The sequence below is a fragment of the Gracilinanus agilis genome, chromosome 3, assembly GCF_016433145.1.
Source record: "Gracilinanus agilis isolate LMUSP501 chromosome 3, AgileGrace, whole genome shotgun sequence".
NCBI lineage: Eukaryota > Metazoa > Chordata > Mammalia > Didelphimorphia > Didelphidae > Gracilinanus > Gracilinanus agilis.
Genome location: NC_058132.1, coordinates 602159066 through 602231154, shown reverse-complemented (window position 1 = coordinate 602231154; position 72089 = coordinate 602159066).

Genomic DNA, 72089 nt, shown 5'->3' with positions numbered 1-72089 from the left:
CTTGATGCCAGGTCCAGCACACTGTCCACTCACTGTACCACCTATGTGCCCCAACAAGAATTGATTAAGTGCTTATTTCTGCCTAGGCACTGGGTTTGGTGCTTGGGATATGCATTGAGGTTAACACTGTGTAGTACAGAGAGATGGCTCTGGAGTCAGATAGACCTGAGTTCTAGTTGTGACTATGTGACCCTTGGGAACTAGAATAAGGGAGTCAATAATCATTTATTAAGTAGCTAAGAGATATTGGGCACTTAGTTGGGGTTATAAAGAAAAGCAAAAGTCATCCCAATTCTTTAGGAGTTCATAGCAAAAACCATGGTGTAGTGCCTTGTTGGTGAACCAATGGCACTCATGCTGGCACATGCTAGAATAGGTTTCTCCCTTTCCCCTCTCCATGCACAGTTGAGGACATTTTTTACAACACCTACCCCTCTGCCAAGCAGCCCAATGGGAGTACTTTCTCACTTCTCTGTCTGGGGTAAGGCAGAGGACTCACATGTGGCTAAGGGTTGCAGTTTGGGCACTCAGTCTCTAAAAGGTTCTCCATCACTGGTGTAGTGGATAGAGACCTGGTCTCATCATCAGGGAGATCTAGGTCCAAGTTCTTCCTACCTTTGGAAAATATTGGCAATGTGACCTTCTGCCTTAGTTTCTTCATCTGTAAAATGAGAAGATTGAATCTGATGGCTTCAGAGATCCCTTCAAAGTTCTATATAATTCTATGAGACTGTGATAAATCACTTAAGTTCCTAGGGAATCCCAGGAAACTCTATAAAAGGAAAAGTTACAGTGTAAACTCATTCTTGAATTGATAGGTAGAACTTCCATTGCAAAAAAGAAAAAAAAGTTTTAGCAAATCAAAAACCAACCCCACATATTCTATTATAGAAAATAAAAGTATTTTTCTCAAAAAAAAGAGGTTCCAAGATTAATGAAATCACAGAAATGGTTCTCTCTTTAATATCTCATCCACCTGCAAAAACAAACAAAAACCCCCAAGGTCATAGGTTTAGAGCAGAAAACAGACCCCTCAAGATGAAATATGCAAGTTTACAAAGGTAGTAAGAGGCAAAGTTAAAATTCAAACCCAAACCCTTTAACAACTCCCCTCCCTAATAATCTTTCCTAATTGCCAAACTGTTTTGAATATGGGCTTCAAAACTGTGTAGCTGTCATCTGAGGACCAGTCTAGGCAAATTCAGAAAGTCTCATCACCAAGTTGGCTTCCACAACCAACAGAGAACCAGCCCCACAGCCAGGGAACTGTGGACTGTGTTGCTAGAGAATAGAATCACGGTGACAAAATCCTGGATCCTTGACCTATGGAAGCCCAAGAGATTTTCCCACTTTCCCCCTCAGGCCGGTTGTCTAAATATGTTTCCCATAGTGTTCCAGTTGGGTAGGGTACTCCTCTTCCCAGGCCATTGCATTCGGGGGCACCTGCATATCTGGCTTTGCAAATTCCTCAAGGATTCCTTGCCCAGAGCATTGTTTTTGCTTATTAGGTCAACATCATCTCTTCCCATAGGAACAAGAGAGGCATTGCAAGAAAATGATTTCAAACTCACTTGTCCAAACTCTTGGCATTAGCAAGTGAAACTTCATTAGGAAGCAACTTTATTCCCTCAACAAATAGCTTTCCAACTTATGCTTGTCATCCAAAAAGAAAGCTTTGGCCCAAAGCCTGTAAACCTCGGCAGCTTACCTCAGATATTTAGGCTTTTCTTTTTCTCTGACTTGTTTCTCTTCTCTGGAAAATGGGGATGAGATCACTTGGCAGGGACTGTGAGGTTGTTGGGTTTGGGTTGGTATTTTTTCCCCTTTCTTTGTGTTTTAGCACTTAGTATGGTGCTGGGAACATACTAGGTGTTTAATAAATGTTTGTCAACTTGACATTGCTTACTATAGTGCCTGGAACATAAGAAATGTTTTTAAACAAAATTTTAGTGGAATTTTTTCAGATATTCATGTTAATTAATTAATTTTTTAGAGTAACTTTCCAAGGCTACATGATTCACGTTCTCTCCCTCCCCTCTTTCCTTCCTCCTCCTGGAACTGACAAGCAATTTAGTGGAATTCGTTTATTAAAAAGCAGAAACATTTTAGTGTCAGTCAGTTAATGCTATTGGAATATCATTGCTAATAAAAGAAATATAAGCGAGGTTGACTATACTCTTGCATTTTTTCAATGATCAAGCATTTAACAAATACATGTCAAATGACACTGACCACTCACTTCCAGGATAGGATGGGAGGGAGAATGAAGGAGAGTCTCTGAGAGGGCAGAGATTCAAAGCTTAGAGAAAAGGTTAGTTTGTTTTTTTAACCCATATCTTCCATCTTAGAATGAACACTGTGTATTGGTTCCAAGGCAAAAGAGTGGTAAAGGTTTAAGCCATGGGCGTTAAGGGACTCGCCCAGGGTCCCACAGCCAGAAAGTGTCTGAGACCACATTTGAACTCAGGACCTCCCATCTCTAAGCCTGGCTCTCAAGTCACTGAGCCACCTAGCTGCCACAGTTAGTTGTTTGTTTGTTTGTTTTAAACCCTTAGCTTCCATCTTGAAATCAATACTGTGTATAGTTCCAAGGCAGAAGAGTGTGAAGGGCTAGGTAATGGGGGTTAAGTGACTTGTCTAGAGTCACACAGCCAGGAAGTGTCTGAGACTACATTTGAACCCAGGACCTCCCATCTCTAAGCTTGGTTCTTCATTCACTGAGCCACCTAACTGCCTCAGTTAGGTAGTTTTAAGAGAAGCTGTTCTTACCAGAATTACAAAACTCTATTTCTTCTGGTAAAAAACCATTTTATTCTAGGGCACATGTATCATCTCTTCTCCAAAACCTCACTTTTAACTTATACATTTTTTCCTTGTTGAACTCATGCGATATTTATTTCTTGCCAGAACTAAGGACATTGAACTCTTATTTACATAGGATGAATTGTTCACATCCTTCCCTCTGGTTTATATTACGCACACATCCTTGTGCCATTTGACCGGCCTCCACCCTCTCTGCCAAGTGAATCACAGAAGGAGGTAGAGTGTGAGAATAACTTGTATGGAAATTGAGCTTTGCTTGATCCATGGTCCTGTGTCTGTGATCCAAATGGGGAGAGTGTCATATTAGGAGAGGCCACATACAAACAGATAGTTGAGCATCCACTTCTCGTCTGATCTCCATTTCATCCCCTTGGAAAGAAAACTCTCAGAAGACATACCAAAGAGTAAGGAGTGAAATGGAAGCAGAGGGATTGATATCACCCAAATCCCAATTCCAATTAGCCCTAGATTAGGGGGGTGGCTTTAGAAGGAAGGCTATTTGGTGGCCATTTCACACCAGTTCTTATAGCCACAGTAGACGCTGTCCCCTCAGATTTATCTAAAGAAGGGGCTGGAGGTCTCCTCAATGAAAGGAACTGAACATATGATTATACTGGTTGTTCCCAGTCCCACAATCCAAATAGAGCAGAAGAAGTTTCCTGGAGGGATTAAAATGCACACCTGGATGCACTCAGCCAATTCTGAGCTGGGGAAAAGCAAAGGAAGGAAAGAAAGAAATCCTTAAGTCAAGGTTAATTCAAACTTGCCTTAGTTGCTGAATTATTCACTTCCTTCTTTTGTCCCTGGCATTAATAGCTGACATTTATATAGCCCTTCAACGTTTGCAAAGCGCTTTACATAATTTTCTCATATGAGCCTCACCACAACTCTGCAAAGTAGACACTCTTAAGTATTACTAGCTCCATTACTAGCTTTTACAGAAGCAGAAATGGAGACTTAGGTTAAATAACTCATTCGTGGCCATACGGCTATTAAGTGTAACCCAGGGCTTAGACCTGACATTTACATGACTTTCCGCCATGGTGGAGAGAGCTATTACTGTCTCCATGTATTAGAGCCAGAGTTGTCGAGAGCTTGGAGGAGAGATATGGTTGATTTTTCTGGATTCCAGCTTCAGGAGATGACACACTTGGTTCTAGGCTTGAGCCCTTGGTTACCCAAGTATCCAAGGCAGGATCTGAACCTAGGTCTTCCTGACTCCAGACACAAAACTCTGTCCACTATGACAATTCAATCAATGAATGTACTGCTACGTACCAGACACAGTATGTTAAAGACAAGGATTAAATATTAGGATTTCATACGTATTGGGGAATGTTTCTGTTTCTTATTGAAATTTCATTGGCAAAGAGTATCAGAACATGAAAAATCTATAGAAAATGCTGTTAATCCAAATTTCAAGCTGTGACAACACAGGAAATAAAAACAGATCAAGCCAGAACCTATTTTTAAGTTTCTGGCTTTATGGTTCCTGAATGTTTGGAAGATTCTTTATAGAACTACAGAATTCCAAAGCTGTAAGGGCCTGAGACATTATCTCTTTTTACCTTCCAGGTTCAGGTATGGGAAAACAGTCCCAGAGAGGCTAAATTAATTTCCTAAATAAGGTCACATGGGTAAGTTATCAGCAGAGATTGAATTAGAATCCAGATGGACACCTTCCTTCTCATTCTAGGACTCCTTTCTAACATATCATTTTACTTGAGTGTCATGGCACTCTGAGCTTACTTGTAGCTTTAGCTTTAACTTTATTTTGCTGTTGTTATTCAGGGATCCTCTTTTCCAAATGAGGCAGCTGGGTAACAGACTAGATAAAGCACTGGGAAAGGAGTCAGGGATTGCCATATTAAAATCTAGCCTCAGATATTACTAGCTATGTGACTCTGGGCAAGTCACTTAATCACTTTCTGCCTCAGTTTCCTATCCTGTAAAATGGGAATCATAATAACACTTACCTTACAAGATTGTTGCAGGAATCAAATTAGATGATATTTGAAAAATATTTATCACAGGTACTTAATAAATATTTATTCTTCCTTCTTTCCTTGTCCAGGGTTTGGAATATCACAAAGACAGTCGTTTAGTCAAATATATATATATATGTATGTATATATATATGTATGTACATATATATATATGTTTGTCTGCCTTTGAACATCACAAATTATATATATACATACACATACATATATAATTAGATGGCCAGCTGTTCTTGCCTAAATCGAGGATATAAGTATAATTAGAATAAAGCCAGAAATGTACCTGCTTTGATACTAATAAAAAATAACTTACATTTTGGTAACAAGTTAAGATTTACAGGGTACCTTCAGTCAGCTACTCTGCAAGGACAATATGAATGAATAGATACATGAAAAATCATTTATTAAACACTCTATACCAGCACTGCCACAATCTTTACCCTTGAGGAGTTTACATTCTAGTACAGGAAGAAGAAGAATACACATATATAAATGTATGTATGTATAGGAGTGCAGTGGTGGCCAGCAAAGAGTTTTGACCTAGGAAATCACAGGATAGTGAGTAGATCCATAGAGCAGGTGATTATCACACCTTTTCCAGAAGGATGGACTCTATGAATTTGTTTATTATTCCCAGAGAGAGAAGATTGAAAATTGAAAGGGGATTGAGGGTTCCCAGTGAGGTGGCAGGCAGATGACAAGACACATGGATGGTGGGATGGGATGGGAAGCAGGATGTCTGAGGTTGGTAAGATACAGAGGTTTAGATGCATTTATACTACTGGATTCAGCAGTCAGGACAGCTTGGCCCCCAGTCCTGTGTTCCAAAGCTGAGGGCACTCCTTTCTCCTTCTCCTCTAGGAAAGAGGAAACACAGGCTCTGAAGTTCAGAAGAAAGCTCTTGTTGGTGAAACAGCAGGAGAACAGATGGCCAGATGACCAGAGTGGATGACTGGATGGTAGAGTAAGTATTGTTAGCCTCGATCTGCAAATTGAGGAAACTGAGGCTTAGAGAATTTGAGAGATGTTCCTATGGTGATCTAGTTCATGGGTATAAGAAAGGAAATTCAAACTCCAGCTTATTGCTGCCCTTCCCACTACACCATTTAGCTAGTTGTCTGCCTTCAGTTTGACAGTCCTGTCTTAATCTGCATGGTGAGCACCTCTCATGACCCACTATATCCAGCTGACTCCAGAGAAGCTTCACTTTATTCCCCAGCCATCTTCCCAGGAGGCTTGCTGTTAGGGACCATAAACCATGCCCTGAAGTCATATATTATAAGCTAAAAAAACCACAGGCCCTTACCCCTACCATTTTTTGCTGGTATGATTAGTAAATGCCTCAAGGAACTTTCTAAATTGACCAGCCCTAGACATATTTCATTTTTCTTTCCAGCCACCTTATCTCCACTGAAATAATAGTAAATGTAATTCTCTGCTGCCATTCCCCACACCAACCTCTTGTCCAGTTCTAGAACATAATCAAGTCCCTTTGCCATTAAAAAAGATACGCCAGTCTGTTTTTCCTATGGCTCTACTCACCACCCCTGTAACTTTCCAAACCCAAATACTCCTCCTTGGCCACTGCTCTCCTACTGGTATTGTTTTCTGTTAGAATGTAGTCTTCTTGAGGGCAAGGACTATTTTCACTTTTATATTTGTATCACCAGCTTGGCACAAGAGTAAACAATACACACTAATTCATAAAGAGATTTCAGATGCCAAATTTCATTGTCCTACAAGAGTGAGAGATCTTTTCACACTGTAGCTCATTGATCCTGATCTGGGTAATATTCTTATATTAGTTGTGGGTCCAGGGCTTGAATTAAGGGAAATTAAACAGGGGAGATGGAGAGGAAAGAGTGTGGTGTATGGTATATCTCATGGTGAAGGTGTATCTCGGGGAAGCAATAGTTTGAAGGGGAGGAGGATCTTTTTTTCAAAGTTTTCCTGAGAGGTCTAGATTGGAAACTGATGATCTGGGTCAAACTCGGGTTTGGAGGTCATTTAGAAACCTTTGTGACATGACTGTTTCTAGGGTGTTGATGTGCAAAAAGAATCACCTCAAGGAGACAGACCACACAGTTTTACAAATATGGCATGAGTTAACAATGGTCCATCTCCATGATCATTTTAAATGTACCTCTTTCTTCTAAAGGGTGGTTGTTGGCCATTCTAGAAAGGCTATAGAGTTCCCGGTCCTGCTCCAGGCATAGCATGATCTTTCTTTGGGACTCATAACTGTGCTCTCTCTCTCTCTCTCTCTCTCTCTCTCTCTCTCTTGCTTCTAGCTAATTGCTTTAATGCATCCTGAATGTATCTAGGCTGCCTCCCTCTAACCAGTAGGTCATCATTTATTCACAGGCCCAAAGTCCCTTAAGCAGCCTCCTGCTGGCCATCACACTGCAGGGGATTAATGCAGCCCGGCTAGCTAGTCAACAAGAAAGATGACATCATTTTCATGTCAGGAATGAGGACCTGTGTTTGTGTATGAAGGGGTAAAGGAGTAGTTGGAGGGAAAAATCAAGTCAACTACTCTTTGGAGATGCAGTTCTGCTATATTTTTTTCTTCCACTTTTAATCCAATCTGGCTACTCCCACATGAGTTATTAATATAGGACACGTTCAGGGCTTCTTCCTTTCTGTCTCCTCCTATATAACCAGCTAATTAATTTATTTTAACAAGGGGAACTGCTCTTTCCTCTCCATCTCCCCTGTTTAATTTCCCTTAATTCAAGCCCTGGACCCACAACTAATATAAGAATATTACCCAGATCAGGATCAATGAGCTACAGTGTGAAAAGATCTCTCACTCTTGTAGGACAATGAAATCCAATCATAATAAGAAAAGAAGGATACCTGTATATTGGGGATAGTTGGAGGAGAGGTGGGAAGAACGAGTGACCAACACGTCTTTCTCTTTTGTGAAGGAATCTGAAATGTTCTAAACACTTGACAATGAAAGTAGATAGCTCGTATCTTTGTAGGGTCCACTAACATTGGGATTAACCATTAAAATGGAGTCAGGACCAAAGGCCCGATCATTTGGCAAGAATGGCTAAGTTCAATATGTCTTCTATCCTCTGACTTCTATCAATCTTTCAGGGAAAAATAGGGGAAATACCCATAGTGACTGTGGGGCTAATCCTTTGTCTCAACATTTGCCAACATGAAGGAAATCTGAAAAGGAAAACAAAATAAAATCAAGCTGATTTATGGTGATCTCTAATGCTTTGTTATTATTATGTATAATCCAGATGCAGTTTAACAGACTTTTAAAAAAGACTGTTTTCATCAGGGAAATTTATCTGAAAAGTGGGATAAGGATGCAGCAACAATAAATTGGTGAGTGGACCTCCTTTTCTTACCAGATATAGTAAATAACTCTTCGGAACTGATGTGCCCATGAAAGGTGGAGGATGAGGGGGAGTGGAGAGGGAGCCTGAGAGATTCTATCTCCCTTCAAGATAATTCATACAAGCTAACCTTCTTTAATTCTCTCTCCTATACCGTAAGGAATTTTCTTTCTTTGGGAAATGTCAACGCTTGTCTTTCAAAAAATAGAAAAGGGGTGGGGGGATTGTGAAAAAAAAGCACTGTGCAGCCCACTTTCACACTCTGGTAGCCGACAAGGAGGTATCGGAGAGGAGTCAGGAGCTGTTAATGAATGTACCAGCTGTGTATGGAAAAGCAGCCAAGCTCAGCCTCTGGGCTTTCATTTTCCTGCTTGGATCCTTATCCTAGACTGCCAACAAGAAACGCACAATATTACCTCAGAAATGACTCCAAGCAGTGGCAAGATTCATAAAGCAGAGATTACACGGGGATATTGACTGAGCCCTGATCCAGGCCTGGGGTAGAGCAGAAGCACTCCATCATTACTTTGTGATCAAGCTCTGATGATATATTGAATCTCAGATAGAATCTTCACCCTCCTTCCTCACTAATCTCCTTCTCCTCTCCAATCTAACACAATTAAAAATCCTGCCGTGGAAATCCTTGGAACCGAGAGGCTTAGTTCTTTCTTGACCCAAGTGAAAATGTGATATAAAGTTTTAATTCAATAAGTCAAGGATTTGTGATTTTACTGGTACAGGCTCTCTTTCTCTTTTCTCTCTGGCTCTGCCTTTCTCTCTGTGTGTCTCTCTGTCTCTTGCTTCTCTTTCTGCTCTCTTTGTCTCTTTATCTCTCTTCTTTCTCCTCTCTCTGTCTCTGTCTCTTTCTCTCTCTCTCTTCTATTGTTGATCTCAGCATATGGTCTTGATGCCTCAGAGAAGACAAAGGCATTCACTGTCTGGTGGCCAAGAACCCAGTGAAGAACTTGTCCACTAGCTTAGGTACCATCTCAATGATCTGGCTGTCTTGTGATCTGTTGGCTGGTGTCTAGGGCAACTTCCACAGCATAATGAAGCGTCAGATAGAACTTTGATATTATTGTTACAGAATAATAATAGTAATTTAGAATGTTAATTAGAAATCCTCTAGTCTGACTTCCTGAAAAGGAAAACTGAAAAAAAGACTCAGAAATGAATGATATTTCCAAGGTCACTTTTGAATCGATGGCAGAGTTGGCACTACTCATTTGGTTGCTTACCCACATCTCAACTCCAAGTTCAACATTCTGTCCTCTAATCAGGTTGTAAAGAAACATTTATTAGGGGCAGCAGTTAGGTGACTCAGTGGACTGAGAGCCAGGTCTAGAGACAGGAAGCCTTGGGTTCAAATTGGGCCTGAAACACTTCCTAGCTATTTGACCCTGAACAAGTCATTTAACCCTCATTGTCTTGCCCTTACTTCTCTTTCAACTTAGAACCAATATACAGTATTGATTCTAAGATAGAAGGTGAGATTTTTGTTGTTGTTTTTTAAAGAAGCACTTATTAAGGGGCAACTAGGTAGCACAAAGGATAGACTATTGGGCCTGGAATCAGGAGGACCTGGGTTCAAATTTTACTTTAGCTATTCCCTAACTATGTGATGCTGGGCATTGATTCTTTATTTTTTAAAAACCCTTACCTTCTGAATTAGAATTAATACTAAGCATTAGTTCCAAGACAGAAAAGCAGTAAGGGGTAGGCAGTTGGGGTTAAGTGACTTGCCTAGGGTCACACAGTTGGAAATATATGAGATCAAATTTGAACCCAGGTCCTCCTGACTCTAGACCTGGTGCTCTAACAACTGGACCACCTAGTTGCCCCAGTTAAAAAAAAAAATCTTTTTAATGTATACTTTCTATGCCTAGGACAGTGACTGCATACACTAGGTACTTGTGATTTGAATTGCATTGCATCAAATTAAATTCAGACCAAATAAACAACATACCTGACTGTATGGAAGATAATATTATGGTCCTAATACTTTTAGTGAAGATTTCACAATAAATTTCTGCAGCATAATTTCCTGCTCCTTTATAGACTCTTCGTATCTCTCTGCCTCCATCTATTTGTCTCTATCTCTGTTTCTCTGTCCTTCTGTCTCTCTCCCCAATCTGTAGGTCCTCATCATAAGAGTAACAGTAGGAACTGGGTAGCAGAAAGAACAATCAGTACATTGGAAGTCACTCATTGTGTGATTGTTGGCCAAATCATTTCCTCCATCTGAACCTCAGTTTCCTCACCTGTAAAATAAGTGAGTTGAACTGGATAATCTCTGAACAGCCTTTCTAGCTCTAATTCCCATGATTCTAGGTCCCAAAGTATTCAGGACAGTGGCTAAGATTTCCTTAAAATAGAGGAGAGAAGAAGGATCAAGAACACATTTGGCATATCAGCACGGGTCTGTACAGGTCACTCCCCAGTCTCAAGAAGTTCCACTGACTCCCTGTGGTCTCTGTGATCTGTGATATACTCTTCTGTCTGACATTTAAACCCCTTTACAATTTGGCTTTAACCTATGTTTCCAGGCTGATTATTTCCCCTCATGATCTCTATAATCTAACAGAGTTGGCCTCCCATCTGCTCCTCCTTGCTTGATGTTCCATCCTCCTTCTCTGTTCCATTGCCCAGGGTGGTCGTCACGCCTGGAATTCTCTCTCTCCTGACTCTGATTCTTAGACAGTGCTGCCTCTTTCAAGAGGTTATCATTGAGGTCCTTAGTTCTCAGTTTCCTCACCACCCATGCCCCTTTCTCCCTCTAATTCATTGTTGTTTATTAATTTCAGGTGTGTCTGACTTCATGCCCCCCTCATTTGGGTTTTCTTGACAAAGATACTGGAGTGGTTTGCCATATCCTTCTTCAGCTCATTTTACAGATGAGGAAACAGAGGCAAACAGGATTAAGTAACTAGCTCAAAGTCACACAGATACTAAAATGTCTGAGACCAGATTTGAACTTAAGACTGACTTCAGGGCCCACTCTGTCCTCTGTGCCACATAGTTTCCCACAATGCCTTTATTTTGGGTATATCTTGTTTTTACATATCTGTGAATATACTATATATCCATCATAGGATATAAACTAATTGGGGACAGGGAGTATTCCATTTTTATCTTTGTAGTCTTAGTGTCTGGCACACAGAAGACAAGTAATAAAATTTTGTTGATTGATCCTTTGCTTCAGTCAGAAAGACCAAATAGAAAGTCAAACTCATGGGAAATGAGATATCCCCATAAGGCCTGAGAGGGTCATGGAAAAGCAAATCTCTCTTGTTCCATCCATTGGGTTGTTTCTGGAATGGGAAGTACTCCAAATTTCATATTTGGACTAGGCAACCTAGACCCTGGGGGAGAGCGGGGGAGGGAAGGGAGTCCTAGGTTTGAACAAAATTTGAATTTGAACAAAACTGTGAATTTTCCTGAAATATAGACCTTTCCCTATTACTGTTCCCTAACTCATTGTTCATTATTTCTGTTCTTTGAAAACAATTCAAAATTGTTGTGGTATAGATTATTTGCTCTTTAAGATTTCTATATTTAATATGCTCTCGAAGATCCTTTGCTTCTTTGTCCTGGAGAATATATAAATCAAGAGTATTCACTCCTCTTAGTAGAGAATAAGGAGGCCACAGAAGAAAAATGTTACATATATTATTAGAGAAGGTCATCATATCAGGGTTGTTGTTTTTTTTAATAAAACTCTTACCTTCTGATTTAGAATTGATTCTAAGTATTTTGGTTCCAAGGCATAAGAGCAGTCAGAGCTGGGCAATGGGGGTTAAGTGACTTGCCCAAGGTCACACAACTAGGAAGTGTCTTGAAGCCAGATTTGTACCCAGGACCTCCTATGTCCAGGTGATGCTTTCTATCCACTGTCCCTATATCAATTATTTTAACTGAATTGTTTTCCTTTGTTTTAAGGGTGGATTTGATAAAGGGAAGAAGATTATATGAGATTATCTCCTGAAATATCATGTAAAAACAGAGACCATAAATACAACTTTTTTATTTCAAAACTCTCTTGACTGAACAAGATAATGATAGGAAAAGGCATATTTTAAGAGATCATAGCTAAAAAGCAGAAAGTAGTCATTAGGCACATAGATATCATTTCTTGAAGATGTCAGCCATTGATCAAAGGACACCAAAACATTTTAACAAATGCAAAAAGATGCTCAGCTCTGAAAAAAAAAGCCAGTAGACACACAAAACAGGTTTCATTATTTATTTCATTAACTCCATGACAGCAATCTCTTCTGACAAGATTTGCAGATCTAATAATTTATTAATGTACCTTGCCTTAACAATCTTGAGAGGTACCCAGGATCTTCCTCAAGCAAGTCATCTGTTTGACCAGAGCCCTTCCCTGAGAGTAGAATGGCTCTGTGGCTCCAGGATGTCATTAGGGTCTCCAAAGCCACGTGGGATGATCAGCTCTCCAGCCTTGCTACGGTATTCAAAAATGGCCGTCAAGTCCAACTCTGCAATGCCTGCTCAGCTAGCTGTTTTTCAAGGTGACTCCACAAAGTCCTGTTTCTTCTCTGAGAACAGAATCCTGCAGTAGTTTTTCAGGCTCAGTGCAGATAGGAACAAATCACATTAAAACGTGTGTTCATCCCCGTAATTCACCCCGATGCAGATGCTGCCCCACCTGACTCTTGAATAAGAAATTGATTTTTCCTAGAAATTTCACTGTTGTTGCGGGAATTTCCAAAATCTTCGGCTGTTTCCTTGGTGACCACCTAGACTCTATTCTCTGTGAACCAGTGTAACATGATTCATCAGGAAACAGCTAGGCAACAGCTACCCAACTGGAGGGCTTACTAAAGATTTCCTGGAAAGAGTTTCCTGCCCTGAGCAATTACCCGAGCCCTTCTGTCAATATTTCACAGAGCACTGCTAAAATAATCATAATAGTAATAATAAATGATAATAATAGTAGTAGTATAACAGTGTGTATGGGGAACAACAGTGCTTATGAAGATAATGAAATGCAGAAATGAAAAACCCTCAGCGAAGTCTCTTTGGATGAGCCTGAGCTCTGTTCATTAATCTGTGATAATTAGACTTATTTGTAGAGGTTAACAGCAGTGGCACATGGTAATTAACCACTCATTCTCTACCAGAGGAATCAAAAATGCTTCTCGTGTGACAGGTGTCCAGCTGCAGATTTTCTTCGTGCCGTTGTCTTTTCCATCCTACATACAGTTGCTTGAAAGGGCAACAGGAATTCGTCTTCTAGAGAGCTGTTATTAGAGTTAACTAGCATAAGATCATAGATTTAGAACTTGAGGGGAACTCAAAGCCCTTATGTGACTCCTCTGAAGTTCAGAGAAATTAAATAGCTTCTATATGGTAATTTGTTGTTCTTATAAGTTGACTTGTGCCTGACTCTCCAGGGTTTTCTTGGCAAAGACAGTGGACTGGTTTGCCATCTTCATTCATTTCCTTGCTCCCTTTTACAGATGAGGAGACTGAGGCAAGCTAACTCAGGGTCTTTCTAGATCTTAGGCATCACTTTATCCACTACGCCATATGATTTCTTCTTAAATGTGAATGGGGAGGGGGATAGAGGCAGCTGGGTAGCTCAGTGGATTTAGCCAAGAGACCCTAAATTCCAATCTGACCTCAGATACTTCCTAGCTGTATGACCCTGGGCAAGACACTTAGCTCCCATTGCCTATCCCTTGCCACTCTCCTGCCTTAGAAGCAACACACACGGTATTGGTTCTAATATGGAAGGGAAGGGTTTTAAAAAAAAATGCGACTGGGGGAAGAGCTAGGAACTGACTAACAGTTGTATTTTCTTACAGGAATGCAACTATTGGTACCTCAATGGGTTTATTAGCTATCTTTGCATTCCTAATCAAAAGAGGTGACAGGACAAGTCATTTACTCTCTGGCCCTTAGTTCCCTTCCCTGTAAAATTAAAGAGTTGAGCTCCAAGACCTTTTCCTATTCTAAAGGTCTATCATTTTGTGTAAGGCTAACAAAAGGCTATTTAATTTTTCTGGGTGACATATTTCCTTGAACAGAGGCTGGGAATGTATCGTTTTTTATTTCAATCTCTTAATATTATTATTGTCCATCATAGTTTAGTTTCTATGCCTCCCCATTGAAATGATACTAGGTTTATCTTGTATATATTGTCTATACTTATATCCACCCTGGTTATCCCCCTCGAATTAATTTAGGTCCTTTGATGGTGATTATTTTACTTCTGTCTTTTCCATGCCACTCCCTGGCTCAAAACCTAGGACTGTACCTCATACATAGTGAGTATTTAATCCATTTTATTGGTTGGCTGATAGAATAAAACAGGCTTGACATTTTTTTAAAAAGGGCTTTGTTTTAAACATTCAGTGTTCCACGTCTCCCAAGTAAAACCTTATCTGGGATTTTTCTAGAATTGGCCATTTGTTAATAAAGGTTAAACGTACAGTTGGTTCTGCTCCTAGCAGTATGGACAAGGGGTTTTTAGGTCAAAAGCGAGGCTTAGGAGTTGGTCAGGATGGGAGAAGACATAGAGCTGCCTCTGTTCTATAAATGTAGTGAAGAGAAACATTGGTTATTGCTAGAGATCCTGGGAGTTAACTTCGCACAGAGTATGTATCTGTTCATTGGAGGGGGATTTAGTCTTTAAAGGAAAACATATTTAGCCCGATTTGAAACTTTGTTTTTGGCCCACGAGTAATTACGACTTGTAACAGAAATGGTTTTCCTGTTGAAAAAGAAACATTCTGGCCTGATATTGGAACTATCTCTAGTACTTTTCTTTCTTTAAGCTTCCATGTAGTGTTCCAAATTGCTACTTCCCTCTAATGGAGCCACAAGACAGAAGTATATTGTCTGTAATTTGCAAACTCATCTCTTCCCTAAGTGTTTAGAGTGAAATATCTGAATGCATGTAGTATATGTGTGTGTGTGTGTGTGTGTGTGTGTGTGTTTATGAATGTGTGTGTTCTAAGTCTAGTACTTAGAAAAGCCATTTAATCATTGCCTGACAGATACTCTGGGGAGGACTGTTGCTATGGGTTACTACAGGACACATGGCAACGATGGTCTTCTACGTCACATCCTCTACTGAGCTGCTGTCTCTCTAGAGAGATGACCTTTCCTTTCTTTTTCCCCTTTCGAAGCAGACGCTAAAGTATTTTTTTTTCCCCTTCGAGAGAGTCAAGAAATGGTAATGCACCAAACACTCTAGACGGGAGCTTTCATGTTGATAAGCTCTCCTGTTGATAACTTGAGTTGCTTTTGATTTCATCTTGTAGATCCTACCATCAGCATCTCTCGCTCTGCCTCTGTCATTTTATGTTTCTCTGTGTCTGTGTCTCTTTATCTGTCTGTCTTTCTCCTTTCTGTCTCTCTCTGCTCCTGTCTCTGTCTCTTTCTCTCATCTCTCCCTGCCTATCCATCTCTCTGTGAGTCTCTGTCTTTCTTTATATGTCTCTCTTTCTCTAGCTTCTCTTTCTTTAAGCTTCAGAGTGGGGCTCCAAGTTGCTGCTTTCCTCGAATGGAACCATAAGATAGGAATATATTGTCTATAATGAGTCTGGGAAGAGAGACTTAAGTCAAATCACTTCTCCTTTCTTACTTAGGTGCTTCAAAAAGTAAAACACAAAACTCTATTTTGTGATCTTTATTTTCCTTTCCTTTTCCATCCCTCTGTTAGCCTGTCATTACTTTTAGAGTTTCTTTTTGGTCAAGGGCTCCTAGATTTTCCTTCTACTAGCAGGCCCCTTCTCTTCACTCAGAACATCCGGAAATTCATTAAAATCTCACTTTTTACCCCTGTCTTAACTTTCTTGTTAAAAAAAAAAACGTTAAAAGAAAGTTGCTCGAGGTACAATACCTCGCTTCGGTGTATGCAGGTTCTATTCTAAACATAAATGTAAAACTATAAACATTATGCCTAACCTGCTACAGCTTTTAGACTTAATGGGTCTCCCTCCTTTAAGCTTTCAAAAGCATGAAAAGTTATCTGTCACCTATTCAATAAAAAAAAGATAATTTATGGAAAGCACTTTGAGCTTCCTAAAAGAATTTAACATTTTATAATGTTGTGTTTTTTTTCCAGGCATGGATGGTGTGTAAGTACTTTTGCCTTGGTTAATGTCACATGGCAGAATTTTCCTTTTCAAATATCCTATGGCTTTTTTTCTAGATGCATCTTAAAAAAGAAAACAAATAAACCCAAAGACAATCTGCAAGTCAATACTCTCCTTTCTCCTTTGCAGTTCTCTTTCTGACCCATCCATTTCTTTCTAGCTATCACCTGCCACACTTCTGTTTAGGGTTTGCTTATAGATTACTGGGAAAGAAATGTAAACTTACAGAGAGGATTAAGATAGACACAGCTGGTGTCAACAGGAACAGGGAAAGATGAAAGACTATTGAGCAGGGCATGAGAGGCTAGCCTGTGGGGCTTCATCATGACTCATCCTTCACCTTTGACCTCTCAAATTATGCCAAAGGCAAGTAAACAGGGTCTCAGAGCCTCAGCTAGCTGCCCTCTGGGACTCTCATTTGTTCTCATTTTCATCTTCTTGCAAATCAGTAAAACAAGTGAATGGTGCTTCTCCATAGGGAAGCTACCTAGGAAAGTCCAATTTGAAAAGATGAGATATCCCTTTGTATATATAACCTCTCCAGGGCTAGAGCTTTCCTAAATATTCCTTTATCTTAATTCCTAAGAAAAGGAAGATAGATGGATGTAATGAACCATCCAAACATCTTTCCATAGCATTCAAGATAGCTATAGAGTTTTGAAATACAACCCAGTGAATTAGAGAAATAATACGATGACAAAGAAAGAAGCTTCTTAAAATACATATTGGAAACATTTATATTTGGAGTCAGCATGGAATTATAAGCTTTAGATATATATTCTGATGTATAAATCTCAGGTTTAGATGAGGGACTCTACATGGCAAGGCTTGTTGCCCAAGAGAAAATGACTTGAGTCCAAGGATGTAGGTTCAAATCCTGTCTCTAACATTTACTACCTTTGTGATTCTGGGGAAATCAGTTCATTTTTTTAGCTCTCCATTTCCTCATTTGTAAGATGAGGCACTTGGGCTTAATGATCTCTGTGGGCTCTTTCGGTTCTAAACTTATGCTTCCATACCTCTAATAGACAGGCCCAAGTCAAGGCAAATTTTCTCAGCCCAGAGCTGTGGTTTGCACAAGTCTTATGTGATTCCTCTAATTAGCCTCAGCACTTGTCATTCCATCCAGTCATCTTTGGAAGGGAAATGTGTGATATCCAAATCACTCACTCCACAAGTCCCAGGCTCCACATGACAGTTGACAGGGTTTCTGGAACTCCACATAACAGAAATGACATATGTGTGCAGGGACATACCATCACCCCTCCTGCTCATTCTCACTCCCTTTTCTATGTTTAACATCAGCACTTGAGTCTTAATCAGGGCCTCCGTATGTAAAATGTTCAAAGCCTTGTCTAATAACATTCAGTCTGAGAACCAAGAAAAACTGGATCACTAGTGCTCCTTCTTGTCATGTTTCTAGAAAGGAACACCAAAGAAAATGTGTGTAAAGCACCCAGCAAACCATTAAAGTACTATAAAATGCCAACAATTATGATGATGATAAAGCTGTAACTTTGAAAACATTCCATTGGATTTAAGTTGTTTGCTATGCATAGTGGGTTGTTAAAAGTATCATTTTTGGAGTGGAATTTCCTGGAGTGACCGATTTTTACATGTTCACGGACCCTTCCTTGATTAGATTTTCTTTTGCATTCCTCTCTATTTTTCAAATGTAGCTTTCCTCAACCAGTCCTTTTAGCTCCTTGAAAATGGGAACAGGGAAGAGGAAAGACAGAGGAAAATAAAAAACCTGGCCAAAGAAATGTCACCATTTGATTTAAAGAATAAGAACACTCCCACCCTCAAGCAGCAGCCCAAATTCAAGAGCTTCAAAACAAACTATTGAAACCCTACAGGAATAGGAAATGTATTCCAAAGACTAGTTATAGCCAATCCCAGCATCCACCTTTTATAAACTCTCCCCCAAATTGCAAATCAAATTGTTTTATGGTTAGAGGAGCATTTAATACAGTGTGACCAGTTTAAAGTTAACATTTTGTATTCAGGATGATTAATGGCCCCGTATTGTATTTCAATTACTACAAGATACTTCGCTATAATAAACGATGGCAATAATATTCACATTAAGTCAATAAAAAGCATCTTCAAAGTGTGATGTATAAGTGCCATTATAATGGTGTAATTTGATCACATCACACAATGAATTATCAACAGTGTAACAGGAAATTTCTATACCAAAGCGTATATTTTCATCTCACTGCACAAGGCTTTTGGCAGATAACTCTCATTAGTATTAATAGGAGTCAAGTGCAAATCCTCACACGATTCAGTGAGAATACTCTTCTTCTCTTTCTTACTCCAATGATCATTCATCTCTAAACTGCATTAGAGAGGGTTTGCACATATGATGCAGGATGCATCTATTATGTTCAAAGGGAAGTAGAGAGTTAAAGATCGCCGGATGCAGATGCATTAAGGTTCAGAAGATCAGGATGCTCAGAGAACTCTTCCTGTGGAGAGGTGGTGTGATGAAGGAGCCTATACTTCTTGATAGCTACAGGAGCTTTCCACATGAAAATCTCTGAGAATCGGGACAGGATCTGAACAATAACTGGTTATAGAGTGACGAGACCATGGATGCTAACCACAATTCCGAGAAAAAAGGGGAGCACGAAATGATTATTGAGGAAGTTAATTTCTATTCCTGCTCTCTTGTTTTTCCACCAAATACTTTCAGATGGTTCAGTCCTCATGACAGAAAGAAGCAATCTCAGAGTTGACTCAAATGTTAAGGACCACAGAAAGGTAGATGTCTGACATATGCTGCAGATCCTAGATCTTCCCCTGGAATAACTCATTCAAATAATATAGTAGGGCTGGTTGGAGAACCCTTTTAGGAAGCTCATTCAGGGAGTGGGGAATCACAGGAAACTAGAGTCCTCCTTTTTACTTTTTTTGCCTAACCAAACAATGGTCACTTTTATTGAAATTTTATCAGATCCCTTCTCTCTTCTCTGGCTTCAGAGATCTAGAAATCAATTCATCTAGAGCAGTGATGGGCAAACTTTTTAAAGAGGGGGCCAAAGTAAAGGAAAAGCTCATCTGTCAGTCTGTTTCTAAGGCAACTCTTTCAAAGTTTCACCGTATTGTATCCTACTCATTGTATTCGTCAGATTAGGAATAATGTCCCACGGCCAGATAGAACATTTCAGGGGGCCACATCTGGCTCGTGGGCCATAGTTTGCCCATCACTGAAGGGTTTGGTGGACCTCAAACTTAATATAAATAAACAATATAATATGGTAACCCCCAAATTAGTGAGTCTTGGTGGAAGTTCCTTCCAAAAAGGATGAAAAATTTCTGGGAATGAGAAATTTGAATTCTGTTATAAGTAAGTGGATGACAACAAAGAGAAAAGTGCTGGATTTGACTAAAAGGAGGTTATTGGTGATCTTGGGAAGAAAATTTGGCTTGAGGAATGAAGAGAGAAAGCCAAGATTAGAGGAAATTCATGCAAATTGAACCTTCAAATATTTATTAAATATTCATTCTATGCAAGGCACTGATGCTTCGCTCTAAAGAGATATAGCCAAACAGTTTTCTGTCTATAAGGACCATACAACATGTATGCATCTTAGCACACATTGTGAGAAGGAAGAGAACAACAGTAATTCAGATCAGAGAATGCTTCATGGAAAAATCAGGAACTAATTAGGCACTTGAAAGAAGATAAGGATTCTGATAGTTGGAGATAAAAGAGATTCCATCTCATTGCAGAGGAAGGATAGAAAATGCTGAGCTAAAGCAATATCTACTTGCTCCATTTGATTGCAATGCAGAACGTAGGATCCAGAACAAAATGGACAAGTAGATTGGAAGCAGACTATACAAGGACTTTAATGCTAGGTTAAGTTGCAATAGGAAGTCACTGACAGTTTTTGAATAGGGGAGTTGATACAATCATTTCTGTGCCTTGGAGAGATTATTGTGGCAGCTGTGAGATATAAATAATAGGATAGAATAATGGATGTACAAAGGTCAATGAAGAAGAGTTCAAAATAGTCCAGGCAGGAGGTGATGATATCCTGAATTGGAGTGGTAGTCATGTGAGTGGAGAGGAGATGAACATGTAACATGTTTGTAGAAATAAATAGGACTTAGTAATTGATCGTGTCGATGTGGAATCTAGAAGCCCCCAAACTTGTAGCCTAGAAAAATTTAAGAACCCCAGTTTACTTAGCTTAAAGGTGACAGCCTCAGGTATGACCCCATCACATGAAAGTGCTAAGCTAAGTAAACTGGGGTTCATTAAATATTTCTAGGCTACACGTTTGGGGGCTTCTAGATTCCATGTTGACAATTGGATATGAAGGATGGAAGTGAGGAACAGATTAAAGCACACATTGTAGTTATCAACTGGCATGATCAGGAATGTAGTATTAGGATGTTAGGGTGTTTGAAGTAGGAAACAACAGATATAAGGATTTTTGGGGTAGGGAAAGGATGAATTTGATTGTAAATTGATTGAGTTGGAGATACCAAGGAGACAGTTAGATGGAGATGCCTAGCAAAGCAGTTGGCTTTGAGGGCTTAAAGTTCAAGGGAGAGATTAAAGTTGATTTGGTGATCATTTTGTATAGAAATGATCATTAAGTCTATGAGAGCAGAAGACTTCATGAAATAGTGGCACAGTAAAAAGTGACAGGGCCTTAGGGGACATCTGTACTTAAGAGGGATGGATGATAATAAAGCAAAGAAAAATGAGGAGAAATAGTGAGATGAGGGGAACGAGGGAAAAAAAAACAGATGATGGAAGCCAAAAAGAGTAAAGATTATCCACGAGGAGAGGGTGGTGAATAGTGTTAAAATCTTTGGAGGCATAAGGATTGAGACCTGAAAACAACATTGGATCTAGCTGTCATTGGAGCTGTGGTCACCTTTCATAGAACTTGATGAAAAGAGGAAGCAGACACTATAGAAAATTCATTTCTTTGTAAAATAGAACTAGTTCATACCTGAAAACTCAAAACGACAATTTCCTATAGAGAAAGAGATCTGGTAAAGAGATCCAGATTATATATTCCAAGGAAACAGCTGGGACAGTGCAGTAGACAAAGAACTGGGTTTGAGTTCATATCCACTCTCATAATCTAGCCGTGTGAATCTGGGCAAGTCATTTAATCTCTGCCTCACTTTCCTCAACTGTAAAATAGGAGTAATGATAGCACCTACCTCCCAGGGTTGTTACGAGTATCACATGAGATAATATTTGTAAAAAAACATGTAATACTGTGTCTGGCACATAGTAGGTACTATATAAATCCTTATTACCTTCCCCAATGGACACTTTGTTGTCAAAAACTTTAAGACTAGAATACCTAGCGCTGTATTCCAAATTAGTTGCTTGCCCCTGACTTTTAGCAAAGTATTTCTGTCTTTGCTTCAGGAAATGTTTACTACAAATCCCTTCCACCTCCTTGGGGAGGGGTCCCTGGCCAATCAGATATAAAACAGTGCATGACTGTGTGAACTTGAGGACTGAAGCAGATCCTCCAGTCAAGCCAGGCAACTTGAGTTTTGAGACAATTGTAACTACGCTCTTCTTTTCCTCAGTCATTGCTACAGCTAATCCAGCATCCTGAGACCACTGATTACCTCAACTCTCTCTCTTCCTAGGCTAACTTAGTTAAAAAGGATCTTGCATCTTAGAAGATTTGTACAATGACCTACTGTTGAATAAGGCGGATTCATCTTGAACTATATCCAAGCTGAGTTACTGATATATCAAAAGGAGTTTGCTTAAAATCATATACTCTTGGGCATGGAGCTATGGAACTCAGAGGTCCTCTACTGTAGACCCCATTATATTACAGATGAATAAACTGAGGACAATGGAGGTTAAGGGACTTGGCTAAAACTATTCAGGTATTAAGAGTCAAAGGCAGAATTTTCACCCTTATCTTCAGATTCAAGTCATAGATTTTTTGACTTTATGGTAAAAGGGATTCCCCTGGAATGAAGCCAGAATACAGCATTATCTATCATGATCATGTTGGAAAGAAGACATGTACACATTATGAAATAACTGTAATACTAGGTGGCATGTGATAAACACCTTATAAGCGATAGAGATAATAAATACTATAGGATATTAGAGAATGCAAAAGGTGCTTCTGCCTTGGGATATCAGATGGGTCTTCAGAGTGGATGTGGAATTTGAGTTAAGGCTTGTAGAATGAATAAGATTTGGATTGTTGAAAGGGAAGAAAGAATGCAGGCCTGGTGAAAGAAGATGGCATGTAAAATGGCACAGAAATGCAAAAACGTGTAAAACCATGGATACAAGATATATCCAAGGGCAGAGATTGTGAGTTAACCAGTTTGTGAGAGATCCGGGGAGAGGATAGCAGTGGGAGACACAGCTAGAAAGGTGGCTTGAGGCAAGATTTTGTAGGCTACTGAAGGCCATGATAAGGAGTTTTGAATTTTTATCTTGTGAGTCATATGAATCCCTGAAGGTTTTTTTTTTAATTTAATTTAATTTTTTTTTTTAGTATTGGGAAATTTTCCATTTAGCTAAATTCTCTTTTTTATCAGCATGGATGGGAGGCAACAGAGCCGTTGATTGAGTCCTAAGTGGAGTCTTTGCAAGAGACCAAAGAAGAATGATATAATGTGAGGAAGGACTGGGTACAGAGAAGAATTAGCATTCGATGAAGTCCCACAAATGAATTTGTCTTCCTCCCAGGGATTCATTATAAGTGGATTTCCCTGTAAAAACAAACAAACAAACAAAAACCCCACAGAAAATCCCATTATTCTTACTTTGCACCATCCCTCTAGTAATGGCAGCTGGCCCACAATGCCGTTTATAGAACCAAATCACAGTAGGCACTTAAAATTCACGATCTGACTGCCATGCAGCAGAACAATATAAACTGAGAGGCGCAGCCTGGGCACCATCTTGTCGTCTTTATACAAGGGAAATTAATGGCATTTTCACTAGCTCAAGGCTTATGGCAGGCCTGGGCCCTATGGTGGCACTAATACAGCCATCACTGAAATGCCAAGAGGTAGCCTGCTGTGTTAACAGCTGTCATATCATGCCAAACTCACATAACTGTCAGGGTTATGGGCCAATAAAAAAGAGACTTCTGTTCTCTTTTGGTTGGGAAGCAAGCTATCTTGTTTCATGCTAAAATATGCTTGTCAAAGTGTCTAGTTGCTATGGTGAAAGGCATTATACAAACATTTGTATGTCCACAGCTCTGTGTTTCTCCCTCAGAACCTCACTATATTGCTATCCCAGGAGGCCAGGCTGGGAGAATACCCAGGAAGGGAGACTGTTTTGAGATATTTTCATGCCATTGGTACCCAGACTTCCCTGCATGGTTCCCAAAGGGGAAATGCCTGACACTGAATGCCACCTCCTCTAACTAATGTGATGGTGGAGGTCCATTATAGTCAATTCCATTCAGCAAACATTTAGTGTTAATAAATAATAATGATCATTACAATAGCTAGAATTTATAGAGCACTTAAAGGTTGGCAAAATGCTTTCCATATATCAACTCAGTTAACCCTCCAAAGAACCCTGTGAAATGGGTACTATTATTATTCTCATTTTACAGATGAGGATAATGAAGCTGAGAGGGACTTGTCCAGGGTCACACAAGTGAGGTTCAGTGTTTGACAGGGGATAGAAAGACATTGGAGGGACATAATACATCCATATATAAGTATTTATGAGTTATTCACAAAGTAATATAAAGTGATTTCAAAAGGGGAAAGTGGTAAATAGCCTGGGGGAGGTGACTCTGAAGTTGTGCTCTGTGAAAAGCTAAGGATTCTATGATGTACAGAAGACTTGGGGGACTCTCAGAGTTTTGGTTCAGTTTTTTTTTTTTTTTTTACCATCTGGGCTTTGAATTCCTAGTATAAATGTTTGTTCATCTGTTCATATATATGAAAATCTATACACATATTTGCATATACAAACATATATGTATATATATAAATACTCATCTATATATACTATTTACAAGGATATTCTTAATTCCTTTAGTTGTTAATATTCTCTTCCTCCTCAAATTACCTTGTATTTACTTATCTGTGTGGACAAGATATGCCAATAAGGATGGAAACTCTTTGAGGGCAGAGAATGTTTTGATTTTGACTTTGTATCTCTCTGGTCCTGATACAGGGCATTATTTATCAAAAGGGTGTATTATTCATTGAAATAACGCAAATAAAATTCTAGGAGAATGAATGCCATTTTGGATTTAGAACAATGAGATGGTTGTTAAGAAGATCTCTTCTAGAGATCATAGGGAAAAAGACTTGCATAAAAATATTTATAGCTGAGCTCTTTGTGGTGGCAAAAAATTTGAAAATGAGGGTATGCCCTTCAACTGGGGAATGGCTGAACAAATTGTGGTATCTGTTGGTGATGGAATACTATTGTGCTCAAAGGAATAATGAACTGGAGGAATTCCATGTGAACTGGAAAGACCTCCAGGAACTGATGCAGAGTGAAAGGAGCAGATCCAGGAGAACATTGTATACAGAGACTGATATACTGTGGTACAAGCAAATGTAATGGATTTCTCTACTAGCAGCAATGCAATGATCCAGGGCAACTCTGAGGGACTTATGAAAAAGAACATTATCCACATTCAGAGAAAGAACTGTGGGAACAGAAACACAGAAGAAAACAATTGCTTGATCACATGGGTTGATGGGGACATGACTGGGGCCACAGACTCTAAACGATCACCCTAGTGCAAATATCAATAATATGGAAATAGGTCTTGATCAATGACACATGTAAAACCCAGTGGAATTGTGTGTCGGCTATGGGAGTAGGCAGGAGAAGGGGCGGGAAAGAACGTGAATCCTGTAACCATGGAAAAATGTTCAAAATTAATTAATTAAATAAAGATTAAAAACATATTATCTCTTCTCTTGTCTCATCCACAGTGTGGGCTGATCTCTTGTCATATCCTGGACTGAGCACTGGACTTGGAGTCAGGAAGACATGGGTTCAAATGCTACCTAAAATATATATTAGCTATACAATCCTGGGCAAGTTATTTAATCTCATGATGCCTCAATTTCCTCATCTTAAAAATGAAGGATTTGGATTTAATGGTCTCTAAGGTCTTTTTTAGTTCTAAATCTCTGATCTTGAAATTAATACTGTGAATTGTTTCAAGGAGACAATTAAAGTCGAAAAAACAATAGTCATGGCTCTCTGTTTTATGGTGCTATGCTAGAGCCAAGACATTGATTAGGAAGTGATAGGTTGAAGGTTATTCTATACCTGATCACCTACAAAATACAAAATTCATTACACAGTGTAGTGCATACCAAACAGCATCAATATCAAAAAAGGCTAGGTATTATAAGAATCTTATCTTACATTCAGGGACATTGTACTTAAAGCCCAAATATGGGTTCCCAACCTTTATTCCCTGTTGTTATTCAGTGTCTAACTTAGTTACTGTGGTCTTTTATAAAGCCACTTTAAATTTCAAGGAAAATTAAATAAAAAATAAGCAATGAGTTTTCTGGTCTCTCAAATCTCTAATATCAGTGGCATGCTAAAGCCTGGAGATTGTATAATCATAATCATAGATTCAGAAGGGGACAGAGGCTAAGAGGTCAACTCCTCACAGAATTCAAGATGGGTAAAGGACTTCAGAAGCTATTTGGTCCAACTCCTACCCCCAAAACTTTTATCAATATACTGATAAGTCCTTGATAACAGAATCTGGCTTGCATTTTTATCTGTCACATATAAAGTATTTAATAACTATTTGTTGATGATTTGACAAAAAGGACCTCCATTAAAATATACCCAACAAATGATCATCTAGCCCCCACTTGAAGATCTCAAATGAGGGGGAACCTCTTTGCCCTTAAGATAGCCCATTCCACTTTTGGATACCCCTGATTGTTAGGGTAGCTGGTGGTACAGTGAATAGAGTGCTTGGCCAGGAGTCAAGAAAATTCCTGTTCCTAAGTTCAAATCTGGCCACACATACTTACAATTGTGTGATCCTGGGCAAGTCACTTAATCCTGATTGCCTCAGGTTCTTTATCTGTGAAGTTTGTCATCTATAAAGTGATCTGGAGAAGAAAAGGCAAACCACTCCAATATCTTTGCCAGGAAAACCCCAAATGGGGTCAGACACATTTGAAATGAACAAAATTATTATGGATGGGGTATTTTTCTTGACACCAGATGTAAATTGGCGTCTTTGCAGTTTCTACCCTTTACTTTTAGTTTTGCCCTCTGGGGCCAAAAAGGACAAGTCTGATCTTCCTTCCATATGACAGCCCTTCAAATGAAAACAATGATCATATCTCCTTTGAGTCATCTTTTCCTTAGATTAGACATCCCTAGTTCCTTCAAGCTATCCTCATATTAAATGGACTCAAGGCCTTTCACCAAGGTGGGTGCCATTATCTACAAACTCTAGCTGATCTATGGTGTTCTTAAACTATGGTATCTGCAGTGGAACACAGTACTCCAGCCGAGATCTGACAAAGAAAAAATACTGTGGGACTCTCAATTCCTTATCTCTGGAAGTCATGTCTCTTTAAAAAATATCTAATATAGTATTAACTCTTTGACTGTCACATCACACTGTTGACTCATATTGAGCTTGCAGTCCACTCAAACTCCCAGATCATTTTTCAGACAAATTATTTTACCTTTTTAGATTCAGCTCAACAGTCTAGATCAGTGGCTCCCCAGCTTTTTTGGCCTACTGCCTCCTTTCCAGAAAAAATATTATTTAGCCCCCTGGAAATTAAAGTTTTTAAATTTTAATAGCAATTAATAGGAAAGATAAATGCGCCTGTGGCCATCACCACTCTCCTGGATCGCTGCAGCACCCACCAGGGGACGGTAGTGCCCACTTTGGGAATCACTGGTCTAGATTGTCAAGATCTATTTGGATTCTGACTTAGTCATTTATTGTATCCCTTCCTACATGGTGTCATCTGCAAATCTGATGATTACTACAATGAAGTCTTTATCCAAGTCATTAATAAAATTGTTAACCAACACAGGAGCAAACAAATTCCTAGAGTACTGCACTGGAGACTTCCTGCAACACCAATGCTGATCTTCCTCCCTTAACAAATAAGGAAAATGAGGAACAGATTGGTAACTTGGCTGAGTCACACAATTAATAAGTAGAATAAGTAAAAATTCAGATCCAGATTCTCTGACTCCAAATTCAGCACTCTTTTCACCATATCATGCCATTTCATCATAGTGCTCTTAAAGTCAGGTTTAAGAATGGTTTTGCATCCATTTTTCCTGTTGTTTAGTCATTCAGTAATGTCCGACTCTTCATGACCACATGGATCAAAGTACACGAGGCTCTTCTAATCTCCACTGTTTCTCAAAATTTATCCAAGTTCATGTTCATTGTTTCCATGATATGATCTATCTCATTCTCTGGTGTCCCCTTTTCCTTTTGCCTTTAATCTTTCCCATCATGAGGGTCTTTTCTAATGAGTACTATATCAACAGGTAAAAACAAAAATATGGTAGGATTTTCCCAAGATACTTTTGACACTTCTCCCAAACTTCTTTGGAGTTTCTATTTAGGAATGTTGGTTATATGTGGGGGTATATCCTCATTCCAAGTCTATGGTTCTTATTATCCTACAAAAACACACAAAAAAATGACTCAAATTGATGAATGACAGTATCCAATAAGGGCTACTATGGTATTTTGGCATTCCTCCTTGAGGCAAATATTGATCAGGGTCTTTAGTACTGAAATGCTCCCTGGACGATTAGGTGTGAGCAGGGGTCTTATTAGTGTTCTAGTTCAAGTCTCAGGAAGTGAGTCTGGGTTAGGTTTGCTCTGGCCCTGACCTTATCTGTTGAAAATCCTCTGGCCAAAGAAACAATAGTAAATTAGTTTATGTCTCAGAGACAAGTTTTGGGATATTGCAATGGAAGTTGGGCCATCTCCCAGGGATATGAGATGTTCTGCCAAAATTTCAAAATCAACAAATGCTAAACAGAATTCAGCTTCTTTCCCCCAAATCTGCTTTTAACCACTGATATCCAGTTAGTTATTCCTGACTTTTTTCCCTCATACCCTACATCGAGTCATTTGTCAAGTGCTGTCAATTCTATTTCCACAGTATCTCTCCAATCAATCCTCTCCTTTCCACTCTCACTGTCACCACTTTAGCTCAAGCTTCATTATCTTTCACCTGGACTATTGCAATAGCTTCCTAACTGATTGCCTTGTCTCTAGTCTTTCCTTTCTCTGATTCACCCTACACACCACTGCCAAAGTAATCTTACTAATGCACAGGTCTGATCATATCACTTCTCTGCTCAAAAACCTTCCTTGGCTCCTCATTCTAGATTGAAAACGCCTTAAAAAAATCCAAATTTCTTAGTCTGTCTTACATGATCTTCCACAATGTAGTTCTAGCCTACACTATTTGCATGATTTCATGGTTGTTCTTTTTTTGTTGTTGTTCATTCATTTCAGTTGTGTCCAGTTCTTTGTCACCCCACTTAGAGTTTTCTTGGCAAATATACTAGAGTGGTTGGCCATTTTCTTCTCTAGCTCATTTCACAGATGAGAAAACTGAGGCAAATAGGGTAAGGTGATTTGCCCAGAGTCACACAGCTAGTGTCTAAGGGGAAATTTGAACTCAGGTCTTCCTGACATCAGGTCCAATGTCTTAACCTCTGCGCCACCTAGTTGCCCATTTGCAAATCAAATTGTATTATTTGTAGTTCACCAATTTTGACATCCCTTATCCTACTTCATATTGAAGGTAAACACCTAACAAAGTGCCAATTCCCATGTTCCATTGAATCTCAATATTTCTCTTTTAATGCCCATTTCAGATGCCCTTTTCTTAAAAATGTCATTTGATTGCCTGAGCTTGAAGTGATTCCTGTCTTCCTTTAATATCTCAGGCCATTGTTACCTCTCCAAGATACCATAGCATTCTAAGTGACTTGTATATGTTTCATACTTCTCTACTCACCCCCCCTCAACTGCTTCATGACCATAGACTATCTTATAAGGGTGGAGACTGGGTTGATCTTCATATTTGTTTCCCCATTTGTTTCTCTTACACATAGTAGGAACAAACACACTATGTGTCTTACACATAGTAGGAACAAATTTCTGTTCAGTTGACAAATAGAACAAACAACTGTTCTTTTTTAAATTTCCTCTAGAAGAAGGAAGGAACAGGAAGAGTGTGCCTAGATCTGACATCATAATAGCTTTTTTGGATTCCTTTGTAGATGTGGCTTTACTCTTATCACCTCTTCTCTTATGATATAAAATAAAGTGAACTCAGCTCAATAATTCTGATGTAAATCTGTGATTTGGGATGTGAACACCTTTTTTTTTGCATAGTATCGCCATTTTTCTTGTTATTTTCACTTTGACTAATCCCTCCTCATCATTCCCTGTATTTAGTCAAGGTGTCATACCTTGTCCACTATTTCTTTGAAAGATCTTTTGTAGTTTTCTTTTTTCTTTATTCTCATTGTCATCATCCTAGTTCATGAAGTCCCTTAGCATTTCCAGCATTACTGGTTGCAGCATCCTTCTAGCTGAGCTCCATGAATCCTATCCTTCTCTTCTTCAATCTTCAATCTTTAATCCTTCCTGAATACTGTATCCTAAAATACAACTTTCATCATATCATTTTTCTTCTTAAAAATCCTTAGGAGGGGCAGCTGGGTAGCTCAGTGGAGTGAGATTCAGGCCTAGAGACGGGAGGTCCTAGGTTCAAACCCGGCCTCAGCCACTTCCCAGCTGTGTGACCCTGGGCAAGTCATTTGACCCCCATTGCCCACCCTTACCAATCTTCCACTTATGAGACAATACACCGAAGTACAAGGGTTTAAAAAAAAATCCTTAGGGTATACATGGAAATTTTGAACCTTCGACTTCATTCCCCATAAGTCCCTTAGTTTTCCCCAAATTCACTTTAATCTCTCCTGAGCCTCCACGTTTGCCATTTGTGTGGTCACATTATTGTTTTATGTTTGACTGTAACTCCTCTTTGGTTCCTGGGAGTGAGCTGGTTAGTACCTCTTAGTCTCTTTTGTTGATTTATTATTAATAAAATATTTATAAATATAATATTTAGAATTTGCATATTAATTTTAATCTCCATATTAGTAACTTCCTATTTCCCACCACATCTTCATATTATTACTATATTAATTATAAACTTATTTGCTTAACTTTTAATATTCTTTGAAATTAAGGCCCATGTAACCTATCCAGTCTTTTTTTTTTAACTAATTCTCATCACTCAGCCTCTTTTCTGGGGAAGTCAAGATCCTTACTATAAAGTGACCAGGCCATGATCTTTCCTTCATTTATGTTTTTTTCATGTTGTATCTCTCACCTGAAATGTCCATCCCTCCATTTATCCAAATCCTATTCTTCATTCAACATGCAAGATCAAGATCATTCAAGAGACCTTCTTTGACTCTAGCCATCATTGACTTATATTTTCCCTGAACCCCAGAAAAGTTTAAAGCCGCTTAGTCTATCCCTGATTTTTACCAAAGAGGGACCTTGTAAACTATATTCTAAATTAATTCTTTGTTAATAAAGAAAATTATGTTTATGCAGAGGGACAGTCATAAGTAAGAATTAATGCTTCTCTCTAAGGAGTTGGAATAAAGTAGGCCATAGATATGACCAACAATGAATCTTAAAACCAAAACATCTGTAACCCTCAATAATCATTCGAAATAGCACAATTCTTTGCACATAGTAGAAAGTAAATATATCCCATAAATTGGCATAAAAATACTGTTCATATTGACTATATAAGAAACCAAAATGCATATATAATACATAAAATATAATGTTATGATATAAAATATTGTACCAAATATTTAATTTAAACCAATATATTAACTGTGATGAGCATTAAAATTTTAATTAGAGCTAATGTATTTTCCCTTTCTTGAATTTTGTAGAGATCTTTGGGAATTTGAATTGTCAAAATTTCTTTTAAAAGAAAAAATACAAATTTTCTTCATAAGTTTGAACTAAAATCATCTTTTGCTTCTAAATAGATTGTCCCAGGTTAAACAGAGGTATTCAAGATCATCACATTAACTTTAGAGCTCCACTAAAAGTTGGTTTACTCTCTTAAAAAATATGCATTGCTGCATTGAAGCTCAAAGGGACTAAAGTAATGAATCTTCTTTTGAAGCATGCCCCTTCTTCATCTTCTTTAGTTTGTTCTTTTTGATTGCTGTTTTCTTCCCCAATCCCCCCAAAAGGAGATAGCCTTAAAGGATAAAGGATGACAAAAAATGAGGTGAGCATAAGAAAGCAGAGAGGGACAGTCACCATCTTTTTTGCCTTGGTGATGGCAGGAGTGAGTTTAGGATAATAGGGTGGGGTATTTGCAAGCTCCTTGAGGTCAGGGATTATTTTATTCATTCATTCAATAAGCATGTAATAGAATGGAGGACATAGGACTTATAACTTTAAAGACTTGGGTTTGAATCTTGCCTGAGATACATGAGAGATATATAACATAGGCAATTCACTTAACCTCTTTGAGTCTTAGTTTCCTCATCTGTAAAATCAGGTGGTTGGACTCTGTTTCTAAAGTCTCTTCCAGGTCTGATTTTATGATCCTATGTATTATTTAGTAAGCACCTACTATTTTCAGGCGCTGTGCTAAGAAAAATACAAAAACAAAGTTAAAAATAATCTCTCCTGAAAAACTTATGTTCTAAGTAAGGGCTGATAAATATCTGTTGATTTACTGGCAATTCCAGTCACCAACTGGAAGAGATACAACACTTACTTAGATATTTAAGAGCAAAATCATTTATATCCTTTATGTACCTAACTTCATCCTTCATACATGGTAGGGACCCAATAATTATGTATTGAATTGAACTGAACAAATATCTGAGACTTTTTGTTGATATCAACCAACAGAATCACATCCACATTCAGTATTAAAGATGATTTAAAACCGACTGCCAGATTTGTACAAAAATATTTATAGCCACGCTTTTTGTGGTGGCAAAAAACTGGAAAATGATGGTATGTCCTTCAATTGGGGAATGGTTGAACAAATTGTGGTATATGCCCGTGATGGAATATATTGTGCTCAAAGGAATAATAAACTGGAGGGGAATTCCATGTGAACTGGAAAGACCTCCAGGAATTGATGCAGAGCGAAAGGAGTAGAGCCAGAAGAACATTGTACACCAAGACTGATACACTGTGGTAAAATAGAATGTAATGAACTTCTGTACTAGCAGCAATGCAATGACCCAGAATAATTCTGAGGGACTTATGGAAAAGAATGCTACCCACATTCAGAGGAAGAACTGCAGGAGTGGAAACAGAAGAAAAACAACTGCTTGAACACATGGGTTGAGGCGGACATGATTGGGGATGTAGACTCGAAACTACCATACCAATGCAACTATCAACAATTTGGAAATAGGTCTTGAACAATAACACATGTTAAAACCAATGGAAATACGCATCAGCCATGGTGGGGGAGCTTGGGGGATGAAGGGGAAAGTAAGAGCATGAATTATGTAACCATGTGAACTTTTCTAAAAAATAAATATTAATAAATGTTTAAAAAAAACAACTGCCAAATAAGAGGATAGCAAAGCAGAAGTGTTTGACAGGAAGCTAGTGAGATAGAAAGAAATAAAAGAGTGGGCACTTCCTACACTGAATAATGAAGTAGTTAATTAAATACTACCTTTTATATCACTAAAGATTTTTTATTTTGTCTTGAGTTCCCAGCTGGTTTGTAGCCCTCAAGACACTTACTAGCTGTTGCTATTGCTTGCAAGTCAGCTTCAGTTTCCTTAATTGTAAAATGGGGATAATAATAGCACCTACCTCACAGAGACGGTTTTGAGGACCAAATGAGATAACATATGTAAAGCATTTTGCAAACCTTAAAGTGCTATGTTGGTAGCTAGGAGGCTCACTGGATAGAATGCTGGACCTGGAGTCAGGAAGATTCATTTTTTTGAGTTCAAATCTGGTCTTAGACACTTGCTTGCTGTTTGACTCTGGGGGAAATCACTTAACCCTGTTTGCCTCACTCTTCTCATCTGTAAAATGACCTGGAGAAGGAAATGGAAAGCCATTTCAATATCTTTGCAAAGAAAACCCCAAATGAGGTCACAGAATGTTGGATACAACTAAATAACAAAATGCTATGTAAATGCTAGTGATTATTACCATTGTTGTTATTGCAAGCTCTTTGACAGGACACAGAGCAGAGCTTATTCTTCTGATTTTCCCCATGATACGAAGCCTGGTCTTAGACACAAGTTGCTATCAGGGGTGATTTGGGGATAGTTAAGCCTAAAGAACAAAGCTTCTCTCAAAATAACAAAACAGGACCTTTGTACCAACAGAGTCCAACATTTGGTATTTGAGCTCAATTTATCTTCAAATTAAGGTGCATATCTGCCCACACATTTGGATGCTGGAAAAAGACTCCTTTTTACTGAAACCATGATTGAATAATTTGATTTACCCTGGCCAGGGAAGGAAACATGAGCTGTGTTGATGATAGAAGCATGAGAGATGGTGCTAGGCATGCTTCAATGGGGCTTAGAACAGAGTCAGACAACCCTGACCTCCTAAGTCCCAGGAAGCACCTGGACATACCCTGGAAGTCTGAGCAAATGCCTCTGGAAAGGCAATTGAGAAACCTCCCAGTGAGACATTGTCTGCGGCTGGCTGACACAATATCACATAAAGGCCTCTTCTGAACCATTACAATCTATTGTGTCAATGTGTTTTCTGGGAGCCCATCATCCATAGATCACAGTCACGATAGATGGTAATGCTTCCACAGGCGCTGTTACTATATCACATCAGTGCCTTCTATTATAGGTCCATGGGTTACTGCTACTATACTCCATATTAGCTCCGACAGAAGGATATTGATTGATTCAGTGGAATTTAACGAATACACACAAAATACATCTCATACTGTCATCTGGGTTTCATATTGCACCTCTGTGATCTCTGCTACATGGTAAATTCAATATTGTCTGCTCAGAATCTCGATGGAGAAAGATCTTGCTCTGCTATTTTTGAAACATTGATACCTGGCCACTTAAGGTATCCTAAGTTCACCAAGAATTAGACCTACATCTAAATCTCTGACTTCTCTGCTGGTATAATAGCCTGATCTGGTGGGTAGAGAATTAATTGAATGAAAATTGTGTAGAATGTAGATTTGACATGTGTGTGTGTGTGTGTGTGTGTGTGTGTGTGTGTTGGGGATGAAGGCTTGTATTCACCAAAAGAACCTTTCTTCCTTATCCTCAAAGGGCTATCAGTCTAATTAGGTAGAAAGAGCATAGCTATGAAAGGACTGAAACTACATTTATTTAATAATTTAAGAGACATCAAATCATTATACTGGTCTTAATGCAAAAGATGTTTCTGAAAAGTTGAATAAGAATGAAAAGTGTGATGGTTGAACTATTCTAAATTCAGTCGGAGAGCTTTTTAATGGGATCCCCAAAGGTAGAACCCTTTTGTCAAGCAAATAATCACAATTTAGTCAACCTAATTAGGATCCTAGGTGATCCAAATAATCACCTCCTAATTTGTACTTTCTAATCTCTAAATGTTTTTGTTTCTTGTTTTTCTTAAAAATAGATCATACATCTTTTAGCACTAAGTGAAGGTGGTAACTGGAAAGGGCACTTTTGGCTTCCTGCAAGAGATGGATTTGGGACAAGGTTTGGGAAGTGGAGAACTCAATAGGGAATAACATGTCAATCAATTTAGAAACAGAGGAAACACCTTCAGTCCCTGGAGTTTTTCAAATTTCTTCCTTGGGAGGAAGCTAAACAAACAGAGGACCTGTTGCCAAATAATCTGGACCTCATCTCCACCCGGCATATTGTCAACACTATATGGCACCTACCTTTAACTTAATTCTTAACCTCTACACACTCAAATATCCAGAAAAAAATGTAGAAAGTATACCCCAAAGATCAGTACAGTTCAGTTATTCTGATCCATGATCAAGTTTCTAAGAGAAATGTAAAACTATTTTCCTTGGGAATATGAATGGACCTCAGGTCTGATTTCTTTTGGCATTCTCAATGTTCTTATGAATCAGTTTCTCTAAAAGTTCTGCATTTTAAAGTCAGGAGATGACCTAGACATATGAAGTCCTGTTTCACATGGCCTGTAATATTTGTGGTTTCTCTTCTACTTCAATAGCCATCAGCTAGCTCAGCCCCTTATCCGCATCTTTTAGGGTTACTCTGAGAATCTCTGTGAGGATTCTCCTTCTGGTTTTTCCTGACACTAATCAAACTCACACATAGTTTCTAATAGAAGCTAATTCCATCACTGATTTTATCATGTTACTTCTTTGGTCAAGAAACTATCTTATCAAACCTAACTCTTTCATCTATATTTACGACTTCTCATCAAATACCTAATACCTCCCGAATCCCTTTATTTCTCCATTCTAATTTTTTGTTAAGAAAAGATATTTTCCTACCAAGCTGTGTAGGATTTAAAATAATGTCAAATACTTCAAGTATTATACTTTATAAAGTTTATTATCCAATAAAATAGAACCAGGTGACCAAGTTTTTCTACCTGCTTAAAAAGTCCACTTCACCAAAGGAAGACAAGAGGAGAGCAAGAGACAGAACTCCACAGCATTTGTATCCTGTCTATGTCAGCACGTAACAACAGGAAAAGAGTGGGGTGCTGGGAAACATAATTTTTTTAGGGTAACAGATTCTAATTTCCCAATTTCCTAGTCTTCCCAAAGGATCATGTAAACATAATATTGCAATAATTTGGGGATAAAAGAGAAAGAGAATAAAATCAATGATTGCTAGGTGCATTGACAAAAAGCCAATTAGAGAGCAATCCCCTTTGGCATAAAAGTTACATTCAAAACAAATGCATTCACCCCTCCATAGTTCAATTTCAGTACATCCCATAGTTCATTCTGGATCTTTCAGTGTAGTGTGAGGTTTCTGCAGGCATCTCCATGGTGCCTTCTCTAAGCAGTTCGCTTCTGGATTCTGGGAGGGAGCAAGTTTTTTTTATCCTAAAAATTACTCTCAAACAAGAAAAACTTTTATAAAACTAGTATTTTATGACAATTATACAATCCACACAACCCCCCCCCCCGAGGAAGGTGTTGACAAACACATGGATCAACTCAGGATACATTAATTTTCACTAAGAAAACAGTTTTTTTTAAAACAGTAGTATAGCAATTCAAGAAAAACTTTTGTGTCTAAAATGTCACCAAGAATCTAGATCATTTTGGTTGGGGGTGGGGGTACAGTGAGCTGAAGAATTACATATAGAAAAAAAACATAGAAAAAAAGCTACTAGGTTACCTGGATAATGCTCCTTCTGGAGAACCATCCAGAGGTGCCATGCCCCCTAGGAAAACCTTCCCACCTCCCAGATGAGACTGTGATAGCAGTATATAGCATGTCTTTATATGTCTCATCCTTTTCATTTTTATAAATGTGGAGGTGGAGATTATAATAGTGCTATAGCACTTCACTTCAGCTACTAAATGGACCTTTACCTCTTGTTACAAACAACTCAAAGGAACTTTTACAATGGTATATTCTCCAGTCCAGTCATATGGGGAGGTACAGAAAACTAATTGTCAAAACACAGTAATTTAAAGTGACATAGTGTAACAGAACTTAACAAACAAAATAAAATCTTAAAACGAGCAATCAACAAATACAATATATGTGACAGGATAAAGGCACTGAATTCGAGTCCTTTTTTTTCCAATTCTGATATAGAGACTTCCATAAAACAATGGAGTCTGAAAAGGCTTAAAATTTTCATCTCCAGACTCTTTATAGTTCCTTCCCCTCCCCAGTATTATCATCCATCTAGATTCCTTTGGTCAAACCTCTGGGATCTCCCATAGTGAGGGAGAATTCAGAACTGAGCATAGTGTGGAGGAATCCTATATTGGATATATTGTAGAGACTGGGCAGGCCAGTATGGCAAGGAGGTGAAGGGAGATGAATTTCTCCCCTGAATCTCAGGATTATTCAAGCTAATCACAAGAACCAGTGCAACCAGGAACAGTAATAAGGAAAGACATTCTAAAACTGGGAGCTATTTGAGATAGGTAATGTACTGCTCTTTCATAGAATGGGTCATGCTTGCAATTCTACTTCCTGTCTTTAGTTTAGAAGAGTAACCTTCCTTCTCCTCCCCCCCAGGGGTAAAAAAACACCAGGGAGCCATTTGCTTCTCCTTCCACATGGACAAGGAGTTAAGAGGATATAAGCTTTTCCTCTGGTAAAAGCCCTTTAGTAGGTTAATTATTGCCTAAGGCAGTGATGGGCAAACTATTCCCCAGGGGCCAGATCCAAGCGGTAGTTTGCCCATCATTGCCTTAAGAAATTTCCTAATCACTACACCCTCACATCCAGATGTAGTGATTAGGAAATTGCTTAAGGCAATGATGGGCAAACTAAGGCTTGGATCTGGCCCCTGGGAAACAGTTTGCCCATCACTTGTCTAAGGGAAACACACCTGGGCTTCCAAGGCAAGCAGCAAGCACTCAGCTGTTGGCAATGTAAAGGAAAGAGAGATTTATACTTTCCCAGCCTCCAGACATTGGTTGCAAGGACTCTCAGGTTGTAGGCAACAATCAACAACAGCAGCAGCAGATGAAGAGCAGGACCACACAGGCAGTTAGGGAGAGAGGCAGGATCGACAACGGCAATTCTGGGGAAACTCTGAAGAGAGTTGGAGGGTGTGTATGTGTGTGAAAGACACATGGTTTCAAACTAATCTACTCAGAGAGAATTAAGAGTTCTGAACCCTGCTTCTGTGGTTGCCATAAATGGACGATTTAAATTAATGTCCAATACTTCAACATTATATTTTATAAAGTTTATTACCTAAAAAATAGAACCATATGACTAAGTTTTTCTACCTGTTCAAAAAGCCTGCACCACCAAAGCTGAGGCAGGAAGACAAGAGAGTGAGAGTGGAATTCCACAGAATTTATATCCTGTCTATATCAGCACATAATGACAAGAAGAGAGTAGGGTGCTGGGAATTGTAGGATTTTTTTAGGGTAACAGATTCTAATTACATAGTTGCCCAAACCAAGTGATATGTTATTCTCCTATGCAAGCCTTTAAAGGTTAACATTCACTCAATTGACTATTAAGCACCTCCTATATGCCAGGCACTCTGCTCAGTGCTCAGGATACAAAAAGAGGCAAAAGACAATCCTTGTCCACAAGAATTTTAGAATATTACGGAATTTCAGAATTAGGAGGGATCTCAGAAATTATCTAGTCTAAATTATACCTGACTTTTTGGGACTATATAGCCTTTGTTTGTTTTGAATGCATATTGTTGGCACCTGTCTAATATAAATAAGGTTGGCCCACATACTGAATGGATAGTACAGATCTGCTCTCTAGTCTCCCTTCAACTTCTCCACCAAGAGGAACTAAAATTACTGGGAAAGCAGGAGGCACAAGACAGGATATCTACGACTGGGTCATCTTTCCTTTACAATCTGATCTTCAATAGAAATGTTAGGGTAGAATAATATCAATCTATTATGCATCAAATATCTCTAGTGTCTAAGGTACAGTGGTGATACAGAATAAAAGCCATTTTCCCTAATTAGTCTCATGGAAGGCCAATAGTTAACATATTTCTGCCAGCTTAGCTCTTTTCCATCAAATGATGGCTAAACCAAAGATCACTGTGAATGACTACTAAGTGTCTTTATTAAAATAAACAGAAATTTGGAGAATCATAGATATTAAAGCAATTGAATACAGTAGGGTAAATGTATTCCAACAGAGGAGCAAAACAAAACCCCAGCTCTCCCAAGGAGAAAATGATCTTACATTGAGGACAGGGGAGTGAGTAGCCTACTCTTAGTTGTTTTTAGGATTCTAGACGTTGGGAATCATGGGACATATCTGTGGCTCCAGGGAGATCACCTGCCAGCCATTCAAAAACTCTACCTTATCTCTTTCAACTACTTTTCTCAAATGCCATTCACAAAATATATCTAGTCAGTCACTCTAAAGTCTCTGCCCTCTTACAAAAGCATAAAGTATCATTTTTTCAAAGGTCTTTCAGTCAATCAGGAGTCACAAGGCTGTCCTAAACTGCTCACTTGCTTAGGAAGGAATAGGTGTTCCATTTGAAAATTTGTTTTAAAATAAATGCATTGCCTCATAAGGCAACCTAGGCCCTTTCCCCACCTTTTATTAAAATTAAGATCTGTTTACACCATCAGTGTTCTGGCCTTTCTCTCTGAGAGCCAGGATGGTTGCATCTTTTGCTAAGGATTCCAGGGTATCCAAAGGAATTTGGGACCTTTTCTCTCTCACATGGCACAAACTTGAAAAGTTATTTCCCTTTCCACCCAACCTCCATTGTTAGGGGCCTAAAACTAGCATTTGGTTCCATTTAACCACTTAACAATGAATATCTTTTACAAAGAGATATTTACTTCAAAGTTATGGCAATAACAAACTACAAATATTTCCCCTAATGATTCCTGGTGCACTCTCCTTCCTATGCCATCTTTGTCTCTGGGAAAGTAGGCTCCAAACTTAGCTCAGTTCCTTCAAAGGATTGGTCCCCTACTAAGTTCACCAAAGGCAGTATCTCTTGCTGAATGAGTTCTCTCTTCAGTTTTAAGTGGCATAGTTCTAGAAGATCACTCAAAAAATCAAGGAGTCCCTGCATATTGTGGAAATTGATATTATGATGGCTTTATAACCCAGATTCTCATTCCTGGATTTCTGTGGCTTCTTCTGACTTTCTCAGGGTTGGAGATTCTATTCCTGCTAACCTGGGATTGAAAAGAATAAATCTACAAAAAATGTAAATGAATGAGGTCTGTCTCATGGAGTTACACAACCTCAATGAGGTCACGTCACTAAGGTAGAAGCCTTAGTGTGTGTTCTATCACAGAACACCATGGAAGGAGCCCCTAAATGAAACAAAAGGAAGCCAAAACAGGAAGGAGCTGAAACTTTGAAACAAAAATGTCAATCAATTGAATGCTTCCTCTTCAACACATTTTTAACCAGCCAGAACCAGGTACAAAATTTCCATATGTGCTCCAGTCTCTACAAAGCTTCTCCCTTATCTTTCATCATTATTCTGCAGACTCCTAAGACTTCTCCACATGGAGGAGTTGCACCATCTGATAAGAGTGCAATATGCCATAGTCCCTTTGTATAATTCTCCCCACCCCCATAACAACTCTGAATTTGCCTCTTTGCAATTTCTACCCATTGGTTCTAGTTCTGAGCTACTGGAGAAAGGGTTTCACTTGAATATCTTGAGTGAGAGTAAATGTGTTGTCTTCCAAGGCAGCCTAGTCTTTTTTTTCAAAGATCTAACTGCAGCATCAACATTCTGACCTTTCTAAACAGAACAATTCTAATCACTCTCCCACATGACAGCCTTTCAAATTCCTGAAGGCAGCTATCATGCTTTCTACTTGAAATATTCCTAGTTGTTTTTTTTTAATCTAATCTACCTATAGCATGAACTCAAGACCCTTAGCCAACCTAATATTCTTCCTAAAATGTGGAACCTAGAACCAAAGAGTACTAGAAAATAGTACTACTACCCAGAAATAGTCTAATTATAGCAAAGTACAAAGAAGTTATCTCCTCTCCAGACTTGGATGTTATACTTGTATTAATGTAGCCAAATTTTCTGGTGCTCTATCACACTGTTGGCTTCTATTCAGTACAAAGGTTCTAAAACACTCTAGAATTTTCTAAAACCCTGCTACCTACCTATACTTCTTCTGTCTTGTACTTTTGAAACTGATTTTTTGAACTTGTGTAGAACTTCATGCCATATTAGAAATAGTCCTATTTTAATAGAGATCCTTTTGGATTTTCAATGAGCTAATTATCCCTTCCAAATTTGTGTTATATGTAAGTTTGGTTAGCATATTATCTATTTCTTTATCTAATTCACTGATAAAATTGTTAAACAGCATAGGACCAATCACAGATCTACAGGATGTCCACTGTGAGATTTGCTTCCAAGTAGACATCTAACCACTAATGAATACTTTTTGGTTCTGGTTATTTGACTAGGTCAAAATTGCCTTAATTATATAATAATCTATTCTCTACCTCTCTATCTGTTGCATAAGAATAGCATGAAATGACTCAGGAAAATACTTTATTAACATGTACACAAACTACATCTGCAGCATTGTCCTAATCTAATAGTCTAGTAACCCTGTTAAAAATAATAAAACAAAATGTTCTGTTCTCACTATATCTCATTTCTTTGTCTTTGCTCATACCAGCCCCCATTCATTCATTTATTTATTTATTTGTTCGTTCATCCATTCATTTATTTGTTTGTTTATGTATTTATTTTTAAGATTTAAATGTTTTATTTTTTTTTAGAAAAATTTTCCATGGTTACCTGATTCATGTTTTTACTTTCCCCTTTACCCCCCTTCCCCCCCATATCCAATGCACATTCCACTGGTTTTAACATGTGTGATCAATCAAGACTTATTTACATATTATTGATAGTTGCATTGGTGTGGTCCTTTCTAGTCTACATCCCCAATCATGTCCGCCTCAACCCATGTGTTCAAGCAGTTGTTTTTCTTCTGTGTTTCCACTTCTGTAGTTCTTCCTCTGAATGTGAGTAGTGTTCTTTTCCATAAATCTTTCAGAATTGTCCTGGGTCATTGTATTACTGCTAGTACAGAAGTCCATTACATTCAATTTTACCACAGTGTATCAGTCTCTGTATACAATGTTCTCCTGGTTCTGCTCCTTTCACGTCAATTCCTGGAGGTCTTTCCAGTTCACATGGAATTCCTTCAGTTTATTATTCCTTTGAGCACAATTGTATTCCATCACCAGCATATACCATAATTTGTTCAGCCATTCCCCAATTGAAGGGCATACCCTCGTTTTCCAGTTTTTTGCCACCACAAAAAGTGCGACCAGCCCCTATTTAAAGCCCTCCTCATTGTAACTCCACTACTCCATTCATGCCCACTAAATCCTTCAGGACTTGACTCAAAATTCATCTCTTCTGCAGAGACTTCCCTTGATCACCTTCCCTATGCTCCAGTCACATTTCTAATCTTTCCCCCTTTAGACTTTATTTCATCTGTAAGGACCCTTGAGGACAGAAATTGTTTTGCTTCATCTTTTTGTAGCATCCTGAGAATCAGGGGCCATCAGGTGAAGCTTGCCACTTTTTCTGTTCCCTCTTTCCTTTGGAGTTAGGTAAGGCAGGCAGGAGAGCACATTTGCTTTTCTATAAAGCTATTTACTCAGGGCACATATTCAGATAGACTGGGTGGGGACTTCTGGGAAAGAAAAATAAAAAAGCTATTGGGCAAATGATTTCCAGATAAGAAAAGAATCAAGAGAGGCGTATCAGTGGCACAGTTGTAGCTAGAGCCCCCTTAAAGGGTTGAACATTAGAGCTATAAGATCAGAGATGAGATGAAGGTCATTCCAAGTGGTCAGAAGTAGAGCTTCATCTCAGAAGAAAGGAGGAAGGCAGCTTATTACAGTATACTCAATGGAGGAAGAGCACTGGCTATAAGACCTTGCCTACTGCTATTATGAGCATTTTGTGGGAATGGAAACTGAACTCTTCTGAAGGAATGAGGATAGGAAATGGCTGAGATATATAAACATGTCAATTCCTTCTTGGTTCATTATTGACCTAGATAATTATTTATGTTTAATATTTGTTAGCCTTTCACTTGCAAAGATGGAATGGAATACACTTATGAAAGAATTATCTGAAGGGGATGGATATTGAGGTAGAAGAAAGAGTAACTGGGGCAGCCTCAGGCACAGGGGAAGAAAGTAAGGAGTGGGTCTGGAGGGAGTAGAACAAGTTGTCAGGGAAACAGTGCTGCTCTTTAATAACAGAAATAAATGCGATATTACAATGAGGCATCCCAATGTTGAAGTGCAGGTTTGATTATGATGAATAGCTTGGTATTTGAGGGCAGAATACTGCCATTCTAATCTTGTCTCTACTTGGGGTGTGAGTTTGGGCAAGTCTGGACTTCTGGACCTCTCAGTTTGCTCATTTGCAAAAGGAGGTGGTTGACTAGATCAATGATCCTCAAAGTATTGTTTGAGGACTCCTGAGGGTCCCAAATTTTCTTTCAGGAATTTGGTGAGGTAAATACTATTTTCAGAAAGTTCTAATTTCTAATGTGGTAAATACCATTTTGTATATAACCAAAATAAACAGAAGCTCTTTTGAGAGTCCTCAGTCATTTATAAGAATGTAAATAGGTTCTGGGATTAAAATAAAAGTTTGAATGAAAACTACTGAAAATCATTGAAAATGATTCCTACTAGCTGCCTGTTGGCACAGAAAACCACAAATTAACATCATCTAGGTTGTGCTATATTTTTATTTATTTTGTTAAACATTTCCCAATTCTTTTTTAATCTAGTTGTGGCCACGGGGGTTTGGTAAACTCTGCCAGCTTTTTGACACTCTACTCTTAGACAATATCTAATAATACAATTAATAACAAATTAATTACCAAAATTAATACCAAAAATTAGTATGATTGCAATTGTACTATGTTTTAGAGACAATATGTGTTACTTTTGTGGGCCATCTTCAGAACCTAATCACTATTTAAATTTAAGGCATTGTTTCCATGGGAATTATTAATCTTAAATAAGGAATAAAACAGAGGGGCATGGGCTTGCCAAAGATGTTTATCATTGTCAGGAAGAAAGTCCAGAAGGAAGTCCAAATGAAAGAGGGCTCTTTTTGGTTGGTGTAGTCTTCCAGTGCCACTTTTTCCAGTTCACATTGCTAGTTGCATGAAGCCCTAGAACATTGTAATGAGTTCAACTCAATTATCCAAGAAAAAAAAAAGTAGATGAATGCTTATTGCCCAGATTTATAGCTGTACAGGCAGCCCTTTGAGCTGGTCTATAAAGAGATATGTTGGATAGAGCTGTAGATTGACAATGAATTGCCTCCAGAGAGGAAAAGGATGAAGAAAGGAGTCTGGATTATATCTGGGAAACTATGTAATACCTTCAAAGTCCTCCAGCTTCTCCCAGAAACAAAGTCCCATTGTTTGAGCACTGATATTCTAATAGCAATGCCATTTAGCTGGGAACCACTGAATGTTATAATTTGTGAGGAAACAAAATTCAAAGTCAACCAAAGAGCAAAGCAGATACACATGGTGGGCATAAAAAGCAACAACAACAACAAAAAAAGTAGTATATTACCAATAATGAATGCATATTCCTCCGAAATGGCATAAAAGTTATCCCCAAAGAAGTGTATTTTTGGAAAAGGAGTTGGGCCATCAGTGTAGCAAGAGTAGTGGAGAACAGATGGACAGCCTACATGCTGTACTCATACCCTTATAAAGTCAGGAGACCTAAAGAAAGGATCTTAGCATACTGGGTGAAACTAAGAGTTTCCTAAGCTGAGAAGAGGTGGATTGGTTCCAATCTATGCTTTGAAAGTTTCTACATTGACTTAGTTACAGATCCATTAATGCATTCTGTGCCTCAGTTTCCTCATCTATAAAATGAAGATAGTAATAATAGTTATATATGATAATATATAATAATATATAATAATAAGATAGTAATCATGTCCTCTAACCAGTTCATGGCAAGGAAGGAATATCAGCAAACTTTAAAAACATCTTACTCGGGCAGCTGGGTAGCTCAGTGGAGTGAGAGTTGGGCCTAGAGATAGGAGGTCCTGGGTTCAAACCTGGCCTCAGCCACTTCCCAGCTGTGTGACCCTGGGCAAGTCACTTGACCCCCATTGCCCACCCTTACCAATCTTCCACCTATGAGACAATACACCGAAGTACAAGGGTTAAAAAAACAAAAACAAACAAACAAACAAACAAAATCTTACTTTCTAGCTGAAGGCATGGGAAAAAGGGATTGCCCAGCTTTGGGGACTGTTTTCTTCCTTTTTCCCTGTGTCTAGGCGTAGCCATTTCCTATCCCTTAAGGAACCAACATTTTTCCATCTACAAGTATTTAATAATCATAATTAAAGGATTTAGAGTTAGAATTGAGTATCAACAATTCAGAGGATACCTATGTTTTATTTCTTCCATCCTGCCTACACAATATTTTTTATCAATTTCTCGTTAATCTCCAAGAATAGTTCAGATTCAGCCTGGCTTGACCAAGATGAGTTCTGGGACTTTTGTACTGGTGTGGAGGGTAGGTAAGTTTAGGATCGTTAGAGTTAATAATGGGCTTCGGGGAACATAGCAGAGGTATAGGGACAGAGTACAGATGCTGTGGTTGACTAGTCAGAGAGAGAGGTGGGGCAGATGCTTGGTCAGACAAGCTAGAGTCCATAAGAGAGTTACTGATATGTGTTTCATCTCTTAGAATCATTTATGGGGAATGGGAGGTGGTAACAAACACAGACTAAAGTGAATCGTGGTGATCAGTAACCGCATTAATTCAGGACTTTGATACTGTCCCTAAAGTTTATACTTTTCAATTTAAGAGTGATTCAGATCTATATTAGGGAGACTATTTTGTTGGATCTGTGATCTCATCTTTGCTCATCCTCTCCCTAATGATATGGATTACAACCTGTATACTCCTCGTGCTTGATGAGTCTTGTCTATGCCCTCCCATAAATACTCCAGAGAATCTACCTAAGATGTTAAAAGACATCCTACTCTAGGGTTTTTTACATTCCATGAGTACCAGCACACCACTAAATGGTATTATTTGCCCTATATGTTAGTAAGCCACTTGATTTGCTGATAATATAGTTCTTAGACGGTAACTTTCATACCAGTTCTTACCCATAGTAATCATTGGTAATCTGCTTCAGCCTATTTCACCAGCTATAGTTTTTCCCATTGTCCTTTGGGTCACCTACAATTTTTTTTTTCAGAGTTTATGTTGTTCAAAGATTCACAGCCCTGTAGCATCACTGGGGGAATATTGATGCTGGCAAAAAGATAATTTTTCTCTCCTCTGGATGTTCTTGTTTGTGGGTGATATTGTCACATCTTATCAAGTTTCAGAATGTTACAAGGTACCCTTGCTGAGATTGATGGCCACATGAGAAAGATAAGTTTACCAATCCACATGGGAAAAAAGAAGTGGATGAAGCATGTCTATTGCTCAGATTATGTCTAGAAGCTGCCTGGAAAGCTCATTAAGTGAATCCATTAATTTAAAAATCTTGACCAACCACTGCAGACAAGAAAATGAATTGGGTCCAGAAATGAATAAGAGGAAGAGAGCTAAGATGAAATGCTTTGGAGAAGTTACATGGTTCTTTCAATGATTGCAAATAACACCATGAAGAAGCTTACCTTCTCAATACCAATACTAAACAAACAATAAGAAAATGAGATATAGAACAAAAGAGGATAAATAATCCCCATAGATGATAAGAAAATAACTACTGAGTTTTGTGTGCAAAGCTTCCCATTCCCTGCAGCTCCCTCCTTTGTCAGCTTTTTTGTAGTAAGAGGATTATTCAGTTCTTTAAAATTCTATTTGACTTGATTGCACTGCTTCTTGTGAAGACAAGTGCACATAATGTCAATGTAATTTTATTAGCTGTCTCCTGCATAATTGCTTTTCGGTAAGCTAATTCTTCATTTCTGCTCCTTAGGGTTCTCTTATTATTATTAGAAAACATTGAAAGAAACAAAAATAGAAAAGAACCTTGGATTTTTTTCCCCTTACTGTTGTTATGAGATACCCGCTTAATTACTATTTTTATTCTCGATCTCTTGATTTTTGGCAGGAGGATAAAATTAATATTAATATGGACCTACACATCTGGTGTGTGTTTTTTTCCCCACTAAGTATCTGTCCCATGTTTAGAGAAGGATATGTTTTTCAACTCCTAGTTCCATCAAGACAAGTGACTGGCTCTGAGCTCCTCTCCAATATAATTTTTGTATTCAATTCACTTTAGTTCAATTCAACAAGCACTTATTAAGCTAAGCACTAGGGATACAAAGACAAAAGTTAAGAAGGTCCCTGTCCTCATGAAGCTTACATTCTATTGGGTAAAACAACATGTGAAGTAGGAAATTAAATACAAGATAGAGATAAAGTAAATTTAGGGGAGGGCAAAGAATCATCAAGGCCTATATGTAGCTACTCCATATTTTATTTCCTAGGTATATATATCATCCTATGCAGATGGAATAGAGAGTTGAGGGCTCTGCTTTTGTCCTTAAATACTAAAGACAATGGCTTATACCCAGATGGAGCCTTACATGGCAACTTTTCATCCTGGACTCACTGATGATAAATGTGTTTCCACTTCAACAAAATCACCATAACTGGTTCCAGAAGTGTTTGATAATGCTGACTAGAGGCCATTGAGTTACAGAGAAATTTATGTTTTATGAATGGGCAAATAGGCCATATCTAGGCAGGTGACATAAGAAGTATTCATAGCCTCTGTGGTAGCCTTTCTTTTTTAAATAAAGGGGGAAGAAAACATGGAAATATCTTTGAAATTATCACAAAATATTCAGTTGCTTGCCTTTTCCCACATGACTTGAATGAGTTACAACAGCGGCTGTTATCAAGGAGTGAATAGTGATTTTTAGTGAGGGGCCCCACAACTATAGTTAAAATTGAGAAAGCTTTATTGATGAATTACCAGGTAGGTTTTTTTCCCTATTGCCTATTTTTTAAAACTCTTACTTCATGTCATAGTAACAATTCTGAAGACAGAAGGATAAGGGCTAAGCAAAGGAAATTAAGTGACTCACCGAGACTCACACAGGTATGAAGTATCTGAGGCCAGATCTAAACCTATGTCCTCTGACTCCAGACCAATGAGTCACCTAGCTGCCCCAGCCTGATAAATCTTGAAGCTTAACTTTTCTTCCTTTGTGGTATGTCAATTAATTTAACTAATTAATTGTGTCTTAAGGTCAGAAGGAGTTGACTCATTTCTCCCTTCCCTTCCTTATCCTACACCTAATCCTTTACATGTATTTTCATGGATTATCATTGTTCCTTCAGTTCTCCATTACAGGACTTGTAATTTTCCATATTGACGTATCTGATATCAGCACGTTTCCATGGAAAGTAAAGTGATAGCAGAGATAAAAGAAACTGCAAGGGAAAAAACAAGACATAGACAATACCATTTCTTCCTTCTTTTTCTGGTATACTTAATTCTAAAAAAAAAAACTCTCCCTCTTTCCAGGATAAATCCCAGATTTAAAAAATTAATAAATTGACTAGGTAGTCATCCTCCCCTGAGCTACTCCCAAAACTCTTTAGAATTCTGATGGGAAGAGTTAAAGAGAAACACTTTTATCCCCACCTCAAGTAACTTGCTCTTAAATTGTGAAGTGGTGAATGAGAGCCAGATTGTCTTGGTGAATGTTGCTCCTTGTCATCTTTCAGTTGTTCATTAAAATGGACAACTAACTTAGTCTTTGAAGGGAATTACACCTGTGAAAGAAATCATATATATTGTATTTTCTTCCTTCAGAAACTCTCCTTGATCCCAAGTACATGAAACAGAAATTGCCAATTGTTGTGATGGAAGTGGTTAGAACTGAGTTGGGGGGTGGAATTACTGGCACTTTAGTCAGACAGTAAATGTTTATTAAGCACTTACTGTGTGCCAGTCACCATGCTAAGTAATGAGGATGCAAGAAAAGCAAAAGACAGTCCCTGCCCTGGAGGAACTCACAATCAAGATAATAAAGAACACAATATGCAAACCACTAAGTACAAAGAAGCCACATACAGAATAAAGAGGAAATGATCAGCAGAGAGAAGGCAACTGTATTAATAGGGATTGGGGAAGGCCTCCTGTAGAACAAAGGATTTTACATCAGACTTGGTAGACAAGTAAGTTACCAAAGATTAGTGTATAGTGCTAGTGACATTAGCTTCTCCTTAGATCTGTTAGCTGAGCACAGAAGAAGCTCAGTTTCAGGGCTAAAGACTATACCCAAAAATCCAGGGAGCTGTCCTGCAGACATGTGCCATTGGCCAAAATGAAGGTTGTACAAAAAGACAGGAATGATTCATCGTCACCTACCCCAACTGCTAGAAAAACAGCTTAAACCTGATCATGGCTTCATCTTCACATATGGAAATTTTATTTAGAAGAATTCAGAAGTAATAACGGCTCATATGAGATGCATACTCTCCATTTTAATGTTAGGAACAATAGTTTTAGCCTACCCCAGAAGGCAGACATGGAAACATCAGAGCTAACTGATTTAATGTCTCAATTTCTCCTATCACAGAGCTATTCCCTTCCATTATAATATTTAAGTCCAGTGAGCGAAATGCATCGCAGAGCAAAATTTTGGCTAACTATGAATGCCTGAATCATTTGCACCTATGGGCTTAGGTCTAATTCAGTCATGTCAGACTCTTCATGACCCCATTTGGGGGTTTCTTGGCAAAAATTCTGGAGTGTTTTGTCATTTGCTTCTCTAGCTCATCTTATAGATGAGAAATTGAGACAAATAGGTGTCCAAGGTCACATAGCTAGTAAATATCTGAGGTCAGATTTGAACTCATGAAGATGAGACTTTCTGCTGCCAAGCCCAGCTCTCTATTCACAGTACCACCTAGCTGCCCAGTGGTGTTACAGGGAAATCATGGGAAAGCAGGAAATACTGCAAGAGCAGAGACAAGGAGATTCCAGAACCCTGGAGAGTGAGTGACTCCTGGGGCAGTTGGACTTTCTCTCTTGAGGGAGACAGTGTGTGTGTAGACTTCTCCTGCAAGCAGTTTTACCTTCTGGGAAGTGGTTGAAAGTGGTTTCTAAACTCCTCAGGTGGAGTCCAACTTCCCCTAGGAGTCACTCACTCTCCAGGGTTCTGGAATCTCCTTGTCTCTGCTTTTGCAGTATTCCCTGCTTTCCCATGATTTCCCTATAACAATGGGTACAGGTGGTTTCCAGCAAAAACCTCAATTTAATCATTTTTCAGATTCAGTCTATATAGGGAGACTTTGCCATGACTCAAGAACTAGACCTTATACCAGTGATTCCCAAAGTGGGTGCCACCGCCCCCTGGTGGGTGCTGCAGCAATCCAGGAAGGTGGTGATGGCCACAAGTGCATTTGGGAGCAGTGATAGTATGTGATAGGGGGCGCTAAATAATATTTTTTCTGGAAAGGGTGCGGTAGGCCAAAAAAGTTTGGGAACCACTGCCTTATACGGTATGAGATAGATTGGAGGAATGCTACAGAGTTGTGTGTATATCTAATTATACCTAGCATTATTTTGGAATGTTTTACACATGTTATCCCATTTGAACCTCATAACAACACTGTAAGGTACATGTTATTATTATTTCCATTTTCCAACTAAAGATAGTTTAAGAGACTTGCCTAGGATCATGTAGCTAAATAAATGTCTGAGGCAGGATTTGAACTCAGTTCTTCCTATGTCCACATCTGGCAATCTATTTACCTAACCACTTAACCATCAAAATGCCTTGAAGGGGACATTATAGTTAAACAGAACTGTACTGGAGTCTCAAAAGACCCACATTTTGGTCCTCTACCAGGAAAAGGAAATATGGTATAAAACCTAGAGTGTTCCACACATAGTCAGAAAGACAGGTTCAAATTTTACCTCAGGCTAGCTATGTGGCACTGGGTAAATCTCTTAACTTCACTAAGTTTCAGTCTCATCATATCTAAAATGAAAATAATACTGGCATCTTCTTCATGAAATTGCTATGAAGCCCAAATGAGATCATGTAAATGTGAGCTATTATTAGGATCTAAAGATTTGCTCCTGCGAATCAATTGCATTCATTATGCCTTAAGTTCTCCATATGTAAAATCACATTTCTCCTTTGCTGCCTCTACTACAGGACACTTAGGGGTATTTGAGAAAGACTCAGTTTATAAATTCCCCCAATGACTGAAAATTTCATATCTAGTAGCTATGGATTTTTAAAGGTTTTTTTTTTGGTTACTTCACACATATGCTAAAATCTCTTTCCCCACATTAATTCACATCTCAAGATTGTGTTACACTGCATGCTTCACTTCCCATTTTTAAATGTTTATCCAAAATTATACTTCAAGAAGTGAAAGAAAGAAATATTCTAAGAAAGAGTTTCTATCCAGAAGGAGGGAACCATACTAATTCTCTCAACCCTTTAATCATGAAGGTTGAAGGACATGAACAAATAATTGAGCTCTTTGAATCTTTTCCATGTACCTCAGTCCCAAGAAATTTCTTGATCTCTTAGAGATAATTTATTTCTGGTTGGCTATTAGAAATCTTCAAACATTTATTTGTATTCATCACAAAAGGCTAAATGGGTATCTCCTCTGGGTGGTGAGATACAGGGTTGTGAGAGGCAAGTCAAGAATTCTCAGAAAGAGATACAAGAATTGGCAACATAGGATGGGTTACCAGGGCTGGATGAAAAAAGAAAGCTTCCCTCTGGTTTCCGAAGATTCAATAATGTTTCTCGCCTAGACCCTAACTCTAAGAGTATGAGAGAAGAGTCCAAATGGGGAATTTTCACTTATTGAGTGTTAATGCTATCTGGCTCAGTTATACATTATTTATTCTGCTATTGATTTAATTTAAAGCCTTTTTGCTTTAAACTCACATGTTAGTATTTATTATCTAGTGAGGAGATTCTCTGGAATGGGAACACAGATTTGTGTGTGGATTTGAATGGATGCTCAACCAAATAATACCTCAAATATGGGCAGCAGTGAGAGATGCCAGAATTACAAGAGGAATTGGTTAACAACAAAAGTTATTGGCATGATGATTGAAGAATAATGGAGAAGATTCAGAAATAACACCTATTTGTGGAGTGATTTCTGGTTAACAAAGAGCTTTCCTCTCAGGCATCCCTTGAAAGTAGGTGGTATAAGTAGTATTAGATTCCAATGCTCTATCCATTGTTCCACCTGGCTTTCTTTAAGCAACTTGTTGTTCTTTTTTTTTTCCTGAAGACAACTGATTTGCTAGTGAATCAGATTTAAGTGAGGCAGAGTTGTACAAACTCATCAGTCTTACTCTTTTCCCCAGTCATTAAAATTCGATGACAAGACAAAAGTCAAGAAAACTAGCAATGGGGGCACAGCTAGGTGGCTCAGTGGATTGAGAGCCAGGCCTAGAGATGGGAGGTCCTAGGTTCAAATCCAGCCTCAGATACTTCCTAGCTGTGTGACCCTGGGAAAGTCACTTAACCCCCATTGCCTAGCCCTTACCACTCTTCTGCCTTGGAACCAATGCACAGTATTGATTCTAAGACAGAAGATAAGGGTTAAAAAAAAAAAGATAACTAGCAATGGCCCAGGTTGCAGTGGATGACCTTGACATTTTAATGTCTGACTAAACTCTAATCTCTCTGTAGTGCCCTTCAGGGGCCTTTATGGCCATTGGGAAGATTTGTTCTCATCTGCCCATTCCACTAGGGGTGGTCTTCACATGCCTGGGGTAGACCCCTCTCCCCTCCAACCCACCAATGGGATGGATGCCTGTTAGTTACCCTCAACCTGGTTTATCTCATTTGCTGAGAGAGTTTTATGGGAGTGTAGCCATTGTACATGCTGTAGCTTCTTGGAGTCACGAGTGAGAGCTGGGTGAAAAGTAGACACCAAAGGCAGATGAGCAGCCCTGAAAATGACTCAGCAAGCCCCCATGCCAGAGTCCTGAATGTCTCATCTACCATGAGTAGATGAGTAAACTAGTAAACTGGTCTGATAAGGAGCAGGAATGGAGAACTTTATATTGCTAAGAGTTTCTAGAACTGTGTGCCTCTGGGCAACAGCCAGTCAAAGAACTCTGGACCTAACACTGGAACATTCATTCCCCAGAGGGCAAAGAATCCCTATCAGGAAAGCAGCATTCCATCTAATTTCAACTTAAATTCTGCCTGGAGAGCAGTATTGCATGGGACTAAGCAATTTCCATTCACTCTTCTTAAAATGACTGCACTGGACGGAGGGATTGTGAAATGGAGTCGGTTGCCTCCCATGTTGGAGGTGGCTTCAGTCCAGGAACAAATATAATGTTTCTTAACTCTCTTCTAATAATATAATGATAATTGTTGTTGAGGATAGGGATAATGCATAAGGGCTTGTATCATGTTCAATTAGAAACATTAGTAATTAAAGGACAAAAATGCTTCTCGGTTTCATCCATATTATCTATTTGTTTTAATGCTAAGAAGCTCGTTTTACCCATCTTTCCACAGTGTTTCCTGTCCTTGTTTTTTCTTGCTGGTTCGAGGTCCCTAGTGGGACTTGAACTCTTAATTTTATATAGAAGAGGGTCAGAGTACAGTTGGTTTGCTCAACTGTCGCACACATTCCAGCCCTAATGGCCTGGCTTTTGTTTTTCAATCAGGCACTTTTCTTCTTGGAAAGTAAACACCCGCCATCTGCTGAAGCTTGGGGTCAGAGCATAACTGTTTAGTTAGGTGCAGGATAGGCTTAAAGTTGACCAAAAAAGCAAACAAAACAAAAATATACAAGCCAAACCTGTAGGATCTTGAAAGGAGGAAAATCACACACACACACACACACACACACACACACACACACACACACACACAGAGTGCTTTCTTTCCTTATTCCAACCAAGAGTGCATTCCCTAATTCCGTTATTATAATCACAAGCCACATATATTAAAAATTATAGAAGCAAAGCAAATCACAAACTCTCACCCTCAAATGGCAAGGATTTAAAATAATAAAAACCAACCCATATTTGAGTTCCTATAAGATTATGACTCAGTTTCTAACTTAAATAGCTTAGAGAAGTACCAATTTTTGAAAATAAAATTTCAGATGCTTTAGAGCATGGTTCGGCAACCTTTTTGGCCTTGAGAGCCATAAACGCCACATTTTTTAAAATGTAATTTCATGAGAGCCAAACAGTGCTCACAGTGCCGCTCCTGTAACAGTGCCTGAAAAAAAAATGACTTTATGACTCCTGCAGAAAGAGCCATATCTGGCCCTCAAAAGAGCCAGATATGGCTTGAGAGCCATATGTTGCCAGCCCCTGCTTTAGAGCTTTCCTTTATCTGATAAGACTATCTCCTTCCCCAACTCCCCCCCCACCATCTATAAAATAGACTTTTGCTAGGGTCCCAGGACTCTTGTCTCTCACCTTGCTTCACTTGAGGGTCCCAATTTTTGTCATTTGACTCAGATCTAGTTTGTATCTCTTGCCCTGCAAACAAAATTTCTTAGGTACAGTTTTATAGGATTTCAGTATATGGAAAAGATGTTAGGATTCTAGAGTTGTAAGGAACTCTCAAGGTCCAAACATCTTAAGTTATAAATTAGGAAACTGAAGCTTAGAAATGTTTACTAATTTGTCCAAAGATATACAAATAGTAAGAGGCAAAAAGATGATGAAGAAAAGGGTCTTAGGATTGGAAATTCAGCTCTGCAACATCTGAATGCAACCATAGTAGTACTTATGAAGCACCATGACCAGGAAGCCCATCCTTTTCCCCTAAGTTTCCCTGAATCTAATGACTATTGAGTCCAATGGGATTGGGTACTGGCAGCTAGTTGCCACATTTGATAGATTCCTGGGCTTGGAGTCAAGAATCTGGTCTCAGATACTTAGCCAGTTGTGAGACCCTGGTGGCAAAAGTGCTAATTTTGGAGTCTGAGCACCTCCATTTGAGTTCTCCATTCAAAACTAATTTTGTGACTCACCATCTCAGGGTGGCTCTGATCATCATGATGGTGGTAGGCAAGACTTTTCCAGTGATCTTACTGTTTTCCTTCCTGCATTATCCTCCACTCAGTTGACTATCTGTACATAGGACCATTGTACTCTTTGGAGAGCATGAAGACATATAACAAAAATTGCTATTCTGGATCCAAACTTTATTCAGGATCAAATAGGATTAAAAGAAATTAAGTCCATAAAACTAAGTAATTATTTATAATTGGAGGCAACTAGGTGGTATAATATATCAAGCCCATGGTAAGGAAGACACTTACTACCTATATGATAATGGAGTTGCCTTAGTTTTCTCATCTTTAAAATGAGGATAATAATAGTACTTACATCCCAGGGTTGTTGTAAAGATAAAATAAAATAGTATTTATAAAATCCTTTGCAAACTTTTTAAAGTGCTATAGGAAGGAGGCTAGTTAGGTGGCTTAGTGGATTGAAGGCCAGGCTGGAGACAGGAGGTCCTGGGTTTGAATCTGGTCTCAGAAGCTTCCTGGCTGTGTGATTCTGAGCAAATCCCTTAAACCCTATTACCTAGCTGAGTGATGGTGAACCTTTCAGAGATTGAGTGCCAAAACTACAGTCCTCACAGCAGATGGGAGCCCCATGCCTTACCCCAGTCAAGGGAAGGAGGAAGCACTCCCTTTGGGCTGCTGGGCAGAGGGGCAGGCAATGTGACAAATGTCCTTAGGTGGGTAGAGAGGAGGAAGGGAGCATGCCTTTTTGGCATGCTCTGGCATGTGGGCCATAGGTTTGCCAGCACAGGCCTAACCCTTATTTCTTTTCTGCCTTGGAACTAATACACAGTATGGATTCTAAGAAAGTGAGAGGTAAAAATTTTTTAAAAAAATAAAATAGTATGGGAGCACTAACTATTATCATTATTATTATTATCATCACTTTTTGTTATTATTGTCAATTTTCCTCATACCAAAATTTGGCATAACCTATAATAGATTTCCACAGTTGTTCCTTTCCCTACACCTTCCATATTAAATTAGGTTAGTTCTTGAAGAAGATAACCAAATACGTCAAAATGATATTTTGTAGTTGTTAGGTTCCCCAAAAAGATAAAATACATTTCCTACCTTTGTTCTTATAACCATATATTATAAATATTAAATAATGACAGAAAAAAATCACTACCCCCTCATATGGTAAGGAATTAAAGACAATAAGAAAACCACCTCGTAATCAAATTCCTATAAGATTATGGCCAATTTTCTAACTAAGTGGGTGCCAAGAAGGTACCAACTTTTGAAAATAATATTAGAGGGGCTTTGTAGCTAGAATGGAGTGAGTGTCTTCCTTGACTTCTGAAGCTTCCCCTACTCCCCTTTATCATGTATTAGATTTGCTAATATGCCAAGATTCCCGTTTCCCACCTTGACTCAAATGAGTCCCCCAGTTCTTACCACTTACTCCAGATCTGGTATGTTGTTCTTGCCCTGTGAACAAAAATTTCTAGTTAATGGCTCTGACAGAGAAGACAGGATTATATGATTTTAGGGTAGAACAGAACCTTAAAAGGAATCTAATCCAAATGCTTCATGTTATAAATGAGGAAAATGAATCTTGGAGTGGTTCAGTGACTTGAGAATGCAAGCCTGCATTTCATGGTCAGTTATATAATGAAGTTAGATGTACTCAAGGTAACATGAGGAATAAGAAGTAAAAATAGGATTCAAATCCAGGTCTTATTGCAAATCTAAGATTTTTTCCTAAAAAATAAAATAAAAAATAGAATAGATTGTCTCGGGAAGTTAGGGACTCCCCCCTTTTTGGAAGCCTTTAAGAAAAGCTGGATTACCACTTGCCAATGATGATATAGAGGGAATTCTTGTTCATGTATAGATAGGACTAGATGGGCTCTGAGTTACCTTCCAATGCTGATATCTATGATTTCGTGATTAGATGGCCTTTATGGACTCTTTATAGTCTTATATCTAAGATCCTAAATCTAATTCCTTTTCTACTTTATATAGCCTTCTAAATATATGAAGAACCCCCAAGTCTTCTCTTCTTCAGGCTTAACATGCTCCCCTCCTCCAACTAATCCTCTTGTGATATGATTTTGAGGTCCTTCCTCATTGTGGTTCCACACCTCCAGATGCTCTCTGGTTTGTTACTTTCCTAAAATATATTGGCAGCTAGGTGGCAAAATGGATAGAGTGCTAAATCTGGAGTCAGGAAGACTCATCTTTCTGAGTTTAAATCTGGCCTCAGATACTTACTAGCTATGTGACCCTGGGCAAGTTCCTTAACTCTGTTTGCCTCAGTTTCTCCAACTGTAAAATAAATCGAAGAAGGAAACGGTAGACCACTCCAATATCTTTGCCAAGAAAACCCTAAATGAGGCTCAAAGACTCAGACACAACTGAAGCAACTGAAAAACATTCTCAAATATAGTTCCCAGAATTAAAGATAATACAATGAGGGTGACAGCCATGGAGTCCTAGAAGAAGAGACATGAAAAAAGATCTTTAAGAGGTTATGTGGTCTAGGCTCCTTGCCTCAGTGAGGTTTACTTTGAAACCATCCATATCAGAAGGAGGTTGATTTTTTTTTAAGGGAAAAAAAAAGATGCCTTGAGATGGAGAACCTTCTTTAGGAAGTCTATTCCAGCGGTGAAAGGCTGTTACAGTCAAAAACTTGTTGGATCTCTTACTGAGCCTTAAAGATCTCTTTATTGCCTTCAAATATTGTTAAATTATTGGAGTTCCAGAGTAGGAGCTAGAGACTCAGCTTTGCTAGGGACTGGTTGACCTTAGGCCAAATCGCCTCCCCTTTTTGTGCCTTGGTTCCCACAGTTATACAACTGAAATAATAATTGTCCCTTTTTTGTAGGGATGTAATGAAGACAAACAGGTAAAGTGTGTGAAAGCCCAGTGAATAAGGAGGGGGAAAGGTGTTAAATAAACCAATGTATCATCCTCATCATCATTATGGATAATAAAAGTCCTGGTAATAAGTCTAAGAGCAGGAGAAGCCTGGGGCAAAGGAGGGATTTCTAATTTGGGCAGGAATATGCAAACGAGGCAAAGGTGAGTGGGGCCATTTGCAAATGATCCTTCCCTGCCAGTGCTTCTGTTGGTTTCTCCTTTGTTGCTGGGAAGCTGCTAAGGATTTTTGCTTCATAGAACTTTTGCTTTTTTGGATGAATTATTATGAATAAGCAAAGGGTAGTATTCAAAAGCAAAACCTGAAATTAGGGTGAATGCACCTATTTTTGTTCATTAACTTTCACATCATTCTTCTGTGAATACCTGGTGAACTCCCTGTTTCTATGGGATCAGAGCTTGAGAACTGGAAGGAACCTTCCAAGTCATCTAGTCCCAACTCCCTCATTTTACAGATGACAAAATTGAGGTCCAGAGATATAGTGATTTGTTCCAGGTAACAGACCTCCAAATCCATTGCTCCTCCAACATCTCTTGTGTTCCTTTTCCTCTACTCTTTTTGGTCCAGGCCTCTTGGTCCAGGCCATCATTACCTCTCATGGACTCCTCATTTCTTTTCTTTTCTGTTTCTTTTTTGAAAAATCCCTACCTTCCATCTTAGAATCAATATGACATATTGGTTCAAAGGCAGAAAAGCAGTAAGGACTAGGCAAAGGGGATTAAGTGACTTGCCTAGCTAGGGTCACATAGTTAGAGAGGGGATGAGACCAGATTTGAACTCAGAATCTCCCATCTCCAGACCTGGCTCTCAGTCCACTGAGCTACCTAGCTGCCCTTAGCTATCTCATTTTTCTCTTCCTGATTCCTACTTGGAACTATCTTTTATACAACTATGAAAATATCAAGGTGATATTCCTAAGGCACAGGTCTGATGACATCATTCCCTCTGCTCAATAAGATGTGATGGTTCCCTATTAATTCTGTCCTCAAAAACAAATTGACCCCTCTGTTGGCCATTTAAAGACTGTCACCACTGGCTCCAAGCTACTTTGGCAGCATTATTATACATTACTGTCTTCACATCTACTATGATGTAGCCAAACTCTCCCACCTCTGGATCTTTGCACAAGGCTGTTTTCTTTACCTGGAATGCACTGCACTGTCCCCACCCTCCTACGCTCCCCTTAGAATTCTCTACGCTTCAGCCTAAGTGCCAGCTTCTACCCAGTGTCTTTTCTGGTTCTACCAAGCAGCTATCCCTACCATCCCATTCTCAAAATGCCTTTTAATTATTTTCTATATATTTTGTTGTTGGGACAGCTAAATGGTGCAGTGGACAGAGTACTGGGACTAGAGTCAGAAATCCTAATCTTGCTTAGTTCAAATCCAGCCTCAGAAACTTATTAGTTTTGTGACCCTGGCCAAGTCACTTCATCCTGTTTGCCTCAGTTTCCTCAACTGTAAAATGAGGTGGATCAGAAATGGCAAACCACTGCAGCATCTCTCCCATAAAACTCTAACTTGGATTACAAGGAATAGGACAGGATTGAAAAACAATATGTGTGTGTGTGTGTAAAAATATGTTGTGTGTGTGTGTGTATGTGTGTATGCACGATAGGATGTAAGGTCTTCAAGGGCAGGAACACATTCTTGTCTTTGTCTCCCTGGTACCTAGCCTACTACCTAGCACACAGTAAGAGCTTAATAAATGCTCATTGATGAATTACACCACACTACCTAAAACTAGTTTTTTGTCTCAACTTAAGGAAGAATCTTTCTTGTGTTTGGTCGATAGTCCCAATGGTGCTATCCTTTGTGTTTAATAATGAAAGAACCTATGTGATCCCATAGCCATGAATTTCAGAGGAGGTGTTAAAGAGAGGCAGAACTAGGTAGTGGAAGGAATCTTGACCCAACAGCCAGGAGACTTGCTTTCTGGTCTTAACCTTGTTATTTCCCAGCTGTATCTCTTTGGTCAAGTTACTTCAGGTCTCTGGACTCCAACGTCCTTACTCTGCATTTAAAATGAGGGAGTTGAACTAAGTGATTTTCAAAGTCCCTTCAAGTTGTTACAGTTTTTGACAGTCCAGGAAACTGGGCAGCCTTTGTGGCCACTAGCAATTTCTAGGGTATTATCCCACCCAGAAAGCACACATCATCATAGGTTATAGCTGGAAGGCACGTTAGAGGATATGGAGTCCAAGTCCTTCATTTTATAGATGAGGAAACTGAGCCCCAGAGAAGCTAAGCAACTTGTCCAGGGTTAAACAGCTGGTAAGTCTATGAGGCAGAATTTAAACTCAGGTCTTTCTGACTCCAAGACCAGTGTTCTACCCACTGTCCCACCTGGCTGCCTTGTTATCATGCTTGCTTTCATTTGCTCCCTATTGATATGGCCATATTTTAAATCAGGTTTTAATATAATAAAAGCTAACATTTATATAACACTTTTTATGTACAGGAGACTGTACTAAGTGCTTTATAATTATCTTATTTGATCCTCACAACTTGGGAGGGAGATGCTATTATCTCCATTGTACAGATGAGGAAACTGAGGCAAACTGAGGTTGTCTTGCCCAAGGATATAGAGGTAGAAAATGTCTGAGGCTAGATTTGAACTTAGATCTTCCTGACTCCAGGCCCAGTGCTTTATCGACTGCACCATCTAGCTGCCTATATGTATAAATGTGCTTGCATACACACACAAGAAGGTTTCTTATTTTATATCCAAACTTAATGTATGAAAAGAGATGCTGATAAATGTTCCACATCTATGTCTCCCCATAAATTGTATATATGATATGTTTTAAATTTGATCTACATTATTAAAATATTCTCCATCACTTTCTTAAGTCTTGAGAATCAAAAAGCCAACAGCTCAAACCTTGATTTGTAGAATTTATTGATTTCTGAGGTATAACACTGAAAATTCCAGTACCCTTCTGGATATATATATATTTATGTGTACTTATATACACACATATATCCATGTATGCATATACATGAGGATAGATATCTGGATAGGGATTGGGATTTAAAGCCAGGAATCCCTGGATTCAAATTCTGCCTCTAATCCATATTGGGCATACCACACTTCATCTCTCAGAGCTCTAGGTCATTTTCTGGGACTCTAAAGTTTCAGAGAACGTACCAGTCCTCCTTGATTGAAGGAGTTCATCCACCAGGGAATTCCTTAAGTTAAGGAGATCTCAGGTGCCATCTCTACCCCTCTGTGTGTGCATATATTTTTTCTTTTAAGAGTACACAGTCACGTAAAAGTTTCAACCTGAAGTAATACCTTTAATTAAAAACCAGAAGGCTAAAAATCCAGGCTAGCAAGGATTCTCCTTATCTTAAAACAAACAACAACCCCCCCCTCCCCGGGCCCAGAAAGCTCATAATAAGATGTCTTTCTTCACTTCCCTCCCTTCTTAGCACCCAAGTCAGTGGGTGAAAGAAGGTTGCTATTCCAGGATGGCTGCCTTAATTGGTGGCTTCTTTTTGCACTTCAGTAAAGACATTAAAATCAGAAAATGGCTTTAAAAATGCTTTAGGAAACTTGGCATACTGATCTATTCTCCAATTCAGTGAAATGTTTTCTGAGCTAGAAAAGGCCAGGGCAGGGTGCTGGGGGTGGGGGACCAGCACAGCAGTAATAAAGACCTTTTATTCAGGAAACCAAATCTGATGAGGAGATGAAAGGCAGAGATGTGTGTGCATGCGTGTATGGGGAGGTATTTTTTACAACTTAAAAATGAGGGACCTCAGGGACCTGAAGAGGAATAGAGAAATGCCAAGGAAATGGAAAGGAGAAGATCTTTTAAAATGATTGTGATTTATTAGGATCATGATTAAAAAAAGAAAAGTCCCACTAGTCACAGGAAATGGGATCATCTAAAGCAGTGAATCCCAAAGTGGGCGCTACCACCCCTTGGTGGGTGCTGCAGCGATCCAGGGAGGCAGTGATGGCCACAGGTGCCATTTATCTTTCCTATTAATTGCTATTAAAATTTAAAAAATTAATTCCCAGGGGGCTAAGTAATGTTTTTTTCTGGAAAGGCGGCAGTAGGCCAAAAAAGTTTGGGAACCACTGATCTAAAGCATGTAGGGCAGATCCAGAAACCCCCAAATAACCCGACAGTCAAAAAATAAATGGGTTAGCTCATGTCGGACATACAAACTTGTTTACTAAATGAATACTTAGTTGGACATTATGGCCCACTCTAGACACATATACCTTGTCCTTCTTTTTAGCCATCTTTTCCAAACCAACTTAAAGATGCTTACATGATCTGAACACACAGTGGTTACTTGGGTCCCTGTGCTATTGGCATCTGAAGAATTCCTTGGCTAAGATGACCATGGAAAGCTAAGCTATAAAAAGGGACAAAGGAGTATTTTAAAAGATATGTATATGGAAAGATAACTGCTCAAAGTGGAGGAACCTGGGTTTCTAGAAGCAAAGGTGACTAAAAAGGAGGTATAACGTTTGCCCTTGAAATCCACATACAGATGGGACAAATGAAACTGCTGTATTTTCCCACCACAGACAATATTAGAAGAGGCAGCTCATTTTACTTTATGCCCAAACCAGAATAACAGCCATTTCCCCTTTTATCCCCCGAAGAAAAATGGATGATTAGTGGAGAAAAAAAAAATATATATATATATATGTATGTATATGTATGTATGTTTATATATAGATCTATATGTATGAAGAAGGTTGCCAGTAAATGTTTAACAGCTGTTAAGCACATACACATATTTAAAAGTCCCAAGGATACCAGTAAAAAGGAAACTAGAAAGAAGCATGGCAATGCTAGAGGCAGTACAATGTTACAATCTCTCAGAACATCAGTTTCCTCTTGTATAAAATGGGGATAGGAGTGCTTATACTACCTTATGTTGCTGCTCAGTCATTTTTTTCAGTCAGGCCCAATTCTTCATTATTCCATTTGTGTTTCTTGTTACAAAGATACTGGAGGGGTTTTCCATTTCCTTCTCCAGCTCATTTTACAGATGAGGAAATTAAGGCAAATAGGGTTAAATGACTTGCCCAGGGTCAAACAGCTAGTAAGTATCTAAGGTTAGATGTGAAATCTAGTGTTCCTGATCATAGGTCCACTACTCTATACCTGTGGTACCTACTTGCTCCAAGAGATACCTACTAGATCACAACAAGTCATCTGAATTGGAGGGGACCCAAGAGGCCATCTAATTCAATTCCCTCATTTTATAGAGAAATGGAGGTATAGAGGTGTGAAGGGATTTGGCCAAGCTTAGGCAATTGGTTAGTATATGAGCACAACCCTTAGTTCAATGTTCCATCCTTTACATATATACTCCCTTTTTTAAAACAAGAGATGGGGCAGGGAGAAGCACTGAATCGTGGCTCTAAGAGTCAACTAAGGGATGAAACTGGGTGGCTCAGTGGATTGAGAGCCAGGACTATGGATGGGAGGTCCTAGGTTCAAATCTGGCCTCAGACACTTCCTAGCTGTGTGACCCTGGGCAAGTCACTTAATCCCCATAGTCTACTCTAGACCTCATCTCTCTTCTGCCTTAGAACCAATGCTCAGTATTGATTCTTAGATGGAAGGTAAGGGTTTTATTTTTTTTAAAGAGTCAACTGAGGTTTGACCCCTTCAAGAGAAAGGTTTCAAAGAGTGTGCAAAAGCAAATACAACAGAAGGAGTTCTTAAGATTTCCCTAAAGATCAGTTTTCTCTCTTGTACCTTTTCTTTCTTATGATCCTCTCTCCCTAAAAAGGCAAGGCACCCTAGCACTGGTGAGGCATACTAAAGTAGCCATTTTGAGGCAGCATTGAGAGTGCATGGGGCAAAGAGCCAGGAGACTTCACATTCTAGGGCCACCATTGACTTGTGGGATATGCAGCAAATCACATCACGGAGATGAAGATTCATGTCATATTTTATGGCTTGAATGGAACATGCCCATCTATTTACCTCTGGGACTTTACTAAGGACCAGGTGAAAGAATAGATATAAAAGGTCTTTGGGAAGCATGAAGGATGCTACAAAAGTAACAAGATTATTTTGGTGGTAGTAGGGACAGGGGTGTGTGTTCCTGTGTTCATATGTGCACGTATGTATTTGTGCATGTTGCTGTGCCTGTGTATAATGCCTCTGTAGTTCTCTCCTAGAGGAAGGGAGCCACATAACTGAAATGTTCTTAATTTACTTACAGCTTCCAATATCAGAAGAAGCTGATGAAATCTGTAAAAGCAGGAAATGTGTTTTCTGAACTTCCTCCCATTAAGGCTCTGCATCAGCGTATCCCAGCTAATAGAACAAAGACTTTGTGAGACTGGATTTCTTGAGTAGGAGGGAAATTGAAGGCAAAACTCAGAAAACTCTCCAGGGGGTGGGGTGGGAGTTGCTATATTCATCTTCCTTTCCTTATTCTTACTTCATTGTTCAAAAAGTTTGGGAAATCTTGAGAATTTTACTTCCTAGGGACAACATTACATTTCACCCAGAATGGTCGACCAGTTGTTCCCTGAACTGGACACACCCTTTACCTCCCTTATGCATTTTCACAAACTGAGCCCCAAGCTTGGAATGACCCCTCTCCTCATCTCTATCTTGTATTAATTCAGAGCTCAGCTCAAATGTAACTTCTCTAAGAAGTCTTCTCTGACCTACCCATCCAAATGTTAGGATATGCTCCGATTCCTCAGATCACCCTATTTTGTATATGCCCTCCCTATGAGTGGGATAGATAGATAGATAGATAGATAGATAGATAGATAGATAGATAGATAGATGATAGATAAGACAGAGACAGAGAAGAGGAAAGAGAGAGAGAGAGAGAGAGAGAGAGAGAGAGAGAGAGAGAGAGAGAGAGAGAGAGAGAAAGAGAGAATTTCCCCAGTTCATAATAAGCTTCTTGAGGGCAAGGACTACTTTGTTTCTGTCTTTGTGTCCCATTGTCTGGCACAATACCTTATATATAGCATGGATTTAATATTCTTTGAGGAGTGGGACAGAGAGATAAGTGATTGAATGACCTGTATTCTCTAGATCTGGCCCTTTTCTGATTGGAGAATATGAAAGAAACACCACCACCACCACCACCACCACCCCCATACACCACACACCCCTTTCTTTCATGCTCTCTATCTCTTGACTTGGTCTGTTTCTATTTGCTTTTACTGAGGGTGAAGTCCTTTCAGGGAAGTGATAAGAAATGATAAAATGGCATTTTTCTCCTTTCTTTTACAGTCCAGGACAGGAGACCAGGAGAGACAGTGAGATGGAATGGCATTTCTCTCAGCAAAGTTACATTTCTTAGAGATGCCTGCTTCTCTCTTCCTACATCATGGTGTATACCCTTATGTCCTCACCACATGCCTGGACCATTACAATAGCCTTCTGATTGGTCTTTGTTCCTCAAGTGTCTCTCCACTCTAATTCATCCTCTACAAGGCTGTCAAATTAATATTTCTAAAGCATAGGTCTGGCCCTACTCAATAAATTCTGATGGCTCCCTATCACTTTCAGGATCAAATATGAAATATTTCATTTAGTATTCAATATACAAAGTCCTTTGTAATCTGGGTCCCTACTATCTTCTCAGTCTTCTTATGCCTGAACTCTAATTTAGGTCTCCTTGTTGTTTCTCACATGCAACACTCTTAACTCCTAGCAACCTATGTTCCATGCCCGGAACTCTCTCTCTCTCTCTCTCTCATCTGCCTCTTGGCTTCCCTAAGTTCTTAAAAATCTAAACTAAAATTCCACCTACTATAAGGGTGATCTCTCCAAATGCTATTGCTTTTCATCTTCAATTTATCACATATATAGCTTGTTTGTACATCATTGTTTACATGTTGTATCCTCCATTGGACTGTGAGCTTTCTGAGAGCAAGAATTGTCTTTTGCCTTTTTTTTTTTGTATTCCCAGAGCTCAGCACAGTGCTTGCTACATAGTAGGGGCTTACTAAATGCTTAATGCCTGATTGAGTGTTGAATCTGAAATACCAGGAAGGAAAAATAAATAATAAAGAATAGGCAAAGACAAGATGGTTGAATAGAAGTATGGAAAGTTCAAACATCTCTGAGAATCCTCTCTAACCAACCTTAAAACAATGCTTCAAAACAAATACTGGTGTAATAGAACAAAACAGGGAATGGAGTGAAGCAATTTTCCTGGAAAGAACAACGTGGAAGGTAGACTGAGAAAGTCTATTTTACTGAGATGACTGGGGAGTACAACTTGCAGCAAGGCTTCATCAAGGGTTACCTGCCCAATCTGACAACAAGCCTCCTTCCACTCCCACCCCCACCTTACCCCTACTATTCCAGGCTCTAATCCTGAGCCCAAGCCAACTTCAAGGCCCCATGACCTTGCCTAAACCAAGAACAGAGCTCCCTAAATGTCTTGAAATTCCAAGCCTACCACAAATCTACACTGAGGCTTTAAGCCCTAGTTTATGACCTATGCAAGTCTAAGGGAAGCTGCAGAGTCCTTGTCTAAGCCTGCATTGAGGCCTCAAGCCCCAGTGCAAGATAGTTCATAATGAGCCTGCCCAGTATAAGCCCAGAGTGAGGCCCTGAGCCCCAGTCCAAGACCCAGGTGAGGTCCCAAGTCTCAGTGCGAGGCAATCTTTGGTGTACCTAGCTGGTATAAACCCAAAGAAAGGCCCAGAGCTCCTGCCTAAGCCTGCATCAAGGACCAGAACCCTAAGGTAAGGCAGTTCATAGTATGCCTGGCCAGTGTAATGCAATATGAAGGTTAGAGGGCCTGCTCTTGTCTCAGGTGAGGCCCTGAGTGCTCTGAGCCCCACAAATCATCAGTAGGTCCTTGAGGAGACTGAATAAGCAATGGGAAGTGGCTTTCTGAGCCCTTAGACCACCTGCCATCATACTATCTTGGAAGAATTAAAACTTACAGAAACCCAGAACTATAGCTGATGGTAGCAGCAAGGAAAAAATTAAGTTTATGAAGAGTTCCCTCTCTACCCTAAGAATATAACCCACCTTTAAAATGAAAGTAAAAGTCAAGAAGAAGCCTGGGAAAATGAACAAACCTCAAAAAATACTTAACCACAGAAAATTATAATGGAGACAAAGAGCAAGGCACAAACTCAGAAGGGGACAGTGATCAAAGCAGCTACATGCAAAACTTCAAAAAAATATGAATTGGTTTCAGGCTCTGGAAGAGATCAAAGAAAGATTTAAAAAATCAAATAAGAGGCAAAGGAGGAAGAGAAAAGAAATGTATGCAAAAAGAAATAAACAGTTTAAAAAGCAGAATTAGTCAAAAGGAAAGAGGTACAAAAATCCAATGAAGAAAAGAGTTTCTTTAAAAATAGAATTGGCCAAATGAAAAAGGAGGTTCAAAAGGTCACGGAAAAAATAATGCCTTAAAAATTAGAATTGGGTACATAGATTGACTTCAATGAGACATTAAGAAATAATAAAAGCAAAGTCAAGAGAATGAAAAAAATAAATATGAAATATCTTATTTGAAAAAAAATGACATAGAAAATAGATCCAGGAGAGACTATTTAAGAATGATTGGACTACCTAAAAGCCATGATCAAAGAAAAAGCCTAGGCATCATATTACAAGAAAGAGAAAACTGCATATTCTTGAACAAGAGGGTAAAATAGAAATTCAAAGAATTCACCAATGATATCCTGAAATAAATCTCCAAAAGACAACTCCCAGGAATATCATAGTCAAATTCAAGAGTTCCTAGGCCAAGGAGAAAATACTGAAAAGAGCCAGAAAGAAACAATTCAGATATTATGGAGCCACAGTTATGACTCACAGTACTTAGCAAAGAATCAGAAGGCTTAGAATATGATATTCTTGAAAGCAAAGGAACTAGTTTTACAACCAAGAATCCTCTATCCAACAAAACTAAACACATTTTTTCAGTGGAAAAAATGGTCAATTAATAAAATACAAAATTTTCAAGCATTTCTGATGAAAAAAATTAGACCTACAAAGAAAATTTGATGTTTAAATACAAGGCTCAAAAGAAGTAAAAAAAAGTGAAAGAGAAAGAGAAAATTTAAGGGATTTCAATAAGGTCAAATTGTTTATATTCCAATATGAAAAGGTTTTATATATATATATATGTATGTACATATACATATATAGATAGATATGTAAAACTCTTAAAATTTTTATCATTATTAAAGCAATTAGAAGGAATATGCATAGACAGTGGATACATGAGTAAGTAGATTAAGATGACATGATATAACCCTCTCCCCCCCCAAAAAAAAAAACAAAACCAAGGGGTTAAAAAGAGGATTGCACTGAGAAAAAAGGGAAGAAAGAGGTAGAATAGGGTAAATTATCTTACCTAAAGACTATTACACTGGAGGAGAAGATGAAGGTGGTGACAGGCACTGCTTGAACCCTGCACTCATCAAAATTAGCTCAGAGAGGGAATAACAACCAGATTCATATGGATATAGAATTCTATCTTATCATATAAAAATAGGTGATGAATAAGACAAAGGGATGGAGTGGGGAATAATAGAAAGGAGGGAGAAGTAGGAGGATGTGATTGAAAGCAAAATACTTGTGAGGAGGGACAGAGTGAAAGGAGACTGAGCAGGATCAAAAGGGGTAAATAAGATGGAGGGAAATACACAAGTTAGTGTGTGTGTGAATGTGAATGGGATGAACTCACCCATAAAACAGAAGTGGATAGATGAGTTGATTAAAAACCAGAATCCTAGGATATGTTGTTTATAGGGAACACATTTGAGGCAGGAAGATACACACAGAGTAAAGGTAAGAGGCTAGAGGAGAATTTATTACGCTTCAGTTGATATTAAAAAAATTAGAGGTAGCAATAATGATCTCAGACACAGCTAGAGCAATTAGATTTAATTAAAAGAGATAAAGGAGGAAATTATATATATATATATATATATACATATATACATACATATATATATTTATATATTCCTAAAAGGTACCCCAGACAACGAAGTAATATCAATAAACATATTTGCACCAAATGATATAGCTTTCAGATTTTTAAAGGAGAAATTAAATGAGCTAAAGGAGGAGACTGTAAAACTATACTTGGAGGGAGAACCTTTCTTTTCCCCTCTCAGAATTAGATAAATCAAACCAAAAATTAAATGAGAAAAAAATTAAATGAATTAAATCTTAGAAAAGTTAGATTTAATAGATTTCTGGAGAAAAATGAATGGGAATAGGAATGAATGGGAATTCCTTTCAGCAATATATGGTATCTACACAAAAATTGGCTATGTATTAAGGCATAAAAACTTCACAACCACATGCAGAAAAGTAGAAACAATGAATGCATTCTTCTCAGATCATAATGAAACAAAAATTATAATCAATAAGGATCCATGGAAAGAAAATTTAAAAATTAACTGAAAACTGAATAATTTAATTCTTAAAAAGGGGTGAAACAAAAAGCAAATTATAGAAACAATCAATAGTTTTATTAAAGAGAATGACAATGAGGAGACAAGATATTAAAATTTATGGGTTATCACCAAAGTACTATTTAGGGGAAAATTTATATCTCTAAATGATTATGTCAATACATTAGAAAAAAAGCAGATCAATGAATTGGGCATGCAACTAAAAAACTAGAAAAAAGAACAAATTACAAATCCCCAATTAAAGCCTGAATTAGAAATCCTAAAACTCAAAGGAGAGATTAACAAAATTGAAAGTAAGAAAACCATTGAACTAATAAATAAGATTCAATAAATAATATAATAAATAAGTTGATTTTTCTGAAAATAATACCCACAAATAAAATAGAACAGTGGTTAATTTGATTTTTAAAAAAGGAAAGATGAAAATCAAATGAAAAGGGTGAATTCACCAGCAATGAAGAAAAAATTAATATAATCTTTAGGAGCTATTTTACCCAATTATATGCCAATTAATCTGATGATCTAAGTGAAATGACAAATATTTACAGAAATATAAATTTCTCAGATTAACAAAAGAAGAAATAGAATACTTGAATAATCCATACATATCGGGTCTTCATAATATTCAAAACTAAGATCACTTTTTTTCTCATGATTTCATTGTAAAGAAAGCTTCAAGAAGGGAACTTACTCACCCAGTGCAGATCATCACTTTCTCTGCAATTTAAAGTCCTGGGGACTTCCCTAGAGTCACTGAGAACCTTCTTAGTAAGGGACTTGCTCAGATTCACACAGCTGGTATGTATCAGAGGCAGGATTCAAGTGTATGACTTCCTAACTCTAAGGCCATATCTCTACCCATTATACTATACTTTCTTGCTTCATTATCTTTTCCTCTAAACCCTAATCCTCCTTTTGACTTCACAAGACCAAGAAAAATCCCCATGGGATAACCTAACATTCTACTTTCCTAAAGTCTTAACTAGTTAAGAGCACATATGGAGATGAGGAAGGTGTCATTTTCATGCAAATTGGTTTATAATCTTTCTGCTGTGCCTTTTTTATGATGATATTTTTGTATAATGTATATGTACCTAAAAACCATAAAATGCACTGGAATTCTCAGCCTTTCTATTTTAGATTGTTGATCTGTGATTATATCAATAGGGGGACTCTTTCTGTGGTGTTGAATATGATCCAATCATAGTTTCTAATCCTGTGTTTCTCTTGTCTTTATCTTCACATAAACCCTCCCATATGCCATTGCACTCATGAATGAGTTAAAAGACATCACCAGTGATGTCATTTTGATCCTGTGTAAGTATAGACAACAATCAACACTTTTCTTGTAGGAAGCAGTTATAAATGTTTTAATTCATTCATAGAGATACACTCAGTTTTGGGGGGCCATTATTTTAGGTCTTCGAACATTATATGTATATCAAATAAAGCATATGGATTGTCTGTTGCCTATTAATATAAAGATACAACCTCCATTTCTGGTCTTGTTTCTTTTGGATGATATCTTTTATTTTACTTCATGCATACCCAATGATGCAGTCCTTTAGATCCACTTCACATCTTTCTATTTCCCTTATAGTCTTCCCACAATCTTAAATTTTAATATCATTGAATTATATCTCATTTTCTTCTCCTTTCCTCCTGTTTCTGATAATTAAGTAGTCATTTACCTTACCAAGACCAGCTCCTGTACATTTGCCTTTGATCCAGTTCCTTCTTGTCTTTTCTAGCAAACTGCAATCTCAATTATCCCCCCTCTCTTGAAATGTCAACCATTTTCTTTCTACTAGTTCCCTCCATTGTGACTTCAAACATAGGCAAGTGTCCCTTTTCCTTAAAAATCCTTCACTAGACCTTATATCCCATTATCTAATCAGACTTTATCTTTCCTCTATGCCTCAGTCAAAACCTTAGGAAAAAGCTGTCTACATTACCCCATATTCTCCTCTTTTTACTCTTCACTTCTTTTGCAGTCCAGCTACTGACCTCTATTCTGGTTTGAACCTAGTCTCTTTTTAGTTAACAATAATCTCTTAATTGTCAAATCTGAAAGTCTTTTATCAGTCTTCATCCTTCTCTATTTATCTGCTTTCTTGGACACCCATGACTACATTTTCTCATGGATACTTTCTCTTCTCTGGGTTTTCATGACACTATTCTCCTGACTTTTCTACTGGTCTAACTTCTCCTACTCAGCTTCCTCTGCTACTTCATCAGACATCTCATGCCCTCTAACAGTAGACATTTTGTAAGGCTCTTCCCTAGGCTCTTTTCTCTCTTTCTCCATTAGTAACCTCATCAGCTCCCATGGATTTAATTATCATCATTATGCAGAAGATCTATTATATCCAGCTCTAGTCTCTTGCTTTGCTGCAGGCCTACATCACCAGTTACCTAATGCACATTTCAAACTAGGTGTCCTTTCAATCAAAACATGTCTAAAACAGAACTTTACTTCTACACTATGCCCTACCTTCCAAATTAATTCCCTTTCAAACTTTCCTATTTCTTTCAAAGGCACCAACTATTCTTCCATTCTCCTAGGTTCATAACTTTGGCATTATCCTGGACTATTCATTCTTCCTTATCCATTTGATCATTCAATCAATTCTCAAAACTTGCCATTTCTTCTTCCTCAGCATCTCTTCCAATTACCCCTTTCTCTCAACTCGAACAGTGATCAAT